Source organism: Anopheles cruzii, chromosome 3 (assembly GCF_943734635.1).
Source record: "Anopheles cruzii chromosome 3, idAnoCruzAS_RS32_06, whole genome shotgun sequence".
In the NCBI taxonomy this organism is placed as follows: domain Eukaryota; kingdom Metazoa; phylum Arthropoda; class Insecta; order Diptera; family Culicidae; genus Anopheles; species Anopheles cruzii.
Genome location: NC_069145.1, coordinates 52300232 through 52358591, shown reverse-complemented (window position 1 = coordinate 52358591; position 58360 = coordinate 52300232). Strand labels below are relative to the sequence as shown.

Genomic DNA, 58360 nt, shown 5'->3' with positions numbered 1-58360 from the left:
TGCTGATAGAGCGAACCGTTGCTCGTTTTTTCAGTAAGTACAGAAGAGTATAGCTGACCGATCATCAATTTGCTTGCGGTGTTGACAACAGCATTAATTGCTAAACGTACAAGAAAGTAGTCCAAATTTTCGCCCAGGCCCTTGTTTAATCACAGGATCCCACAGTAAAGTGTTGCCACACACGGAGTCAGATGATCTGCTAAATAACGGTGCTAGCATTTCGTTCAAACACCTTGGAAGCGTGTCCTTTCTGGCTGCTGACGAAAGGATGTACCCGAAACAAACGTTTTTCCGTTACAAGACACAGAACGGGACACCGAAGACGATACAGCCGACCTAGCTTCGCTCCTTTGCAAGGATCGTGGCCGATGATTGTGGCCAAGGGGCAATGTCTTTCGTCGGTTCTCTACCTTCTATGCTGCGCTGGGGCTCATCTTTCACTCGCACAATGCTCTCAGATGTTATTCCACACACGACCACCACCCCTGCGTCGACGAAGGACGACGACGAGGAGGGAAGCGATCCAATCGAGGGCCACAGGTATACTTTATGGCCAGGCCTGGGTGCCTTATTGGCGATGGCACTATCTCGTTTCCTATCAGTACGTGCGCCATACACGGCACACATAGCATAAACGTTTCCTTTCGTTGCTTCTCGGGCTCCCTTTGCACCCTTGCTCTGCTTGGGGTGGCCGTACGGGCTTTTGCGGAGGTCTTGGGTTTGATGAATGCGGGCCATAATTTCCTTTCCAGATGGCCGACTACTTGGCTGTGTTCTATGCTCGAAGGACCCTTACCTTGCGCCGCCTATTCCAAATTCAGCCAACTAGCCGGAGTCTTGCTGGTATGATATGACACCTTTTTATAATTTATTCTCTTTCTTCCTCTGTGATCTGTCTCTTTCTCTCTGTTTGGTTTCTGGCGCGTGCCGGTACCGCGCTTCCGTCGGATCGAACATCTTGATATGCAGTTGGCGGTGCTTTTTCTTTTACGCGCCACGCGACGACGTGTGTCTTTGAATTGTTGTCGAAGAGAAAACGTAATTTAAAAAGCGAAAATAAGTAATGTTGCAGCTGTAACGATGAACCCAAAATGGGAAATTGTAGAAACAAGTGAAAAAAAAGTCAAATGTATAGAAATTAATACTGTTATGCATCTCTCTAATTGCGGACAATTTTATTTAACTTTGGAAACTGACTGAAATCATGTTAACTCGCAGAACAGTTGCAGTCCGAAATATCCAATAAGTAAAATTTACTCAACAGTCCATCAGTTTTTATTATTATTAATTATTGCCAATTATTGACACAACACCGAAAACATGAACGTTACGTTTTTATTCATTCGAGTTCTCTAATAGTATAACCTCCTACGTAATCCACGTGAGTAAATTGAATAAACAATCGATAATCTAATTGTGATGTTTAATGTTCCACCACTTTTCAATTGGTGCAACTTTTGTGCAACACAATGTCATCACGACGGTTTGCAAATGGTTAGTTGCGCACTCTTCAAGCGTAGCAATTTTGCTCGTTTAAATTCCATTTGCAGATGAGCAAACTGCGCTGAAAAGCCGTGCGAAACGTGACGGAAGCTAAAGGCTTCGAGTGGCATTTTATAACGTTCGCAGCGCGTTGTGACAGAAGTGAGGCAGAAGAGTGAAGTTGAACTTTGGATTTATTGCCTGGATAAAAAATGGTGATGCTAGGTGCTAGTCTGTGCGAGGACAACTAGGAGGAGCCGAAAAAATGGGATGCTCCTACGTTGCTGGACTGGTGGCGATTTGGACGGACGAGACATGTTCATGATTGCAATTGCACCTATTTGGTGAAGCGTTTACGAGCTGGAATCAGTATGCAGATTCCGTGAGACTTCGCTGCAACGCACGGACAAAGCGCCGGCGTCAAGTGTGGAAATGCTTGGCATGCGTAAAAGTGTGATCAATCATAAGCTGTAGAGCCTATGTATCTGTTGCACTTGCTCATTTTTGTTGTGCTGTGAACGATAGGAATTTCTCTCTGTGCAGATGCTTTAAGATCACAAAACATAAAAAAAGTCTGTGAACACGTCGCTTTAATTTGTATATTTTTGTATAAACCTTCGTTAATAACCCTTTGCAGCTGGATGGAAACAAAATTACGATAGAAATGTATTTTGTTTTAAACGACGATCGTATACAATATCAATAAACAACCCACGACCACAAACCTAGAACGTTTATGTTTCAAAAAGCAATTTAGGGTGATTTATTGTACAAGCTAATTGAATTACGATGTTCGTAATTAATTATTTAGATTAAAACGGTACATCGCATAAATGCTCAATGAGAAGGCAAAAGTGTTTCAAATGAGTTTTCCCGGCGTAGAGCACAAACTAATCTGTTGTTTTCTAACGGTACACCAGCTGAGAACAATGTTTATTGTTATTGCGTCTGTTTTTTTGTTGTAAGCCTTGAAGATACGACTATGACCATGAATACGATGATACAACGGAATCGTTTTATTTTCCCTTCAAAAATTTTGTAATTGTTTCTGTCTGCTTGCTGCGAAGGTGACGAAGACGTACCAGTACCGCCACCATCCGGTAATAACGGATGGGTGAAAATAAGCATTAAACCAAGCTTTATTTACATAAACCCGTGAAATTGCTTTAACCGACAATGATCCGCCAACACGCGGACGCGATAGGGATAAAAACCCAGAATGAAAAAAAAACCCACGTTCGCTGCGCGAGAATGAGAGAAAAGAGGTAAAATAGGATACACAGATAGAATAAATCTGTCTCGCATTTTTTAGAAGAAAAGGTCAAAAGTGCCGCCGCGCGGAAAAAAGCGGAGATTGGCCCCTTCGCGGACCCCCCACCCCCTGTGAAATCCTCACGCCCCCACCGGGTACTTACGGCCCCGGTACTCGGTTCTTTTCGGCACTTGCGGTCGAATTAATTCCATCAAATCCGCCGAAACATGATGCTAAACTACTTTTTCTTCAAAAGAATGAAAAACGGCTTGAGCCTCAGGCGTGTTGGGATCCCCCGTTGGGAAGAAAAGGCATCCGCCGCCGCCGTGGAATAGAAAAACAACTCATCAAACACGACGACTGACGGGGCTAGGAAGTGACAACTTGGGACCAAGAATACGCCTAGAGGTGATCCCTCAATCCGCCGGCCGATCCAAGTAAGCCGCCAAGAAACAGGGTTCCTGAAAAAATAGTGGCATATTTTTTTCGTTGCCGTCACAAGAAAAATCGGCTCGGATCCTCTGAACATTCGGGCCCTCTGGCCTTCCCGGGGTTTTTCCTGGCCCTTTGGCTGATAATTAATTATCATTCCCGTTTTTTCTTTCTCTTTCCGCTGCTGTTCTTGGTTCCGGTCTCCGGAACTTATTTCCATTCGGGCAATGTTTTGCCCAAATTTCAGTGTCCCGAGCTTTTATGCTGCAAACAGCATCGTATGGCTAACACGCGGTTTCATCACCTCGAGTCCGAGAACTTGGTTTGCGGTTATGTTCTTTGGTCGTTGTCCATTTTGGTCGAGTTTTGGGCGATGCGAATTCCGAAATAAATGCTTGCGCAATGTCGAGCAACACCGGCAAAGTGTTGAAATCGGTAAATCATCCGATTGCATGTAAATCATCAATGGCAAACGAGGCATTATTGTGCGGCATAAATCAAAGGCACAACTATTAAGCGGATGAATGCCAACAATGAGGCGTGCCATATTGTTGTGCATTGGTAAAAAGTTAAATGTGAAAAATGAATGAGTAATAAATAAAACAACACCATCATATCATACCGTTATACATTTTGTTTTTCGCGCTGAATAAAAAGTAAATAGCGTAAATTTCTCACAACGAGAAAAAAATTAATAATTACAGCCCGGTCCGTTCATAAAAAAAACAAAATTAACTGAAAAGGGAAGAGGCTATTATTTCACGAGTGCGTTTTATTAATTTAAAAAAAGTATTTCGTTTTGTTGAAAATAGAAAAAATATCCGTGATAGTCAATTGTATATTCTTCTGATTTATAACATGCTGCGGCGAAGTAACTGCAGCAATCTCGATCGAATACCAGGGGAAAGTAAGACTTTAATTTCAATCGATACTGTAACAAATCAATATTAAACAGTAATCCAACAGAATTTCTTAACTCGCGTGAATAACTAAAACATTTTATAACCAACAGCTGTTCAATAAATACTATTGAAATCAACGGTGACGGTGTTGAGTTTCCTAATAAACTTTCATGTCCAAGGAAACCAAAAGAAAATACTCAATTATTTGATTGAAGAAGAACTGTTGTAATTCAATGAACATTTGCTATTATTTCCGAAACCCAACTTTCGAAGTTCGCCGAATCGCCTACTATTCAATAAAAACCATCCTCAACCTTCGCAAAATGAAATATACTTCGATGGAGTTTACTCTCGCCAAAGTAAAAGCGACAACTATGACTTCCTTGTACGTAGTACCCGCCCATGCTCAGAACAATTGCAGAACGATCGAGAACTGGAAACTGTCCGTCAAACTTTTACATCGAACCGTTACGGAGCGAGCGAGTGTATCGATGAAATGGCACAGAAAAGCAACATAAATATGTTGTACAGAAGAACACTGTATACTGTAATTAAAACTCGGCAGAGTTAAACCATCATTACTCGAGACGTTTTGTTTGTTCCCTATCGACATGGGTTCAATTGAGCAAAAAGCACCAACTTCGATGATTGTGCGCCATTGGTTGGGAATTTAACTTTGCTGCACGTGATGGTGTCCTACTTTAACCGGCACACATGTGCGCCACCAAAGTTTCTTACAATGCCGCGCCACGATGATCGGATTTAGGATCGGCCGAGCGACAGAACAACTCACAACTTTTATTACAGTCACACGCGGGAGTTTCTGGTGTGATCAACTTTTTATCGTTTCTTTTTTAGTGCATTTAAATGTTTGTTACACAGTTACTAGTAGCATTAAACCAACCGTTTGCAGGTGGTGCGTTTGACTGCATCGCAATGAACCGTGGCGAAATGTAGCATTCTGTTTGCTCGTTTGAAGCTCGAACGTGATTCATCAATCGAATTATGCTGCCCGGGTGCATTCCAGTCGGATTATGTTACGTTACGTTACGGTAACATTATGTTGTTTTACGGGAGCAGCTGCTGCCGGGTGTCGCTTTGTGATCAGATTATCTCATCATAATTTTCAATCAATTAAACATACAATGAATTGTTCCATTTGCAATCCTTTTGTGTTTCTAATTAAAGCTACTGAACTGAGCAGTCACCGATGCTGCTGAAGTTATAGTGATTCTGCCAATCATAGCGATGAAGCTTCGAATCGTATCGTATTCTCGTTCATTGCTCACTGCGATTGTAACGGAGCGGTTCCCAAAATTCAACCTCCCCGTATGCTACTTGAAAACGACTTTAATACATGCCCTTTTTATTCGATTAATTATAATTATAGCCTTTAATTATTTCTGTCAATAAAATGGCAAATCAAAATTAGAACAAAACTTAGTCGTTTAGCTTCAGAAATATGTGCAAAATTCTAAACACTATACTAATTTCAAATTAGTATGACAATCCACTGCTTCCCTGGGTGAGCTCTGATGAACGAAACAATAGCGCCGAACATGAATGAGTTGCTTTACTTGTGTACATCACGCCACTGAATTCACTGACTTGCGAAAAGACCTTGTCTGCAGATGGTAACCGAAACCGAAACACCAACATCCCAAACGCACATCCATACCGCACGTTCGAAGCGCATTAAGAATGTGTGTGCCGAAGCCGAAAAGGACCAAAACCCATCGAACGATATGTTGTCCATTAATCCGGGCTCTAGTTTCGCTACAAACGGACCCGAAACGCTTGACCGATTCTGATGATACATATAAATTGAAATTATTCAAATCTTAGCAGGCCGAAGAGAGATAATCTTAAAGCAAACCGAACGACGGCAGGACGGCGGGTTGTTGATCAAAGCGACACTGTCCGGCCCTGATCGCGTTCCGTCAGGTACCGTTCGGTTGATTTTTGAGTCCTTTCCACGGACCTTCCTCGTTCGCCTCCATAATTCCATTAATCCTTTTTCGTTGCTTTCGTGGGGCTCGAGGGGCACACGCAAGCTTTTGGTGGCCCTGGAAGGTGGTAAAAATAATCCTCTGGAGATGATGCTGAATACGGAACAATGCTAAGCGGGTAAGGCTTCAGCCGAAGAAGAAAAATCAGAGAAAAATAACTTCGCATTCCACAGGGTTCGGCAGGATGCCAGTCGGTGCGCTTATTTGCGGACGAATCTTCGAAGATCATCAGCAAGGGGCAGGGTGTGCGGCTCGACGAACGAACTACAGGCGCGGTCTGCGAAAACGGAATAAAGTTTTCCGTTGCCGTTGTAAACTGCTGCTCCAGGGATATGCTCTCGAGCACTTCCAACTAACCGAGTGGTTACTCTTGAGACGGCGCACTCCGAAACACAATCGCAACTCAGTGTCTCGGGCGCGATTTAATAGTGCCGGTCGTGCCGGCACTCCGTTTGCGTAAATGAAACGTAAAGCAGCATAAATAAATGAAAATTCAATTTTCGCGTTCTATTTTTAATTACAATCGTCAGCCAACCGTGGAATCCGGATTGCCATCGCTTCCAAAATTCTTCGTAGCCACTTTTTCGCTCTCAAATCTATTTTCTCATTTCGTGCCAACGCTGTCGCGCGGGATCCCGAAACTGGAGAACCGAAATCTTAGATGTAATCTACGAATGTTTCGGCGAAGCCACGCAAGGCACGCGTCGCGCAAAAATAATGAAGTTAGTTTCGGGTAAGATTGGTCATCCGAACCGTAATCGAGAATGAGAGGAATTCAAGAGGCAGCCAAGGGCCAAAGGCAAAGTCGTCGTGAAAAGTTCACCGCAGCTACGTAGCAAGTTAAAGTGTTTTAGGCTAATCGATACTTTCGGGGATCAAAAGCTAAATATCGGCTTGACATTTGGATTCCACCCCGCCGAATGTGCACCGTGGTGTACCGGGAGAGCAACGAGCAGCAAATGCAAATTGGCCGCAGCAGTTCCATGGAAGGATATTCTTCAATCGTTAAGTGGATTATAAATTTTCCGGAAATGGAGCTCTTTTTGCATCGGACTACGGTGCACGGAAAACAATTGTCTGTGAATAAAAGTTTACGAATGAAACGTTTTGTCCAATTGATTAAAAATACTGAATGGCGAGCGGCATCAGTTTTCAATTGGAATTCGTGGAATACTGGAGAATTTGGCGAATTGTTAAGGCAGTACCAAAAGCTTTAGATCTCTCTCTCTTTGAGTTCGATCCTGAGTCCGCCCTGCGCCAAGTCGGCCCATCAGGTGCCACCTAGAATGATCCAATTTATCATCACTGTGCTTAATTTAGGGCAAGCAACAGCTGTAGCAGCTCATTTCGACGTTGATTAATCAACTTTTGATAGCAAAAATTCAACCAGGGAATGCAGATAGGAGAGATATGCCATCCGTCGACGGTCGAGTGTCACGTAAGCTGTTCAAATACATACATTTTTGCAAGACCTCCGAAAGGTGCACCTTTTGACAAATATTGATTTCTGGTGCCGTGTGACGAAATTTGTCAACCTCATCGACAACGCGTGTCGTGAAGCAGTCACCGTCGCAGACAGCCGTCGCCAAGGCGCGTAGCACGCTCGAGGTACCTTTCCGGTCGTGAGCAAATATTGTCGCAGTACATTAGGACGACGATGTGCTGGGCACAACACCTTTGAGCGGAACGGAACCGGCCCGGTAAGTTGACGGATATGCTGCGATTGCGACTTGCGACCCCCGCGGGCGCCCGAGGGGCACGTTTCGGGCGTCTTATCACGGTGCTACCGATACCGCAGGACCGGTCTGACGTTGATGCTTCGCCGTCGTTGCGAGTGCCACACCGAACCGAAGGCTCGGTTGTTTATGTAATGAGATTCAAAACATCGGTAAGACGGTGCGGTGTGTCGAAGGTGCCACGGGAACCGGCCGCAAGACCGGCGCCAAAGGAGCTCTGAAAGCTCTCTCGCTCTGCCTTGCTTTTGGTGTTTTCGCGCAATGAGGCGTTGATTACGAAGATTCGATCGGTTCGATGCTGGGGCCGTTGGATGGTGGTTGCACCTTTAATTAGAGGCGGTCATCGAATCAATGGAACACAACCGCAAGACTCCGGGGGCCAGTCGGATTAACATGCCGCATGTTTGGCGGTCGTCCCAGCCGCATGCCGCACACTGCATCTGGTGGTACAACGATGGTGGTCAAAAATAGAGAATTCGTCTGAAATTACTAGAAAAATTTCAAAATTAATTCAGAGTAAAATGAACAGCAACTATTCTGGAACAATCCAGCAACAATTTTAGTTGGGCAACATTTTGTGCACATGCTACCATTAATTAATTATTAAGTAATATTAATATTACCATTACATGGTATTATTAATAACTGATATCTGTAGAAACGGATTCTGGTTTTACGTCCTACGTCCTTGAACTGCTGAAAACTCTTAAGGAATCCTAAAATAAGTGGTAGAGGAGTGTGGATTTCTTTGCGTATAGAAAAACGGACTGTTTCCCGGGGTAGTCATTCAACATCACATCATCATTCAGTAATTTTATATTTGTGTAGTGCTAGGTTGATGATTAAAGTTTGCTTTTAAACATTATTAATTAAATTGATTGCAATTTAAGTGATATCACAGATCAATCAGGCAATAATTTCATGGATTTGTTGAGAAAATGATGTATATTTGACTAAGAAGGGCTCCGTCATATTATTGAACATCATATTGAACAAGAGAAAATAGACAGCGTTTTTTATCCTTTACTCAATCTAACATACTTTTTAAATTACAAATTCGTCTTCATTGAACTAGTTATGCTCTACAGTTGTTTTTGGTAGAATTGTACATTGCGGCTAGTGGCACCTCCTTTTCTTAAGCCTTTGCTATAGACTGTTTCATTATGTCGCCATTACATCACGATTTTAAATGAACGCCAAAAATTCAAATTACAAGCAAACTTCATTTTTCTTTCTGTATTTAACGCTCTGTTATCTTACTTAACAGTACATTTTTACAAAATTACATCCCGATTAACCGTATGCCAATGATCGAACTTTTAAACGAACACTACGCATCAGTTTTTGCATAGATTGATTTGTAATCATTTTGGACACTTTCTTCCAATCTTTGGCGAATATTTCAATGGTGTTAGTTGGCTTTACATGTTTTCTCAAGTATGCCTTGGTAAGTGCCCAAAAAGTTTCGATCGTTCTTGCCTGTGGACAATTTGGCGGATTCATCTTCTTCGGAACGAACTGAACCCCGTTGGATTGGAACCAGGCTATCGTATTCTTGGAGTAATGCACGGATGCTAAATCCGGCCAAAATAGTACCGGGTCTTTATGTTTTCGAATCATAGGCAGTAAGCGTTGATTCAGACATTCGCGGATGTAAATTTCGGATTTCATCGTCTCTGTTGTCACGAACGGTTCGGAATGCATGCCACACTCGCAAATGGCTTGCCAAACCATTGACTTTTTTCCGAATTTTCCAGTAAAAATGGATGTATCTGCATCATCAGGATTCTGGCGATCCAGAACAGTGTAATACTGAGGACCCGGAAGAGTTTTGTAGTCAAATTTGCAATAAGTTTCATCGTCCATGATGACGCAAACTCGTTTGTCATGAAGCAGTTGATCATACAATTTCCTTGCTCTTGATCTAACAGATGCAGCTTGTTTTGCACTTCGTTTCGGTTTTTTCTGCTTCTTGTATGTCTTAAGACATAATCATACTTTGGCACGATGGACGGTAGTCGCAGTTGATCCCACCTTTTTAGCCACATCTCGGACGGAGGCACTTTTCTTGCTGGCGTAAACACACATGCCTTTTTGATCCAAATTTTTATCCACAGGACCCGATTTCCTCCCAGATTTCATTTTATCCTGAAAGCTGCTTTCTTTTTTTAATTTCCTTATTGCGTTTCGAACCGCTCCAATGCTTATTTTTCCTGTTTTGCCAACTGACTCAGTGAAATGTTGGAAATAGTGCACCATTTGTGCAGAATCTGTTTTCCCTTTTCTAGTGAAATGCTTCGCATTTTCACAAAAGTTCAGGAAACCTGTACATATTTACACCGTTTTTTAAAGTGTATACTAAAAGTATTTGTCGAGTTTGACACTTAAAACGTCATGTGGAATGAGTAGTGATCTGTCAAAATCGTGCTTAGACATAATGAAACTCTATAATAGTATTTATTGAAATGTCTATAATAGTATTTATTTTATTTATTTATTTTATTTTACACAGCACCAATTTTATAACTGTTCCGTGTCCTTTAAATACAACGATTCAAATCTCTGTCGCTCATGCGGGCCGAAAATGACCATGCAAATCTCGTCCTAAGCCACCAAAACCCGTAAGTAAATCAACATTTAGTCTTCCCAACAGCCTAATTTCTATAATTTGAACAATTTATCTAACAATGCATCCCACTTTGAGAGTTGTTTTGATTTTGAGGCTCATCGGGGCTACTTCCGGATGCTTGCCCACGCTACGTACGGTACCGTGTGTCCCTGCCCCACCTTTTGCGGCGGGACGAGTAGACACAACAAATTGTTGGGTTCCGCTGCGGGTTCCCCACCAAGAAGCCGTGCAAATGGTGATGCTGTTCGCACGTCCCACAGCCGCCGACACCGCTGAATGCATAATGAATCATCGGCGGGCGGCGGACGAAAACGTGAGTTCGCAAGAAACGTGGCGCTCCGGGGCGTTGCGTTTGCCAATTCCACGATCATCACCCAGCGTTGAGGAAGCAAGGGTTGCCTTTCAGTCGTATCTTGTACACTTTACTCGATGAAATCATTATCACTTGCCGCCGGCACTACCGGAAGGAATGATTTGCAAGTCCCGGGAGGACTCGTGTTGTTGTGTTTTTTTACTCCCTTGCTGCGTGACACATCAGAGCCCGCGCGAGAGATGCAGAGCCCGGCGCAGCAGGAATTCACCAGGCCCACCAGCCCAGGAAGCGGTGGAAATAGATAATTAAGCGGAGATTAATTAAGTTGCGGCTAGTTTGCTGGCCGACAGGGTGTGCTGTGATGTCGGGTGGGTGGCTACAGTAAGTGGCGCACATAGGAGGGGGCGCAAAACGGGGACATTCCGATGTATATTGTTGTCGAAGTGGCTCGCGAGGAGTCGCACTTGGTCTCTCGCAGGCGTCAACGTTTGCGGCTTATTTATGAGGTTTTCTAGCATTCACCAGCCTTCTGACATAAATTCCGCCCTGAGACGTAGGAATTCAGGTAGAAAGCACACGGTCCACACGGGTAAAGCTGTCTAGTGAGGCAAATCTATGAGTGAGGAAAGTTTGCAGCAATAAGGGCAAGGGACAGGGTGTGCGGTCCGTCGGACTCACGCTAGAAGACCTTATTTGCATACTGTGCACCAGCCTTTGGTTTCCGAAGAATCATTCTGGCTAGACTGCACCGACGGATGGCAGTTCAAAGCGTCGTCGTCGAAGGTCTTTAAGATTCATTTTTTAACTTATGCTTCGCCTGTCGCATGATTCCAGAATGAGGTTTAAAATCACCAACACAAAAAAGGGGGATAAACAACCCACAGAGCCACAGCGAGAGAGAGCAGGCTAATCACTTAATGCTGCAGCAAGCCCCGAACACGCCGTTGCCTTTTACGAGGTGAAGAACACGCCGCCTATCCCTTGGGATGGTCACAGACATCAGATATGACCGCCCGCAACCCCCGAACTGGCGCTGGCTGTGTCGTCCGCCAAGTGTAGAAGCTAATTAGTTTCACCGCCACCACGACCGTCGCACTACTTGTGAGGAAAGTTAGCCAACGCGGACCAGGGACCACGCGCGTCCTTGGCCTTCACAACTAGAAGTTTCGTCACCGTAGCCGGCGATCCCGGACCTCGGTCGGTACGCAACTTTCGTAACGACGACGAAGGATTAATTAAAATCTGTTGCCATTTGCGAGAAACGGTGTAAGGACCAACGAACGGACCACGCGGGGCGGAGAGAAAGAGAGAGCTCTAATCCGATCTGCAGCAGCAGCCCGATCGATACGAAGTGGTGGGCGACTCTCGGCGATAAAGCGCGCACGTGTTCCATTGATTCACAAAAAGTTGTGCGTGCTACGGAGTTCGGGGTTTTGTGCTATATTTAACTCCCATCCTACTCATTCGGCCGAGTTCTGCTACTCACCGATTGGAACGGTACTACCCCACCCCGTTACTTAATGCACGTGTCCAGTTTAATGTGCATTGTCATAAATAGAGCAAGAAGCCCGTTGAATGATTGCTTAAAGTAACCGATCGCTGGCTCCAGTTATTCCGAATGCTTCAGATCGCATCAGGTTAGTGGTGGTGAAGTAATAGATCGCCAATGGGCAAAACTTGACACGCTCCACTCACGTTACATGCGGAATGGTCAGCTTCGGAACGAGATGCCAGATGCGTCTTCTCTTCAACGAGCCAAGCCGTAACGTGCTTCGACAGAGGTCTGGGTCCAGCACTACATCGGGTGGATTACCCTATTTGTGGCGACATACGTTGAGGGAAACCCGACACTAAAGCAGTCAGCACACATCCAAAGTGCGTTCTGGAAATGAAATTTCGGAACGTCAACACGCGTTGTCTTGCATTGGATTGTATGGAACACTTCACACAGGCAACGGCGTCAAGTTACGCCGTCGAAAGTAAAATTCATAAAACACACAGCATTGGGCTCGCAAATTTGTCAAGGTTCGTATAGTTGGAAGTGTGGTGGACGGGGCGAAATATTTCGGGCTGTTTGGTTTTTCGACAGATTATTTGTATTTATATTTACAAGTTCAAGATCCATTTAGTTTTGATGCGAGAATTAAAACAGTTTTATGATGAATTTGTGTTTGAATTACAAGTAATAATTAAGTTAAAATTGCTTGTGATACAAAAAACCTCAATTGAGTAAGCTTCGATTAGTTTTAAAATACACAAGATGTCTCAATGTTTTCCCCCGAACGAAAGCGGCGAAATACTTTTCTCTTGACGTTCCCAAATTCGGCACTTTGGTGTGAAGGCGTCGGTCCCAAATTTGGTGGATCCCAACTTTCAGCTCGCTGTCTGAAGACTGCTTAAGCCGGTGTCGCCGAGTGGCAGATAAATCGGAGCCGTTTAGCCCCTATAACCTCCCGGATCGTGCAAATAATTACCGCACTAATTCCGTTCGTGTGACGGAGAAGTGTCCGGACGTATGGACGTACGACGGTCAAGGGTACGGAGCCCGCGCGAGAGCAACGCGTGAGACACGTGAGTTGTGAGGCTTAATGGTAGATCTTCGCGGAGCACCCTTTGGAGCATTCGACTGAAACGAACTCGTTCATTGATTGTGGGCCAAACCCCCGGTAACTGAAAGTAAGCAGCTTTAACGTGTTCCTTTTTTCTTTCCTACAGGGCAAGTTGTAGGTTTATAGTTTGCTCGAACCATCGGTTCCAACATCGGGCACCGGCAGGAAATACTATTAACAACTGCCTGCTAGTGGTGTGGCCACGAGTGTGCGCTACTACTCACGTGTTTCGCGGAAGGTGGAAAGGACGCGTGACAAAAAAAAACCGAGAACCGGCCGGGCGTAGGAAAAGGTATTTTAATTAGCATACCACGGTGCGCACGTGGTCTGTGGCAATGACACTGCGGCCGGTGGATTTGCGCCAAACGGCAGCATCGATGCACCGTCGTGTGCGTTATGCTGGTGGACTAACCACGGAACTGGGGGGCCTTTTGCCGGACACCGAGCAGAGCAACCCGTTTATTGTGCATTTTTTGTTGCTTCTTTTCTCCTTTTGCTTGCTGTGTGACGGCATGGCAAAGTATCGTAATCCTGTTTGGCACGGTGGCGGAAGAATGCTGAAGGGAGTTCCACTCACGTGGTGCGTTGTGTGATTTTTAGGCAAGGCATGGCGCGCTGCTGCTACATTACATTCCATTTAAGCGGCTCAGTTGGCTCACGAAGAAGCGTTTAAGAATCAGGACCCCTTCGTTTCGTGCTACTGGACGATCTACATCTGTATGTGCGGGTTTGGTTTATTTAATTCAGTTTATCAAAATAATACGAATCGCTTCGTGCGGAACCCTGCCAATGTGTGCCTTTGTGGAACAAAATCCATTTTGTCACGCTTTGAAACGGTTTTTCGGGCCCAATGGGCAATTTTAGTGGGCAAAATGTAAACCGCGCACCAGTAACTGAAGCAGTGATAAATTGTACAATGTAAAAGCGTTTCTCATCAGCATTCCATGTTCATTTTGCGTGCAGTTTTCGCCATGTTTCGTTTTCGCATGTTTTCAGTACTTTATATGGTTTTACAACAATAACAGCTATTCGATACAAAGTGCTTGAGCGACGATGGTAAAATATTAAGATTATCTTTCATGAATGCAACACTTCGACTTCGCTTCGCTTAGTTTGAGTTCTATTTCCTTAAGGTGCTGAGCGGAAATGGAGAATCTATTAATTACGAATATCGAAATAATCGAAAAGCTTTGTGCCATTACTAAGAATGGCGTACAGGTTTAATGCTAAAAGAAGTTTAATTCACGAGCACAAAAGATTTGACGAAACACGAGGGTGAAACATTTAATTTAGTCAATCTAAAATCCATCAAAAACATTATACAAGTCGTGTAAATGATAGTTTTGTTGTATTTAGGGATCATTGATATAAAAGAAAAAAAAATAACCATACCTATTGGAAACTAACTAAATCCCACCTATTTTGCGGTCTTTTCTGAGGTCTTTTTTTTTGAGGTATTATTTTGATCCAGATTGTTTTGATTCATTTAGCAAATTCTGCTCAATTGAGCGGTTTTTTTCACATACTCCAAGTTCCAAGTTCATGAATGTCCACTTGCTCTCTGGACAAGTCCTGGGCTGGACTGGGTTGACCTGGACGAGGATGTAATTGGCCTAACCGCTTGATATCATCGTCCACGAGTAAACGAATGACTACTGCTGTCTTGTGAATTGCTGCCCTATCCCTTTGTACGGTGAAATCTTCACCAATAAGATTTGTTCCTTCTTGAACGATTTTTTCTTTCGTCAAGCTTTGACCATACTTTTATCAACTCGTTTTGGTATTTATTTCTTGCGCCCACGAGCTTTGATATGATGAATGCGACCTTCATTTTTATATACCTTGATTTTTTATTGATTGAATATTACCGGTTCCAGCCTCACTTTGGTCGAATATTTTTGGAATATCATTGGTTGTTTCACCACTACAATTCATATTAATGACCATTCGACCATTCTACATTGGTTTGTTCACAATATGTCGACATTTTTGTCATCGTACAAGCTGGGAAGCAGCACAATGTCTTGTGAATTCTTCACCGTGCGTTTCGCAGTCTTAATTTTACATTTCAAATATGCAAACATGAAAAGACATCAAGTTAATGACTCATTAGTTACTTTATTACTCTAAAAAACTACTTTAGATGCGTTATTCTAGAGCAAAGCGAAGGATAAATGGTGTGAAAAACTGAAAAGTTCAAGCTTCCAACTTCAACTAAACATAAATACGGCCCGGTTCGTTCTTCTAAGATAAAAAAAAGCTTCAACTAAACTCTTTTTAGCGGTGCTCAAATTCACCTTTGGCCAGAAATGGCCGTACCACACGTACACGAGATTAAATCAAAATGACATTTATTCGTCATAATGTTGCTCCCTAAGAACCCTAAAATAACATTCTACAAAAGAAAATATTCACATATTTTCACATATTGTTCAACCGTTCAGTAGCTAAAGGCTTCTTTTCGCTATCAACTGTATGCTCCACGCACTGGAGACATTGTTTGTCACATGGTGTTTAATTTTGAACCACAACACAAATGTTTGCCGTCCAACGGCTCGGCTCGAAGACGGCTCCTCAAGAATGATCGCCAATCCTTAAGAATGGCCGCCATTGACGTGTGGAACCCGCTAGTCGAGCGGACTTCTGCGCCCCGTGCATGCCTCTGCCAAACAGGAAGCATGCCCATTGCTGAAAAAAGGGCCCACAGCTCCCGGACAAAAGGAGAGAAAAGTGCCGCATCAACGAATGCGCGTGAAATTGCTCCAAGAAGTTGCTCCGCGCAGAAAAGCTTACTCATCTCGCTGACAACTCGGTGTGCGGTCAGAACTCCGGCCGGCGGCTTGAAGTGGTTAGGAAAATAGAATGACGGACCGTGAATGCTACCGTTTGGTGCGCCCTTTTTTCTGTTTACATTCGCCACGTGTTTCAGTTCAGCCTTCGTTTCAAATTTGAATCTACCGGCCGGAGGTTTTATGAGCGATCAATCGCGGGGCCGAGGTTTTATGGGCCAGAAGAGCCAGGGCTCGCGCGAGATTTCGAGGTTGCAACGGGTTCACGGGATGTGGAAGCGATCGTCATTCCCTTGGCCCCAAGATGGATGGCCCCGACGGCGGTGTTGATCGAATTAGACAACAAAGCCATTCGTTCACCGTTCAAACAACGTTTGTTTGTTCACACCATCCCCAGTAGCTGGGATGGATGGGCTGGAGCATACCTACGGAGCCCAACATCCAACGGACGAGTCATCAAACGGATCGCTTTGCGGTCTTGCTGGGGTCGACGGATGTGGGTCACATAAACACGGAAGGCGATTAGCTCGTGCGCCGTGCCCATTGCTCCGCGTGCGTGCCAATCCAAGTGGATTGTAAACGACAGCCGTCAACAACGGCGCAACGAATGCAATCAGGCGTTATTATCACCGCAGAGTAAACCCTGAACTACATACACGAGCCACCCATCGTCGTGGCGTTGCTGTAGCGAGCGAATGCATCGATAGTTCCATTGCACCGACATTAACGATGAATTTACTGGTTGTACTAAAAGTAACTATCTGGTCTATGGGACGAGGCACGATTCTCTTGTTCCACGCTTTTCAATGACGCTTTCGGAAATTCCTGAATGAAAGCAGCGCAGGATCGAATGGTATCCGTTGTTTCCGTTACGGTATCGTAAATATCCAAAATTTGTTACCCATGGAATAAACATCAACATCGCTTCAGTTTTATTTTACAAATTTACACTATTAAATTGGTTCGAAATAAAAAAATAAATTAAAAACAGCTCCAGGATGCTGTGAATAAACTTTGACTTAATGTTCAACTTTGAATTTCAATTCAAATCGCATTACTTTACGGAAACCCTAAAGTTTAATATTATTTTAAAGCTACAAACTTCATCGAGTCCGAGTCGACGGGTGAACTTCTCCTGTACTCTGCTTGGCCCAATGACTAAAGTTTGTACGATGCCGGTATGCGGAAAATTTATGAAATGTAAAATATGCTTATATTAACAATAAAAAAAACTGCACAACGTATTTGCTAACGCGCAAACTTTACGCAGCGTAATCAAATGTTTTGCGGCCATCAAAACCGATTTGTAGACACTTTTTGCTGGGATCCCTTTCCAGAGTAGCGACAGTTTTGCGGAATGTAATTTTGTTATATATCCCATACCTCCGGGCTAGTTCTGACCGGGGCGGCCATCGAGAGAGTGACACCAAACAAAAAAAAAAGGCAAACGAAAAGTAAAAACATGACGCTTCCGTGAAAGACGACACCGCGAACGCACCGAATGCGCGCCGGCAGCATCCCGGGCGACCCGCGGCTAATGACGCTTGACGATGTTGACAGGAGGATATGCGCAACATAGCCGCCATGCGACGGATTTGCTTCGTTGGCAGGCAGGCCAGAGCGTTGCTTCTGAGCGGTCAATGATGCGGTCGGTTTGCGTGTAATTTAGCGGTTAAACACCCGCCATTATTTGCATCGTAATAATTAAATCCGCCGTATCGCATCGCAATCTGCCGGGGGGCCGGACGCGAATGGGGGGGGCGGGGGGTGGTTGATTGTGGGTTTACGGTTGGCAGTGTGCAGCGGTGGCACATTTTCCAACGCGAAAAGCGAAAGCCCAGCAAACCGCAACCCGGGGTTTCAGTTTATGGTTTGAGCCTAGAGAAATAGACCGACCGACCGACGGCTGATGGAAAGGGACCCCTTTTTCACTGGCCACTGGCTGGGAACGGGAGACTAAGAAACGGCGCAGCATCCACTAGCATCTCCGCACGCGGTTGGCAGTTTGAATTTTAATTGGTTCAAGCCGCGGCAAAGAACGCGGAGCGCAGATCCGAAGATAATGGATTCGCGAGAACTCCGAATTATGCTCCATCCGCGCAATTGTGCCTCTAATGGGCCGTGAATGTGCAATGAATTGAGCAAAATGTGACAGCGGTGGTGGATTTATTGTAGTTTTATGTAGAGTGGTTTGAACTTTGTTTGCAGAATGCTTGATGTGCACGAGCAAGGATCTATCCGAAGGATATGTTGCGAGATTCACCAGTCCAAATAAAATTCGATAATAATTTTTCAACCTTTTGAGTAGATGGACTAACTGTTAAAGTATGATGACTACAATTTAATGGTTACTTCTTAATTAATATATTGTTTCACATAATTTTCTGCAATATTAATTATTCTTTTTTATTTACAATTACACGATTACAATTATTCTTTTTTTGGAACAGATCTTGGATGAGTTATGAGTGTTGGGGGACCAAATATCGTTCAGATCCACAAATCAGTTTCCAAATACTTTAGACAATTAATAAACAATATGTGACTTGTGCATTTATAATAATAAAATGACTTGTAGATTGAAGTTCTTGACCGACAATTCAAAATCTGCTCTTAAAACCATTCCATCAGAAATGATTGCCTGTTGCCTGTCGTCTGATGGCTTCGTGGATTTTATGTTGCGAATGTTTATGAGAAGTCTAATAGGCTAACGAAACACCCACGGTATGTGTTTAGCATAACTTTCTTCATCATACCAAATGTTTTACTTTACTTCTTTTTGTAACTTGTTCGAAAACTTAAGTTCGCTGCAGAACCGTATTCGAATTCCAGGGAGCGAGAACAGCATCGTAATTTAATTTGAGAAATCGTTCGTCTTGTGCTTCTTACTAATCTGTAGTCTATCGATTCATTTAAGGAGCGTTCCAGAATCCACTTCGTTTTCTTCTCTACACTAAGCAGTCAGAGGCAATAAACACTCTGTGCTCCTGTCTCATTCCCGACCTCGATTGGAGCCCCGAATCTTCCGTTCCGATTGAGCAAAATTTCTCAAAGATGATGTCACCATCAATGAGCGAGATCGCCGAAACCGTTGTCAATCAAACAAAAACACCTCTCGAGTCGGACTAGCGCAGAACAGAAAAAAGAATCAATAAATAAGATACGTGGAACCGAACGACTTGGGGATCCGTATTCCAAGAAGTATCCATCCTTGGAATGTGTGGAGTAGATAGATCTTTAGCAAAAGATACTGGACGAGGATTTGCGGCCAATGTAGTGATGCATTTCAGGAATGCCATTGATGATGTTCGGTTCGTTTGCTCATTTACTTGTTTCTCTGGAACTTGCCTTTGCTTCGATTTACTATATTTTGTTTCTGGCATTTCGCGTCTGTTTCCCGTCCGCGTCGTTCGTTTTTTATGCTGTGTGGCTCTTTAACTTTGTTTTGTTGCTGCCTCGGCCCTGAAATCCGAGGACACGATCCGATTTCTGGTTTCTGGGCCGAAAGCAAACATAATCCGATGGTTACAGGCGACTGGGGTAATAGGATCAGCACGCAGCTTTGCAATGGAGGAGGTGACATGAGTCGGAGTTTCAATTTCAGAAGTCATGTGATCGTAATCTGCATTCCAACTTTCGCTCTTCTTAGCCACAAAAAACCACTTCTGATGGAATCGTGATTCGGCGAAAGTATCACCATTTCAACAGCTCTCTAGGTCTATTGATTAGTGTTTGATTTATTTAATTACTGTCGCTTTATGTAACGCTCGAACAATACTTCAAATCTAAAACAACAATCTAAAAGCGTCCAATTTACGCGCAAATCAACGCTGCCTGGCGTAGTGGCAATAAAACGTGTTCGATGGAGCGATGGCCAAACACCGGACCAACTTATTTATGCAACGTTATTGTTTGCTGGATTGACTTATTTATCGGCTTTCCAATCGATGCCGATTAGTGGTGACGGCTTCGATGCCTATTAACTATGGTGGTGGCCTTTGTGTCGAAAGCACGGGTTTGAGGTTTCGAGTTGAACGGCAGCAGATCGATCGGACCTTTCAATCGGGCACTTCCCCCAGCATGGCCCCTCTCCGTTCCACCGGCGTGACAGACGATTGGCTCGGATCGGCTCCAAATTCCGGAATGCCACTTCCGAAAACGCTAATTGGATTACGCACGGCTGCGGAGCAGCTACGACCATGGACAGCGACCGGACAGAGCCGGCACCTGGCGTGATAGTGATCCGATTGCACGGTGGTTTCCAGTGTGTCATATTTTGTGGACAAAAATGTGGAATTTCTATGAGCTCAATCGCATAAGTTCCTGTCGCTGTAATAGTATCATATATGTAATATAATAGTATAATATAATACGATACAAAATGGTTGTGGTTCCGAACGACTATCAAAACCTGATGACTTCAGCGTGTATGATTGGTAGACTCAATAAAAAAGCGCATGCAAAACATGCCCGAATAGTCAGCAAATGTTAGCCCACAGTAGAAACGTTCTCCTTCTTCCTTTTCGCTTGTCCCCCCCCCCCCCCCCCCCCGGGGGGGGGTTCCTCCAATTCACTGACATAAACGCACTGACTCACGAAATTTGATCGGACTTTAAACTATGCTTAATCCAGTTCCCGGTGCGGTGCGGCGCGGCCCGTAGTTTGGGCGTAGAACTTTTTTCGGTCCGACGACGGATGCTTTTGATCACGTCATCGGTACGGATCGGTACGGTGGAAGCGGCGCGGCAGGGCGTGCCGCTGCACGGCTGCACGATATTCAAATACTTCGATCCCGGCCCGGACGGGGTTGAAGAACTGCCGAGGCTACTCCAGCATACTCAACATTCCACACGAAAATTGTTGCTTTCGGGCTCGCCGACCGAGGCGATGATGAGTACTTACACCGCCACCGAGAGTTCGATGCCGCGCCGGCGGACCTGAACAATGCGCCTATGCGCCTATGTTGTTATTAGTCATCATTCAGGCTGGGCTGGGCTGCGGGCGAAAGTGTGTAGCGCCATAAAACGGCTATATATATCCTCCAGGCCCAGGCTGCTCCTCGTTTGATGCAAATGAGCCACATACTTACTTTGTCTGTTTTTTTTCTGTAAGCCCTGTAAGTTTCCTCCACTACGAGTGGAGTTCCACAATAATTCTCCATTACCTCGTGAAATACGCCGTAGCATTTTTTTTAATTGCTTCTTTATTAAATACTTGGTTACATAAGAGTACAGAGATATTCCACATTGGGATTGCAGCTATTTAATAAGTTTGAGGTATCAAAAAGATTGAAACGAGAATGTTTCGATTTAAATCTATTTAAATTATATGTTATGTCACATGGCATTGAGTCATTGTATCCTACTTATAACTAAAAACTTACAACAACATCTTACAACTAATTAACTTTAAAACCTTTAGATAATTAGTTCTCGAATTGTTGGGTGGATAGAATTATTGCATCCGCGAACCTTATCATAAATACGATCCGTGCCCGAAAAATGCATACTGTAAATACGTGACGTCATCGAAAGGGATCAATAAAAGCGTATCTCCAGCAGCTGTCGAAAGGGTGTGCGCCGACTCAGCCAGCTGAAGCCGCGCGCCGCTGTATTGGTGCGAGGCGATCACCCGATGGATGGTGGTGTACGTGCCCATCGGCCAACATGGTTTTCTGTTTACTTTTTGTTCATTCGTTTTCCAAGCCCAGCCGAGTGCGGATGTGTGTGGAGCGTGTCCATAGCAACGACAGAAGCGCGTGTTCGAGTACGAGACGATGTTTAGCCAACATTCTTTTGAAGGGGTTGATCTACGAGACAACCGCGGGGTGATAATGTGATCATCACTCGCGATTATTGCAACCCGGTCACCTTCCGGGAAGGTTATTTCGCGGAATCAGCGCTGAGTCAGCGAACTGAGGTGTCGCAGTGTAACTGATCGTTGCTAAGCAAATTCGAAGCAGTGTCGAAGTTGACGTTAAAGTTTGTGGAAAAGTGTTAAGTGAAAAAGAGGCGATCGTCGCCATGAGCCAAGTGGCGATCGGCAAGTGGAGTGTGCGGTCCACTAAAACGATATTGTTTTCTCTATCGAATGTGGTGTCCCGTTAATGAGCAGGAACAGAGAGCCGAGCCGCGATTTGGGAGTCCATTAAGAAGTGGCGAAAAAGAAGCAAACGTCCGCGAGTCGCGGCGTTCCACTTTGACAGCTATTAGCGAATTTTCGCGCAGGTCATGCCCAACATTTATGGCTCTATCGATCTCCTGTGTGTGTGTGTGCCACTTTCGCGTGTTGTGTATTTTCGGCGTTTCGGCCCCGTGTGTCCCGGATTTATGATATAACCCAGTGTTGATACAGTAAAAGGGTGCGGAGGTCCAAAGAACCAGAGCTTTGGGGCAGAAGAAGGATTCGGCGACCCCCCCGGTTCGAACGGTACCGAGGAAGGAAGCTATCCATCGTGCTCGGGCCCGGGCGACATAACGTTACTTCTTGGGTTTCTACCTTTTGCTACCTCAGCAGGTCGCGGACAGGGGAATCCGAGAGAAGCAGTATAATCTTCAAGGTAAGGGTCACGCGAATGGGAAGAAGGACTAGACACGGATTACAAGAAGGCACAACGTGTTGACCGCTGCTTCCGTCGCAGATCGGTGGCCGATAGGGCCAGGGAGTGTCTGCGATATGTTTGATCACCTATCGGACAGGAAGCGCGCTCCGTGCTCCGCGTGGTGTCCAGAAGTTTCGCATTCTAATTGTAACTGTCATTCGCCGGATGAACGATAGGTATTTCGCCACTATCTTCCGGGACTATCTAGCGGCCGAACGACGTTCTGGCGTTCTGGCGCAAATTAATCTGCAGCTCGTATATCCTTCGTCGCCCCAGAGCGTGATTTGTGTGTGTGGCAAATAAAGTTGCATATGTCGGGGGCTAATTGGCTACCCTGTCGTCGGTAGCGCTGGTATCTAAACACCACCGACCTGAAACCTGTTTGGGAAACCCCCGACCCGACCCGACAAGTGTCCTTGACCGTGCGCCGTAGCGGAACACTATACGTACGCGGGGGGTTAACCTGGGCGGCACATATTTAAAATGCCTATTAAAAAGAGGTAGTTTGCAGTGAAGGTCTCCGTTCTTTTTTGTGGCGACGCACTTTGCGCCTCGAATAAGGTGTTGTGCGTTGTTTGCAGTGTGTTTTGGTGATTCACGCGTCACCGGGAAGTTTGGGTAACATCAAACAAGCATGCCTTACGAGATACCACCCTTCGCATCAGGCACCACCACAGGCTGTTGGGCGCGTTAATGGGCGTCTTCCGATAGCGCCACAAGTCCCCAAGTGCTAAGAAGGTGGTTTGTGGCATAAAAACGCCCTGCTAAAGTTCGCGGCGCGCGTGAATCATCGGCAGCCACCACCATTGTTGTTGTTCGGGCGATTATGCCTTGAGTCACTGTTTGTCAGGCGATTTAGCACGTAGGAGCACTAAAAACGTTTCAATTGGGAAAATTGGGTGCCACAAGAATCACGCACAATTCGCCAACCCGCCGTCGGTGACTAAAGCTAAAAACATTACTTCAAAAATGTTGTCTATCTACTCCCTTGGCCTATATTTTATGTTTGTGTCATTCGAACAATATTTAAACACAGCAAGCAACACACTTTACTATTCTGTGAATCTTTTTTTTTTACTAAAGCTAAATTGCGCACTGAAGCAGAACAATAACAACACACCGAACGCACAATGAAACTAATTTATGAAATAAGGCTGGGGAAAAAGAAATCGACGTTTCACACGATAGAAGCCTTTAGTGATCGATATCTCGTGAAGTATCGGTCGTACAGTTTCTAGTTTAGGATCATTTTGAAGCTGAGACTTTACACTTAAAAAGATGCTTCCACTGTATATTGTTTGTTATTGCATACGTCTTGTATTGTTGCATTCGTTTGTGAGTTACAGGATGTTAATAATGTACGCTTTTCAGGTTTTGTTTCCTAAAGACAATAATTCAAGCTAGGCCGCTGAAATTTCGCATGGTGTTTATGGTGCCGATGCTGTAACACCTAGTAATGTGCAATTTTGGTTTCGTCGACCCGTTTCACTTATTTTTTATGTTAAAACCTAGGCAGACACGTCATCGAAAATGTCGATAAAATCACAGAAATAATCAAAGTTGATCGGCCTGTCAGTAATCAGAGCATCGAGCAGGAGCTAAAGATCAATCATCGACCAGCTTAAAGCCATTTGCGCAAAGCTGGATTCACAAAAAAGCTCGATGTTTGGGCGCCACTCTATTTGCACCAAAAAAGATGATGGATCGAATTCCCATCTGCGAAGTTTTTTTTTCCAAACGGAACGAAATCGACCCATTTCTTAAACGGATGGGTACTGGGGATGAAAAATGGGTCACTTACGACAAATTTGTGTGAAATCGGTCTTGGTCTAAGCGTGGTGAAGCAGCTTAACCGGTGGCCAAACCAGGAAAAACGACTAGGGAGGTTCTACTAGGTATATGGTGGGACTTGAAAGGAACCGTTTATTATGAGTCGCTTCCGTGTGGCTAAACAATAAATTCAGATCTCTGCTATCAGGAACTACACCGTTCAAAGCTAGCAATTGACCAGAAATGACTGCAATCAGCCAACGGAGGAGGTTTTGTGTTTCACCAGGACAACGAAATGTCACATACGTCTTTAGTGACTTGCCAGAAAGTCCGGGAGCTTGGTTAGGAAGTTTCAATTCATCCACCGTATAGTCCGTACCTTACACCAAGCGATTGACACCTTTTTCGGTCATTACAAAACTTCCTGAGTGATGAAAAACTGAGATCAAGCAAGGATCTCGAGGAAAATCGAGGAAAAAGATTGGTCGAGTTTTTCACCAGTAATGGCCAAAAATTCTACAAATTCTACAACAAATTTTTCGACAAAACGGTGTATATTTGACACATTTGACAGACAATTAAAAGCACCTTAAATAAAGTTATGAAATTCACGCAAAAAACGTCGATTACTTTTTCCCCTTTTTCCGATTTTTTTACTTCCCCGATTGCCTTAAATTTTCACGAAACTACTCTGAGTTTACCAACCAAATTTTGTATATTTCCAAACCTGGTGTGCAACCTCAATTTAATGGTCCAGTCGGTCACAGTTGGTGGGGAACCTACGGCGATGCTCCGACCCTTCGGTGTCGATCCGACCATAGGTGGCAAGTAGTTCCCTGCAAACAGGTGCCAGCAAACCACAAGTCAGCGCAAATCCAATCGCCATTTCCGTCCACAGTTGGCAGAGCCCACATTGCGGGGCTGTGGCGCCCAAATGTGGCATCGCAAAAGGCGCGGTTCCGTGGATTGGTGGAAGCCGTGGTTCAGCGGCCAAGCCTTCAAAGCCTTCAGCGGCCTGTCAATCGGGTTGCGGTGGTCAAATCGGTTGCAAAGTTAAACGCGTCGACATCAGCATCAGCGCGGTCAACAATAATTGTGTGTATTGAGTTGAATAATTTCAGCTGATTGCTGATTTCTCGCCCTGAACCCTCACAGGGCCGGGTCGTCGGGTGTGTAACCGATTGACAACCGAGCCATCATCGAGCCGTAGAAGCCGGTATCAGTCAGCAGATACATTGGCAGGGGGATGGTCACTGAGTACATTGCGCCGATGTTATGGGCTTATCAAAATCGAGCACCTCAAACCAGAGTCCAGGCTCGCGGCAAGTCGGGGCGTGCCCAATAGGCCGTCTAATTTCACAACCGGCGGCTTGTCGTAAGGTGGAACGACGGTGTTTGATGATAAGATAGTGCGTATGGAAAACCATGTCAGGGTGAGCCGAAGCGGCCACGGAAGCCCTGGTCTCCACCGATGGCCTTTTCGGGCCGGGTTGGTTACACGAAAAGAAAAAAAACGAACAGAACAGATTGCGTACCGCAACACACCGTCGGCCGGTTGGCAGCCGTCGATGGCATCCTTCGCATTCCATACTCCATTCTGACGACGGTTCGAGCGAGTGATGATAATAACAATTATCCTCGACACATCGGAGATCGGATCGGAAACCAGACGCGCGCGCGCGCGGACGGCCGGCCGGGGATGGCAATGTTAGTTTCCATAAAAAGGGCACTCGCCTCACCGCAACGCGACGTCAAGGTCTCTCGGTGCGCGGAGCATACCTACCGAAAACAGTAATCACCGTCTCGACGACGGGAGCGAGGGAGTTCGAGGACGTTGTCTTCGTCCGCGGTCGATACATAACTCAGCGGTAGCTCGGCGGGTGGGTTGCGTGGTGGGACGGTAGGTCATAAGAAGCAGTTCTCGGTTTCGTTTCGTGTTTTGTAACTGCTGAATACACCATTACCCTCCACAAGGCGAAAAAAGACTTTCTCTTGTCTGATGGGTAATCGATGGCAGAAAAGCTATTCAACAGTTCTTTCCATCATCCCATGAAGGTCACTTTTGGGGTTACTTTTACTTGTTTACCCTGCTAGGCACTCAAGATCTCATTAAGTTTCAACTTTGCGAAAAACATATCAAATGCAAGGAAACTAGTTTGACGATCACTGTTTAGTCGACATCAAATAAATATTGCAAGCGCTTAGATTGGCCAACAAATGGGAACAAAGCTCTTAATTCTTTTAAGCATACATTGTCCCGGTTTTGTAGTCTAAAGTAATGTGGCACTCCTCGAGAACAGAACGATTTTGATTGGACCTTAGTTCACTATAAGAACTTCTTATCACGACAAGAGCATGGCATGGCGAAAAGAAGTTTAGCTCCTGAACATTTGAATAATATGTGAAAATATAAGTACATCTTCTATTTAAATAACTCTTTTGCGACGTTGAATATTAGATTCTAAGACTAAAATGTGGGCGACAAAATGAGATTTAGATGTAATCTAGTAGACTGGTGCGGCCATTTGTGGCCATAGGTCAATTTGAGCTCGGCGAAAACAAGTTTAGTTGAGGTTGGAAGCTTGAAGTTTTCAGTTTTTTCACACCAATTTCCTTCGTTTTGCTTGGTAATAAAGCAACTAGACTACAGTTTTTAAATTTATGAGCAATAATAACGTGATTTTTTATATGTTTTCATATTCAAAATGCAGAATTAAGGCTGAGAAACGCATGGTGAAGAATTTACAAGACAAAAACCCTCTAAATATCCCAAGTTAACCAATTCATAACGTAAATTAGCTATAAATTTGAGTATAAGTGGTAAAAACAATAGGGGTTTTGCATGAATTTTCGACAAAAGCGAGCAAGCAATCGGCAAAATAGTCCAGTTGTATAAAAATTAAGACCAATTCAAAAAAAGGACGGTATTTTACTATCGGCATGTTTGGAAACAATTCTTATTGTGCGAGAAGCTGCTTTGGAGTAATTAATGTTTGGTATGGCTCAAATATCATTAGAAGAAGTTGAACTTTTTTGCTATATGGGGTCTAAATCATCATTAGGAAACAAATTACAACGGCTCTTTGATCCAGGGATTCATTATTTGCATGAAGCCTACAAGTTGGCGACCTTTCCTAACCAGAACTTATGTGGCCTGGGTTCCGTCTGGGGAACATAAGGCCAGAACTTGATGAAAATCAGAACATTCATGAATGAAAAAGCTTTTTAGCAAAGATTTCACCGCACCACAGGATAGTGCGGCAATCCACAAGCCAGAAGTAGTCATCTTTGTCCAGGCCAGCTAATCAGTGAGAACATGTGGTTATTCATGAAACTTGGAGTATGCGAAAAGAACCCACTCAATTTAACAGAATTAGCCAAATTCATCAAAACAATCTCTACCAAAATAATACCTGAGGACTGTAGAAAAGGCCACATAACAAAACGAGAATGTTTGGCTACACTGCCTGGCCGGAATGGTATGTATTGCGGATACTAAGGTTATTTTCGCTGAATAGAAATTTAGCTTGTTCTAAATATGTTTGGCTAAAACTTGTCTCCTGTATCAATCATTCCTAAATACACCAAAACTATCATTTACAGATCTTGTTTAATGTTTTTGATTGATATTTGATTGACTAAAGCAAATTTTTCATCCTCGTATTTCCTAAAACTTTTTGTGCTCTTGAACTAAACATCTTTTCGCCATCCACTGTATATCTGGGTTTATATGACGAAAGTAAATTATACGAGACGACGGAACAGTGATCATTGTAAGGAAACCCATACTATCACCAAGACCGTTACCGGCCTAACGATTAAATCGTGTGCACAGGACTTACGAAGGACGCATCTGTGTCCTGCGCCCCTTACCGTCCGACGCAGAAGCCCCGAGGCATGACAAGCGACGGTGGGACGGTTGTAACAACTGTCGCGTGAGCGAGGGGAACCATATAAGCGTGCGAGAGGGTCCTTCAGCCTTTGGCGGTTCGTTGAGGGATGCGCGTCTGCGCGCGTGCCATACGCGCTATCTGCTTCCGGTCGGTCGGTCGGGGAACATGGAACTGTATCGCACGCCATATGCGTCCTTTCGCACCGGGGCGACGGTGGTTTATGGTGTGTGGCGTGTGTGGATAAAATTAGAACGCACTGTGTACACGATGTGGGTGCTTATGCGAGAAAGTGGTTTTTCCCTGGAATGAGGGTCCCTTTTTCGACAGTTACAAATGCGGCAGGCGCGAGTCATTGTGTTCCCGGAGGTGCATCCTGAGGTCTCGGTTTGGGCTTGCAGCTGTCGTCGGGTCGGAGGCTTTTGACGGAATATTCCCGGGACTACACGTTAGCGGCGTGCTCGACTGTCTGATGTTGGTGCGGTGCGTTAAAAATATCGTTTCAAACGCTTCAAGGAGCATCGCGCATCGCACGAACAGGCGATAAGAAATCATAGGAGGTGGCGGTGGGCCCGCCCGCGGTACGTAACGTTGGAATGCAACGGCGGATGTCATATTTTCTGCTGGTCTCCCGTGCCGTCTCTCCGTGCGCGGTCGCAAAACGGTGTCAAGGTGGAAGACGTTCCTTTTCTTTATCGACGGCCCCCGCCGGTCATAAATAAAGGTAAAATATTGAACGCTTTCGGCGGCGGGTCGTTGAAAAATGACTGCTCATTCGCTGACTCCAATCGATCCGATGCCTAGCTTCGCTGCAAAATTTACATTTCACGTTCGCCGGGCCGTGCCGTACTTGGTTCGCTTGATTATGCAATCAATTTTGTCAAATTGGTAGACATTCGTTCCTAATTAGTTATGCATAATGCAATCGCTAGCTTCCTTTCGGTTCCTAGCGTCTAAGGCGAATAAAAAACAAAGTTTCCTTCAGCAGTGTATCCTCGGTTACGTTTTATGTTTACCAGCAATGCGTTCACTGGGGCCAACATTGCCATTCCGATTGATGCGAACCGCTACGAAACCTTACGAAGCGTGCGTGCTTTTGGCAGCAACGACAGATTGTTGACTGAAAAATACACTGCTTTTGATAATGATAGCCTCACCCGTTTTTTCAGACTGAGGTTAAGACAAAACGCTGAACCTATTTTTCCTAGATTAGGAATCAATTAGTTTTGCAAAAGAAATAATATCCATTGTTTGGTTTTGCGAAAAAAAAATTATTTTGACTTGGGGAGCCAAAAAACGATAAAACGGCTGTTTCAAAATGATAGCCTTACTTGTAAAAGTCAGTCCTAGTCCAGTTCTACTAAAAGTAGTTGAATTGTCAAGTAACTGAGTTTTATTATCTCAGTAGTCTCGCATACTTCCTGTAGTCAATTGGCCATTTTGACCAAAAATGGATCGTGGAACTCTATTAGGAGAAGGCGAGAAAGGAAAAATTAAAGCATACCATAGTGTTGGGAAGTCAAATGGTGAAATAGCCTCATTATTAAAACGATCTCCAAAGGTTGTCAATAATTATTTGAAATATCCATCGGAAAATGCGATTCGGAAGTCATCTGGACGGCCAAAACTACTTTACTCTCGCGATGAACGAAGAGTAGTTAAAGGTGCGTCTAACACTACGAAATGTTTTCGGCGTATTAAAAATGAATTCCACATGAATGTTTGCTATGCTACAATCTGGAGAACTCTTAGTTCCTCTGTAAGCATTGTCAGAGAATCAATGAGAAAAATTCCAGCAATGAAGACCCACCACAAAGCAGCAAGATTGCAAATGCGAACGAGCATATGTCATGGAAAGATGAATGGAATTATGTAGGCTATCGATACATTGAGTTCTCCAATATTTAAATTTTTTTTAATCCAGGTCGTTTGGAGGGACAAAAAGAAAATAAATCTCGATGGGCCTGATGGTTTTTGCCACTACTGGCGAGATTTGAGACGGGAACCTCGTTTTTTTAGAAGACGAAATTATGGCGGAGGTTCCATCATGGTATGAGGTGCGTTTAGCAGCCAAGCTACATGTAATTTAGCAATAGTTCCTTCACGAATGAACTGTGAAGGCTATAAAGTCATTCTGGAGAGTAATTTGAAGCCATACCTGCATCGTTTCAACCACTACCAGCTAATTTTCCTGCAGGATAATGCAACTGTCCATGCAAGTAGAGCAACAAAAGCTTACTTGGAACATTTGGGAGTAAATTTAATGACCTGGCCGGCTGTTTCTCCAGATCTTAACTCTATTGAGAATTTTTGGGGAGTTCCAGTTCGACAGATCTATGCTATCAGAGGTAATTGGATGGCAAGCAGTACGAAAATATACAGACGCTTGAAGTGGCGATTAGAAATGCTTGGAGTTCCCTGTCGATGAACGTGCCAAAGAACCTATCCGAAAGTATGCCAAAACGTATATTTCAAGTATTAAATCGTAGTGGAGACTCCACCGATTATTAAAACATCATAATTGTCATTCATTTTTACTGGGTGACCCTATCCCTATTTTCTTGAATAATACATAATGAGGCTATAATTTTTAAACAGCCGTTTTATCGTTTTTTGGCTCTCTAAGTCAAAATAATTTTTATTTCGGAAAACCAAACAATGGATATTGTTTCTTTTGCAAAACTAATTGATTCCTCATCTACAAAAAATAGGTTCAGCGTTTTATCTTAACCTCAGGTTGAAAAAACGAGTGAGGCTATCATTATTAAAAGCAGTGTATCTATTCACAGTAACCAAGTGGACCCAGTCTGGTCGTTTGACTTAAAGGTGGTTAAAACTGTGTTCCTTTTGGGGTCCTCAAATTAGCATCATACAGCGACGCAGAGAGATGCACATTAATGAATTGGGCAATCGGTTTTTTTTCCCCCCGATAGCAAGGCACCGCAATAATGGCGTGATAAAATTTGTAAAATGTATCTCGGCCTCGGCCTAATGTGAAGGAGCCGACCGACAGGGCGGCCAATCAAAAGTCCCGGGGCCCTTTCTCTCCGGCCGGCTCCGTGATCGGGCTTCGATTCGAACACTTCCGATTAGCGGTGCTTTCGGGGTATCGGGACATTTTGGTTCCTTTTTAACCTTTGATGGTACACCCCGTAATTCATTAGGAGCCATTCGTATGTAAATTGTCGCCGTCGCTTCGTTATCTTATACTCTGCATTTCGACGACTATCCGGAGTGCTGATAAAAAAGTGCTGCTGACGGGTCCCATGCATGGCCCATTCGATCGCTATCACCTGCGCCGGGCGCGTAAGCATGGAAGCGCTTCGAGAAGCTCCAAATGCTGGATCCGATTGCTTCGGCTGCTGCACTCTTAATCGAAGCCTGTGGCTGGGTTGCATAATTCTTAATTTCCGACATACCGTTCGCCCGTAGGTGGTCAGCGCTCGTTAAGACGCAGCCAGTGTTGGAGAATTTTTCTCCTGACCGAAGACGGACGCTCGGATCGGATCATGGTCTCTCGCAGGCAGGCGGCACCAAGTGATGGACCCCATGTGATGTGGAACGGAACAGAGTTCGGGAAGGCCGAGAACCGCGAAATGCGCCACCGGCGGCACGACGTGACGAGGTTCCCCATTACCGGTGGCTACCCATTATGATGGGACAACCGATACCACCCGATATCCCGCATAGAGCGCTTGGTAGGGCACACCAGAAAACCAGTCCGTCAGAGGGAATGTCGTCCGGGCCTCAGACATGGCTGGCTGGTCATTGACTGGGCCTATTGAGGGGACTGCGCGACACTTTTTAACGACGATGTTTGTTGGGGACGATGTCAAAGTTTTTACGATTTGATTGGTGGTTGTTAACTGTAAAATTTTAATTTTTTAATATTCTCTTTGGAGAACTGGGAACCAGGCTTTCGAGACGCAGCTAGTTAGTGCCTATCAGAAGTGTCCCCCGTGAGCTTGGGCTCACGCATTATTTCTCCGCCCCATGTCGGGAACTTTCAACGAACGAACAGCTCCATCAACAGAACCTTGTTGTTTTCTTACCGTGAATTACCCTCATTGCCTTGCTCAGTGCATTGTTATCTTCCCGACGTCCGTGACCGCAGTTACGAGACCGATTACGGACCGCCACAAGAGCGCCGACGACGACGACAGCACCTTGACTTTGGCCCTGCGGCTAAGAAATGGTTGAACTCTGGGTACCTATTCCATATTCGAGTTTCGTGACGTGTTTCCCCTCGGTACTCGGTACTGGCCACCTCTGGGGGGGGTTGTGGAGCAAATTTGAATAATCAGTCGGTGAAGAATTGAAATTAGTTGATCGTTCCCCCCGTTGGTACCGCACGGCGGGCCACATTCCGCGACACACCCCACGCGCTGCGTGAATTTAATGGGAAGGTTCAAATCGGGAGGTAGAAATCGCGAAACGAGGAGCACACAGCACCGTTCCGGCAGTCTGTCAATCGAACGGCAGACGGCCGTACTCTAGAAATCCGATCACGTACACCACACTTGGGCACGCCGTGGAGGCAATTTCAACAACTATAACTATGTTTAGAATTTTAAATACCCCTCCGCGGCGGCGTGGCGTGCACGACGTAGCGTTAATAATCCTTGGCCTCCCCCCACACCGCCCCGTGGTCGGGTGGTGTGGGAGGTTCTGTGGGGCTTTCTGGCCTTCTTCTTCTGCTAGGCCTTCAGTGCGGGTTGTGAAGTGTATTAGTTTGCGTTCGGCCGGCCGGCAGAGGTCCCGCACGATGGCCCGCAATTAACGTGTCGCTATTTTGTTGTTATGTTCCTGTGGCCCTCCCCCATTAGCTGGCTGGGGCTCGAGTGCGCGCCGAGGTGAGCTAACTGTAACGCACCGAGCAGACAGAAGCCTTTCTATCCTTTTTGTTAGAGAGCCGACCCCGGGGGGACCGAGGGCTATGCTTTGAGTTGGGTAAGGTTTATGCACGCGAAGGAAACTTCGGCCCCACGTACGTGCGCAGGGAGCCAAGTCGTAAATGTACTTTTATTCAATATGAGTTAGCTCATTGTTGGCTTTGTTCAAATTTCAATTCGATCCGATCACGCGAGTACTGAAGCTCACGTAGCTTGGTTTATTTTTTATTAGACGAGGGAAACATTCAGAACCTAGAATCGTTTTATTTTTCATTATTTATTCATTTATTTATTGTAGGTCTTAACTACTTCTTCGATCAACGGCATAACAGCCATTAAAACAAATGTGATTTTTTATGATCATATTATGCGTATTACGTGGTTACGTGCTTCGTATCGTTTCTGACGGACGTGTGTGGCCTTGCGTTGACCTGATGGAGCACCAGACCCCTTCTGTTGGCCAATTTTACATGTTTCTGGTCAATCAATAGGGGTAGGGATCCGAATATAGTGTTTGGCCATACGGAAGCAACTCATGATAAACGATGCCTTTCAAGTCCCACCAAATACACATTCCGTCAAGTTCATTAGAAACATCGAGCATCTTTGTACTAGGCTGTTCAAAAAGTTGTTTGCCTCGATAAGAAAAACACATTTTTGTGGTTTGAAACACACTTTATTATTCAGTATGGCTTTCCTGAACATCAATACACTTGTTTCAAGGAGACTCCAATTTTTAAATTCCATCTCTGCAGTGTAGAGGATCGTAGAAAATGATGATCGAAGTCCAGACTCTTTTGTTGCGTTTTTTTCCGATTCCTCTTTATTCCACACTTCTCTTCCTGGAAGTTCACGTCTCAGCGGCCGATTATACAATGATGTTCGCAACGCATTTGTCGCTGGTTTTAATTCCTTATATACTAATCGCAGGTATCGGCGTTATCCACTTCCGGCGTCGGGTGGAGAATGCTTACTTCTATAAATACCGGCAGAGACCGGGCTTTCGCGTCATTTTGTCGTTAGCCTCTGGCACGGTCTCTGCAGCAGTAAAAAACTGGAACGCCTTCACAATACGCCTCCGCAGCTGTTATGACGTCGATTTTATGAAAAACGCTTTCCGCGCATAATTCTTTTTAGGTCTGAAAACAGATGGAAGTCGCTAGAGGCTAAATCTGGTGAATAGGATGGATATACCAACAATTCTAACTTGGATTCATGGATTGGATGGATTGCCATTTTTGAAATGCTCTTGTGACAGGGTGCATTGCCCTGATGAAAGACGATGTTTTTCTTCTTCAAACCAGGTCTTTTTTAACGAATTTTCTCTTTCAGTTGATTTAAAAGGTTACAAAAATAATCAAAATTTATTGTTTTATCAATTTGTAAGTAATCCGCTAGCAAAATTTCATTCGCATCCCACAAAACTTATGCTAACATCTTTTTAGGCAATTGCTGGACGAACTCGTTTCGGAACCGAAGAAAACGGTTCACACCACTCCTTAACCTCCTTTTTTCGATTCAGGATCATAGTGACAGACCCAATTCTCATCCATAGTGATGATTAGATGCATAAAATCCACTTTATCCTATCGCTTTAAAACGCTTTAAATGTTCTCAAGAAAGATGCATTTGAATGCGTTTTTAGCGAATGCGGCACCCATTTTGCAAACAGCTTTCAGGAACCCAAAACTTCAGTTACAATATTTGTTATACTGCTCAATGAAATGGCTAGGCCTTTTATTAAATCTCTTTTAGTGATTCGACGATTTTCCAATACGATATCCTGTATTGTTTTACGATTTTCGATCTTGTGTCTGTTTTTTGACGTTTTTGACATGGTTCGTCTTAAAGGCTACTACGACCATGTTTAAACTCAGAAAACCCCCTTTTAACCCCCTAATTAAAGGTGAAGAGTCCTTATACACTTTCAACATTCGTTCATTATTTTCCTTTGCTTTTAAACCTTTCAAAAATAAAAATTCAATCACTGCACGATACTTGATTTTTTCCATTGTGAAAAATACTGTGACATGTCGATACTAAATGATGTCGATTGAAATGAAACTCCACATACGTTCATTTGAAGAGTGTACCAATATCACAAAAAAAAAATTAGACTCGTAGCAGAGCTCTATGTTGTCCAGACAAAGAACTTATTGAACACACTAGTAGATCCAGCATTGGTTCAAAACTGTTTTATGGCCGATCTTTAGCTTAACGACGTGCATAAACTTGAAACGCTTTGAACGATACTTTACGAGATGTCGATCACTACGGCCATCTACCGAGAAAACAATGGATTTCCTTTTTCCCAACCTAATCTAAACGAAGTAAATTCACACAAATTAAATTGTTCTTGTTAAACGCTCGCGTTTAGTTTGATAAGATTGTGGTTGTGTGCGCGTTCCTTCGAGGACCTTCTAGTTTAAAGGGGAGACTACCTCAGCTTCCAACGCGATGCTACGCTTTCTACGCCGATAACGCCAAGTTTTCTTCTGGCAATGCGGATACGGAATTCTCGACCCGTGACGTGGTTTCGTTCTTGCTGGCGCCGGATGCATTCCGGACCGGAAGGAGGAACAGAAAACGATGCAAACCGCGAACGAATCTCCCGGCGCTCGATGATGCGCTGCGCTGCGGCATTACAGCCACTTCCAGAGTGTGGTGTTGCAATTGGCCTGGAACGTCGAAACGATTATGCGAAGCTACCAGCCACGGTTCTTGGCCGGGCTCATCGCTTATCCTGATCGCATTTTTCGCCTCCCACAGTCCCAGCCAGTCGCCAGCGCCAGTGGAGGTTGCGCTTGCCTTCCAAACCGGGGCGGGGGGCCTGGGTGTTCTACTGCGCGCCATTCTTCTCCGGGACCGCGTGTTGTTGTTGGCAATGGCCGCGCAAACGGTGCCTCGGAACCGTTTAGAATACGGCCACCGACACGGTGCCCGACCCGATGATGGATAACTGTTTCGAACCGGTCGACCGGGCCGAATTCGGCGAGGACGCAGCACGGTTCCGTCCCGGTGCGCGCCCGTCGAACAACAAACACCACCCCGCGGACCCAGGGACCGCGGGGTAGGGGGGCCGCTTTCGTCAAACCAAAACACGACACGACCAACGTGAAACCGTGGCCTATGGCGGTAGCGCGGTATGCGAAATGTGTGCGGAGCCCCAAATCGATCGACTTCGGCGTTTGTTGGGAGATTGTGGAGATGCCAGTGCCGGGTGGCGAGAGGGGAAATTGGACTCCATTGGCTGGCTGCTGGGAGGGGAGATGAGGGGGCTCGATGACTGAAGTGCCGCCCGCCAGCGGTACAAGTTCCTGGCCGCCCAGGCCGGCCGAGAGTCTCTTCGGGTTGAGAGCAGGAAGTTGGGGTGGTGGCCGCCCAGCGAAGCCGTTCGTCAAGATGAAGTGGCATGTTTAGTGCGCAAAATTCCCTAACGGCACTTGCGCTTTGCGCGGCCGCCCTCTCTTTAAGTCGCCCTCAAGAGTGAGAGAATTAAAAGTGGTTTAGCATCGTCCGCCGCCGCCGCGTGGTACCGTTCGGTGCTAATGGTTTTCGATGGCTCGGCGGGTAGCGGCCCCCTCCCCGGGACTCCGCGGTTCTGGATGAGTGATAGTGCCTAATGATATAACACCACACCGCGTGTACCGCGCTCCGCTTTTAACCGGCGTTCCTGGTCCAACAGGATACTCGAAGACCTGGATCAGCTGGAGTGAAAGCTGGAGCACGATCCCGCGAAAGGGGGAACGAGCCGTGAACAGCCAACAAAACCACCGCCAGAGGGCGCTTTCGCCCACCAGGAGTTCCGAAAGGCGAGTTGTCGGGATGGCCCGCCCGTGATGAGGTCTTTAAAGTTCGCCAACTTCGTGACAGATTAAATGCGCCCGCCCGATATTTGGAATCGCCACGGACGGACCAAGCGCCTTGGACCAACCCACCACCCACAAGTCCAGTAGAACCAAAGTGACCAACCTGTGTGTGTGTGTAATTAATGGCCAGAAGATCAAAGTCACCTGACGTCCTTCTCGGGAAGCTACGCCATTCAACATTCATGCGATTCCGCAATGTTTACGAAATCACTCTACAGGAGGGGACAGTTTGTTTGGTGTTTTTGGGTAATTGAGTCCGGTCCTTAACTTCACGTCCATCGAGATCCACGCTAGATTAAGGCCCAGCCCACTGAGTCAGTCGGACCTCTGATCAAAGACTGCCTAACCTGCGGGATTAATGCGCCACATTCACATGTGCATATTTGACTTTATTGAAGCGATGACAGGTTCGGTGCATTAATCATTCCGGACCGGACTTGGCCGGACTCGAGGTCGTCGTGGCTGTTGCTACAGTGGTAGACATTCGTTTAGCCGCACCAACAGATCTTAGAAAAAAACGGTCCGCAAATCCGAGTAAACATATTTATTCGTGTTATCACTCTATTTTTGTGTTGATGTATTCGTGGTTAGCTTGTATAAGAAGTATGGTGGGAATATGTGGGTATTTGTGAGCGCTGTGCCATAAACTTTGAAAAAAACGTCAGTTTTGTGCATGCGAAAGTTGGACATTCGTATAGCCGCAGTGGATCAAAAACTCAAAATTCTACTAATCTGTGTGTCGTGCCGTAAGTTTTGAATTTGCACTAAATAGTGCAACTAAGTAAGAACATTTCAAGCATTATAGGGATTGTTTTTGACTTTGTTTTGATTTTTAGGTGATTTTTAACAGAAAATGCCCCGGCTGGGAATCGGCTGACAGAAGAAGAGCGACGATTGATCGCATCACTAAACAATGATGGATGTTCTAATCGTTCGATTGCATCTAATATCGGAAGGTCAGAGAAGGTGATTCGAAATTTCGTTCGGAAAGAGCCTCATACGTGTAGCGACCTCGTCGTAGCAATATCTTTTCGAAAAAAGTACGCGTATACGAATTCGAGCAGTCGAGTATCATCGTCGAGCAGTGTTTACAAAAAATCGTCAAGTATTCTTTGATAAAGTTTTCTCCGCACAATCGGAGATTACTCAAGTTAGTTCATGTGTGACACTCAACTTATTCAGAAGCATAATACTAGTCTTCCCGATCACAAAAATAAAATATAAGAAATATACAAGATTTCTACATACGGTATGAAACGTGCTACAAAGGCGAACACTAAAGTTTCCTTGCGACTTAAAGGGCAAATAAGACAGGAAGTAACGCAGAACAAGCTGTCCTGCAAACGAATCAAAGTTAAATTAGATGTTTCTGTAACAGAAAGACACATTGGACGCATTCTGAATACTTCCAACAACATTAAATGAAAAAAAAAATGAAAGGAAAGCCAAAGTAAAGTGGTATCCATAAAGAGAACCGTCTAAAGTTTGCTAGAAAGCACATGGCATGGGGGCCGGAATGACGAAATATATTTTTTTCTGATGAAAAAGAGTTTAATCTTGATGGTCCAAACTGTTACAGTGGTTATTGGCATCATTCAAGACAGAACAACACTGTCAGATCCAAGTGAAATTTTGGACAAGGGAGTGTGATCGTATGGGAAGCATTCTCATGCCATGGAAAGCTTCCAATTTGCGTCATTTCTACTCGAATGAATTCAGCCATGTATCTGGAGCTACCAGAAGACGTTTTAATTCCTCACCTCGAGATTGACGGGAATGAAGACCAAATATTCCAACAAGAGAATGCGTCGATTCATGTTTCCCGAGAATTCAAGGGATAAAAATATCCCTCTCCTCGAATAGCCAGCATGCAGTCCTGATTGCAATCCCATTGACAACCTATGGGGTATATTAGCTGGGCAGGTTTATGCAAATGGACGGCAATTCGATAACATCTCAAGCTTACGTGCGGCCATTCAAGAGTGTTGGAATAATATCGACAAGGAAACCATTGAAAAATTGTCGGAATCTATGCCAAACCGCATATTTGAAGTGATAAGAAATGGGGGTTGAAACACCAAATATAAAATACCACGTAACTTTAAGCAAGATGGTTTGTTACATGTTTTTCTTAAAGTGCGGCTATACGAATGTCCACGTACATTTTGTGTTTTCTTTATTTTTTTCCAAAAATATAACTTTTTTCTTCCTTTGGTTCCAAGTATATCATCAATAATGCTGTAGCAAATTAAAAAGTCTATTCAAACAATTTAAATCAAGTTACACTTTTGAAAAAACTGGAAAAAAACTACCTGCGGCTATACGAATGTCTATCACTGTAATAGAATCAGATCAGCCGCCGCTACTTAATTCATTAAAAGACATGAGAGCATTATGATGCACAGTGTACAAAACACCACTTGTTCCAGCAATGTCCAGGTCAGGGAATTGTTTTTGGGGGGCACTCCCCAACGCCCAACGGCAGGAAGGAAGACCCGATGAACCAGAAACGCTGCAGCGAACTACCGACCGGACCAACCGGAACGTTCTAATTCACTTTCGAGGTCCGCGCGCTCGCCATTCGTTACTTTCACCGATTACAGCCTCCAGTCCCGATGGCCGGTTTGTGGCCAGCAAAAGTATGTGGCATGATGGTGGTCCTGGTTGTGGTCCTGCGATACTCCTGCGGACCGTGAACCATTCCAGCACTTCTGCTTCTGCGGGCGCGGGCGATAAATATTCATAACCTACACACGCGGTCCCGGAGCCACGCGATGAAAATGATTGGTGGTTGCCGGCCAGACCCGGCCCCGGCCCCTACGTAGCGTAAAAGGAACAGAGCAATCGGCTGCAATCGTTGGCGCTCCAGATACCGGCTCCGACACTTTCACCAGTCCAGGGCCAGGGCCACGGAAAACCGGAATAGTTGCCACCTGACCACCGGACGCATCAGCTGGTGACGTCAGCCACGTGTCCACGCGGTGCAGCAATTAAGCCCCGGTTCGGTGGGCACATCGTGATCCACCCTGGCCAATGGCCTGGCCACCGGAATGCCGGTTTTGGCCGGCGTGGCATTGTGTGTTGTCCGGAGTCCGGAGTCTGGGCTGACGTAACCGGGCTTCTCGGCGGGACGCGTCATCGGGCGCGCGCATTAGCCACGGGCGTCGTCCCGTCATCATTATTCATATTTCACCTTCGCGATTCTCGCGAATCGGCCCGCCGAGGGGGAATTAATATTTATTTTATTCCATTTCGATTCGTAACGGCGCGCAATACAGAGAAGTAGCGCACGATGCACACCGGGAACCGGGATTTGAGCCCTCATAAAGTGGTCGATAATTCATATTCGGTGACGGGGAGGCCCTGGAGAACTCCTGAAAAGGGGCGTCCGGCGAATCGTATTTCCGATGCCCGGCACGTACTGCAGTTTGCATATTCTGCACCCGTCGAAGCCGGGCCGGGTTTTTTAGGCGACCTGGAGCCACCGTCGCCGCCGTTTAAAGCAGCGGTTTGGATTCTTCACGGAGCTGTTAATTGGGTGCCTTACGCCGGGAAGTGCTGCTGTCGCCCCGCCAAAGGTTCGGTAATCGGTGATAACGAAATTTCTAATTATCAACCCCAAGGCCGACCGACAGGCCGCCGGTTCCAGGCGCACTCGACTGAACACGACTGAATTGTTCCCGAAATCCTCGGCGAGCAGCCTGGTTTGGTCGCGCGGAACCGGTACCGTACCGCTTCCGGAAAGTCTGGCGGCGGTTCCCTTGGGCCCTCGGGGGGGCTACGGAAAAAGTTTTAGTTACGTCCTAACGCCCGAACGAGCGGCAGAGCATGTACCGCGAGAATCGGCAGAAGTTTAGGCGTTGGTCTCCCCGGGTTCCCCGGGAGATTGAGCCTCCGAAAATTTGATTCACTTTGCGCTCTATTACACTAATGAGTGCCATAATGATGCGCGCGCCAGCTAGGAGCGAGCGATTCGCAAACATAATTACGCGAAGGCTCCGGGACACGTGGGCCGATTGGTAATACACAAACCGCGAGCGTCTGAGCGCGATAATGATGCCACGCGTCGTCGTCGATGTATGGCGAAATATGGATCACATTACATCGCTCCGGAACACCATTCTTGAGAGTATTCGGATCGGAGTATGCAGGGGCAACCTTTTCCGAAAGAAACCACGCACCACATTCTGGCGAAGGTTCCTTGCCGCTCGCCTCAGACTTCCAAACGTCGGCTCGGTGCTGGGAGATACGGTTTACGGTTCCACTGGAGTCTGGGTTTATTGGTTTCGGTTTCCGGAGTATGGAAGGTGCCTTTTTTGCTGGTCCACAGATGCTCCAATGGAGGGCGAAAGTTAACGAGTTTCTGCGTCGGATGCGTTTGCAGTGACTCCATGTTCCGGGCTTTCCGATTGTTCCGACAGTTCCGAAAGAAACTTTTGCTCCACCCGCCGGATGGCCAGTGGTCGAACCGTAGAACTCTCCCGGGGATCAACCGGCGACTTTTGGGCGGAAGGGTTCAGTTTTGCTGCAACAGCAGCAACCCACAGCTGGGTCGCTGTTCCAGTCTTTGTCCGGCCAAGCCAGCGGTTTTATTGTGCCGCACTTTACAGCATGTTCCTGATAAGGTCAGCGTGAGGACTCCACAGCTCCGGCCGCCCTGACACTCCATATTGGCCATCCAGGGCCAGCCAGGGATGCCATTAATCGATTCATTGTAGAAACATTCGAACGACTTCCGTACACGGCGCCGGCTGCCCCGTGGCGCCTTCAAGCTAACATCAGAACGTTCGAGATAAAGCAAAATGGTGCCCCCCGTCAGGTAGTGGGGTCGCGAATCCAACCCTCTCTACGCTGGGGTAGTTTAACGAGAACCAATAGACAACACGGTAGCAGCCCCACGGCGCGTAGCCCTTCAGAGTGTGTCAAGCGCGACTCGTGCGATGACTCATTGCAGTCGCGCCGCGTCCGGTCCTCAGGGGGGAATGTTGCCTTGAGTGCTGTTGCTAAATTGTTGCTCGATCGTTACGCGACGTAAGTGCATCTAATTCTGAAGAATTCCACAGCTTCCTGCACTTTGTTGTCGACGATCCGGTGCTTTACACCGTGTGGGAGATGTGATAGTTAATAGTGACATAGTTCTAGTGATCGGTGAACGGATAAACTACGTCCTTCCAAGACGAGAAAGTTCGGCAAGGGTTAGTTAAATACTTGGGGGGTATGAAGAGGATGTAACGTGAATGTCACTGTGAAAGTGAGTGCGATACTTATGGATGGCATATTTGGTCGGAAAACCACAAATTATATCAATTACCGCGTCAAGGTGTGTTCAGGACGGAAATCGGTGTTTTTAGCAGCATCTATCGAAGGGTATATGTTTCAAACGAAGCGGAGCACTTGATAAATATTTTACTATTGTGGCTAAACTATGTCGGGAATTCGCGTATCACTCAACAATTCTTTGGTTATTCTTCTAAATCTATGTCATCATCACTCAAATAATCTCTGCTCTTTACAATACAACTATGTCTACGATTGTTGCAATTTTCGAAAAGGTCCGAAATGTTCTTTTTGGGAATGGTTTAGTCCAGCGAATAGCCAGAAGTCACATGGTGCTAAGTCAGAGGCAATACGGCAATTGCCGCTCTGGGTCGAGTTTCCGTCGAAAAGACGACGAATTGATCATGAAATAGTGATGCAAAAACATCGTGAGGAACTAAGGTTGAACCAAGAACGGTATCTCCACAAATCCGGTCTATTTTATCATTACGCAAACAAATTGTATGCTTTGTTGACAATTTTGTAACAGTAGTATTTATTTCATTCATTTTTTACTTATACTTCTACGTAAACTTTTGCAACCAAGTTTGATGCACTTTCACGGTTCGTATGGAAAACCGATGAATCGGCGTAGCACAGGCGGATGATCCTCGGACGAGCCACACAGCTTATCGTTAAACGTTTACGAGGTCTGTTCAAAAAGTATTGGGAAGTTTATTTTTTAAATATTGGTTAACTCATGAACATCTACATATTTTATCCCCTTTAAAGTAATCCCCATCAGATATTATACACTTGTGCTAACCTTTTTTCCAATCCTCGAAACACTTCAAAAAATTCATTTTTTGTGATCTTGTTCAGCTCGTTCGTCGATGCCGACTTTATATCCCAAAAGCGTAGCGTAGTGTCTTCCTTTCATATGGCTCTTCAGTTTCCGGAACAAGAAAAAGTCACAGCGGGGTCAGATCTGGGGAATACTGTGGCTTGTGGCATCATTAGTGTGTTGTTTTGGTCAAAAATTCTCGCAGAAACAGCTTCCAGGCGTTTGTGGTGGATTGCTTCGCGAAAATTGCGCATAAGTTACAGGTAATATTTCTAATTGGCCGTTCTATTCTTTGGCAACAACTCATGATGCAACACGCCCTTGTAATCAAAGAAAACTGTAAGCAAAACCTTCACATCCGACCGAACTTGGCTCTTCGTCGTTCACACCTTCTCGGTCCTAAGAACATTTTGAACCATCGATAAAGGCATTTTGGGCTACCGATATAACTTCACCATAAGCCGCAGTCAACATTCGGAATGCGTCCGCGCATTTTATTTTGTTTTTCATACAAAATATGATACAGATTCTTTGCTGTCCATTTTTTGTAATACACAAAAATCGAAGATGATCCGAAACACGTGCAAGTAAAAATGCTATCAAAAATTAATTGAGCATTCAAAATGGCCAAACTTTTCGGCATAAGTGAGTGACATTGAGTAGCAACATAACGCCACAAAAACATCGAAAATCTAATTTACTTAACTCGCGGAAATTCAAAATTCTGGATACTTTACTTAGAGTAAGAAAGTTAGCCGGGGCTCATCGAAAACGACGAAAATTGCAAAATAATTCGCTCCTACGAGATGATTTACGGATGGATTAAACACATTGCAATGCATCAAATTAGAACCATGTATGAGGGCTTTAAAATTCCAGTTTATGCTTCGGGAAGACGGAAAGAGAAATAAAAACCCCGCTCCGACTGACTTGCTGGCTTCGCTTCCGGTGTTCCCGGTGTTCCCGGGCGTTTTGAGCCTGGCGTCACACCTGGCGATGGGATTGAAAGTCGTTAGCTAGAGCACCTCCCCTGGTTTTCGATTTCATGCGGCAAAGGGAAAAGGACTGTGTGCCAAATCTGCCAACACAAACCGAGGACCCTGAGAAGCCCGCGAGGACTTCCCGCACTAATACATCCATCCATTGCGGCGCTACCACAGGAGAGGGTTCCCCGCCGTATTCCGTACGCAACCGTTCCGTACTTGGTCGCTCTGGCTCTGGAGGGTTGTTGGTTCCGTAATTAAATCGCGGCTGCTTTGCTTTGCCACAGAGACCCTATACGCGTGAATGAAGCGGCACCCTACAATCGTGCCCTGTGATCGCGCTACACACACACACACTCACATGCGCACCACATTGTCCTGTGTGCAGTAAGGACATGGCAAGGCAAGCGAACGGTTCTCCCGATTGCATGCTGCATCAACCAGGGGGAGAAAACCGGCGGCGACGAATCGGAACATCTGCTCCTTATGCGCCGGCCAACCGATCGACTGAGCATTATGCTGACGCTCTCGGTGTGGCCGTTGGGCAGGATTTTTTCAAAAATCCCCGGTGTGCGCGGCGGAAAGTTACACCGTTCGGTGGCAGCTTTACTTGCATTTTTGCCTCAAGCCGTGATAGGTCGGTAGTGGAAGTTTCTAGACAAAAAAGGTGAAAAGTTGCCACACACCAGAGAGTCAACGGCCCCGGAACGGCGTAAGTGTGTGCGGGGAGTGTTTTATTGGCCACACCGTTGTCACCGTTTGCATAGAAACGAACATAAAACAAATTGTGCGTCCACGCCACACAAGTAGCCAAAAGTAGCACAAAAAGTGGCCAGGATTCGGGAAGGATAAAAATAGCACCAAAAGTTGCTGATGGAGCACTTGAAGTGGTCCGTTTTGGTGGGGGCCGCATCCGCCGTTGATTTAGTGGTCCACCGAACGGGCTGACCGGTGGGAAAATTCGTGCTCAAGTTTCGGGGGTTGGTACGACATCGCGTGCCGTGTCTGGTGGAGGGAATGGATAAATTATTGCTATTACCGCGCGCTACAGCGCTTTTCTGCGCTAAAATCGAGTCGAGTGCTTTCCATAATCGCAGACGGGCCGCGGCGCGGGAAATGCTCAGACGGAGGCGAATTTACATTACAGCAAAGCACACCTCCCGTTCATCGCGCTCCGTTCCGTGGCCACGCCACGGCACGCTGCCTCCGCAGCTTCCAGAACCTGAGGCTGGCTGAGCGTAGATTTCGCACAAAGTGTAACGCAAACATGGCGCGCGCCGCGCAGTGTTCGGAAAAAGTGCTTGTTTTCCTTTCCTTCCGACGCGCGCCGCGCGGATTGTTGGGTGGTCTCCTCGGAGGACTGTGTTTTGTGTTTAATGCGGGGTGGCTGTGTGGGCCGGTGGGCTAATGTTTGCACACCCAGCCAGCCACAGCAGGAGTGGAACAGGAGCGAAATTAGAATTAATTTAACTCAATATAACAAGCAGCGGCGGCGGTGGCGTAGCAAGGGCGTAGCGGCCACTGTGGCCAGTTATTTAGCAGGAGATGTTGTGCATTTTAAGCTGATCATCAAACAGTTCACACTCTGCGGTGGACAGATGATTGACCTCCGCTTGTGCCGTTAGCGTTAGGTTTGAGCTCCCTGCTAATGGAAACGGTGAAACTTCTAGAATATACAATCTTCAAATAAGTCTGTTGAAATCTTGTTATTTCCTAATTTTTATTTTTGTGATCGGGAGATATGGTTTTGTGCTTCCGAATGCGTTGAGTGTCACACCTGAACTACTTTGAATAATCTTCGATTGCACGACGAATGCACGGTCAATGAATACTTGATATTATTTTTTAACGCTGCTCGACGAATCTGCTCGACCGTGCTACTCGATGGTGTTGCTCGATTATTTTAAATCCTTATGACGAGGTCGCTACAAGTCACTCTCCAAAACATTGTTTCTTTGCAGATGTCACGTTCCAACTTTCAGCGTTCGCAGAGTAAAGTTTGGTTTGGTAATGAGCCGCCCGCGATCGGTGGAATGATGACGAGTGGCGACCGCTTTCGAACGTACGGTCCTCCGGCGATGGCGTACTCGCACCCCACAGGGATGCCGGGCCGCACACACTATCCCGCGTTTCACGATCTGGAAGAGGAAGACGAACTGATCGAAGAGCAGCAGCAGCGGGCGGACCCAGCCACTAGTGGCGCCAATGTTTGGGCCGAAGCTAACCGTCAGGGTAGTCCAGCGAGTCACAAAAGTCAGGTACAAATTGCACGAAGTTTGCAGATGCAGTCCATCGACTAACCGTTGTTCACATTGTCCACAGGACTCGGGATTCTCCGATACGGAAACGTCACCACCCGGTGGTGGTGGCCCCGCGAGTAGTGCCAACGAGTCACAGGAATCCCCCGATAAGCTTACGCCAAAGAGAAGCATCAACGACGAGCTGCTGTTCCAGCGTTCACCCTCCCTGAACAGTGAAGCACCGACCCCACCGACGGTCATCCGACGGCCGGCTCCAATCCGCAGGGACGACAAACCCGATCCGGCTCCTGGAGGGCGCCGGCTGTCGTACGAAGAGGCGCCGGCGGCCGGTTCTAGTCAGCAGGCCGGCTCGGAAAGTCCCCGCAGTGGCGGCAGCATCTCGCTGAAGCGTGGTCGAGTGATCACCCGGAACAGTCGCGTGAAGCGTAACCTCAACGATCAGCTCAGCAACTCGAGCGAGGAGATGATATCTCTCGACAGTAGCGAATTGTCGAACCTTCTCGGGGAAACGGTCGCGGAACCGGAATCCCTCGACAGTGAGTCCGGCGCGTCGAAGAAAATACTAAACACCAGCCGACAGTTGAACGAACGAACGCGGCCAGCGAGCGATGCGAACTGCGATCGGAGCGAAAAGTTCCGGCGAGAAGGCCGCCGGGAGTTACCGACCTATTCGCAGCTGTATCCGGCGGGAACGTCGACACCGATCAAGCATCAATCGAAGCTGTACCGATCGTTGCCCATTTCCCCGACGCAACGATCACCCGTTGCGCAGCCCGTACGGGTAGGCGCTCCGGCCGGTAGTGCGATAGAAAGCTACTACGACGGGCCGGATCACTCGAGTGCCAGCAGCAGCGAGCATGCCCTCAGCTACACCATCTACGATAACCCGCTGTTGAACGGACACATGCCGGCCGTTCAGGGCTGGCTCGATGCACTCCGGTTCGGGTGCCACAGTGAGGTGATGTCGATCTTGCAAACCAAATCGATCGCCGTCGAAGCGGGCCGTACGATGCGGATGACGTCGGGCGTGGCGGTGAAGATTATTCGGCATCTGCAGGCAAAAGTGACCGCGCTGCAGGGGGCGTTCGAGCGGGTGGAGAAGCTGTTTGCGGCCATCAAAACGTACCAATCGCAGCAGGAAGCCACCGCCGCCGCCGCTGAAGACGACGACGACGATGAGAAGGAAATCTACCAAAAAGTGGCCCCCTTCGTGCACGGTCTGGCCAGTGATATATACGAGTTTGTCGCGAAGCAGAAGTGCAACGACTACATAGGGCGCGAGCCGGCCGAAAAGGACGATCGGAGAAAGTTCGTGGAAAACAGTCAGTCGCTGGTCGACATGACGACCGATCTGCGGATAGCGGCCGCCAACGCGGAGGACTTTGACTATCGCTCGGTCGAGGAGGAAGTGCAGATCGTGAAGCGGTATTTCCTCATCACCGTGCGGTTGATATTCAAACACTTGGTCAAGGTGATCGTCGACACGCTGGAGAGCACCAAGTGTGATCTGATCCTGCGCTCGAACCTCAGCTACGTGGCGACCCTTTCGAACGTCGACTACAGTGGGTTGGCCTCGTTGAACGATGCGTTCATCTCCAACTATACGGCCCGTGCGTTGCTGTTGGTGTGCGTTGAGTCAAAGTTTTCCTCCATCCGGGCACTGTCGTTGCGTGCCCTGGCCACCGTTTGTTCGACGACGGAAACGATCCGGCAACTGGAGCGGGCCGACGGGTTGGAGGTACTGAGGGACATTCTGGTGACGGACGCGCGGTGCGGTCGGACCGAGCGCACTGAACCCGAGCTACGGGAGGCGGTTTCCGTGCTGACCCAGATCACGGCCCCCTGGCACGGTGATGACCATCGGTTGGAGGGCTTAAAGCAGCATGTCCACTCGATCGTCGAAGCCATCACCGGTAAGCACGGTTCGCTGGAGAGATGAAGCGTTTGAAAACTGAAGCAATAGAAACGAGCAATGAAACGAGGAACGTAGAATCCTTAGGTTTAGCGCATAATTTTATAGCTCAATGGCCCGATTAGTGTAGAGTGGATGGCGAAATTAACCTTAGTTGAAGAACACAAAAGATTTTTGGAAATATGAAGATGAAAAATATGCTTTAGTCAATCAAAAAATCAATCAAAAACATTAAATAAGATTTATAAATGATAGTTTTGATGTATTTTGGGATATTTGATGCAAGAAAAAATTTTTGGTCAAACATATTTGGAACAAGCCAAATTTCTCTTCGGCGAAAACAAGTTTAGTATCCGCAATGCATACCATTCCGGCCAGGCAGTGTAGCCAAACATCCTGGTTTTGTTATGTGGCCTTTTGTACAGTCCTCATATATTATTTTGGTATGGATTTGTCCGATTAATTTAGCTAATTCTGTTAAATTGAGTGGGATCTTTACGCATACTCTAAAGCTCATGAATAATCACATGTTTTCAATGGTTGGCCGGTCTGAACAAAGAGGTTAATACCTTAAAACTTTGATATTATCATCCACGAGATACTACTACTACATGACTACTTCTGGCTTGTGGATTGCCGCACTATCCTGTGGTCCGGGGAAATCTTCACCAATAAGACTTGTTCCATCTTGAATGATTTTTCTTTCGTCGATTTTTGATCAGCTTTCGAGTCACCATGCCCAGGAAAGCTCACCAACTTGTAGGTTTCATGTAAATAATGCAGCGCTGGAACATAATACCGTTGTAATTTGTTTCCTAATAATGATTCAGGTCCCTTATAGCAGAAAATTTCAACTCCTTATAATGGGAGGTGAATCATACCAAAGATTCATCACTCCAAAAAAGCTTTTCTCACAACAAGGGATGTTTCTAAACATGTCGATAGTAAAATACCGTTATTTTTTTTTTGAATTGGTCTTGGTTAGGTGCGAAATTTTGTTGAAAACAAGGCCAGATTTGTCTACATGCTATAGGCTACGTCGAATGATATGCACGGAAGGGAGTTGTATACGTTTATTAACTCGTTTTGGTGTTGATTTCTTGCGGCCACAAACTTTAATATGATGAATACGACCTTCATTTTCATACAGCTTGATTATTTTGCCGATTGCTTGCTCGCTTTTGTCGAAAATACGTATAATACATAAAATACTCATATTAATAACTAATTTACGTTATTAATTGGTAAACTTGGGATATTAAAAGGGTTCTAGCATATTTCAAGCTGAGAAACAGCATAATGTCTTGTGAATTCTTCATCATGCGTTTCTCAGCTTTAATTCTGCATTTTGCATATTAAAACATGTAAAACATCACGTTATTGTTGCTCATAAATTTAAAAAATGTACTCCATCTGCTTTACTGAGCAAAACGAAGGAAATTGGGGTGAAAAACTGAAAACTTCAGACTTCAAACTTAAACTAAGGTTATTTTCGCCGAGCTCAAATTGACCTATGGCCACAAATGGCCGCACAAGCCTACTAGATTACATCTGAATGTCATTTTATCGCCCACATTTTAGTCTTAGAACCCCAAACTAATGTTCAACGTCTCAAAAGAGCCATTCAAATAGAAGATGTACTCATATTTTCACATATTATTTAAATGTTCATGAGCTAAGGGGCATTTCGCCATCCACTGTATATTTGAGAAAAGATTTGGAAAGATTTATTTCAAACCAGTTCCATGTTTTCGTACCAACAATTCTAATTGGTAGCCTTCAAGTTTAGGATCCTATCATCTGCCACAAGAATCATATCGAACAATAATTGGTCGATGGTTTCTAGCACCAGATCTGTTACGCCATCATTAGCGCTTTTAAACATTAAATTGATGACCGCGGCCATCGCGCGCCAGAAAGCTCATTCGCAGCAGGGCGAACCAGCAGGGCGAAGATGTGTGTATTCATAATTGCAAACATTAATTTTTCTAAGCTGCTAGCTGCCGGCGGTAGTAACAAGAACCGTCGAGGAGTCGCTGGGGACTGGGCCGAGTACCTTGGTCGGCCTTGGTCGGCTGTAAATTGCTTTCTGCCGGACGCGACGCGTATTAATTTCATTGTGATCTCATTGTGTGCCTTTTCTTCTCTTCACATTTCTCATCCATGTTATATCATCCTGTGTGCCTCCGTCGACATTCCGCACGCGATGATGGCGTACGTACGTCGGTGTACGGAAATAATAATGATTCGATTGAAAAACATGAAAAACTGCAAACGGCTGCAACCTGCAACGACGCGGGTGGGGAGCGTAGAGATCATCGAGAAGACGACCTGCTGTCAGACGCTGCTGCTGTGTGCCGCCTGCCTGAACAACATGACGCGCATCGAACCGACGGCCGTCTACTCGCTGATGTCCCAGGACACGGTCAGCAAATTGCAAACCGCCACCGAGCGCCGTGGCCCGGGCACGTCCATCTTTCTCTACGTAAGTGTGTGGAAAATCGGAAAAAGATAAAAGAGTCCTGCAGTGGTGAAAAGCGTCCGAGACGCGCTCACTGCAATCATCATCGTTAGGCTGGCACCACAAGACGGGTTGTCGTGTGCGAGTGTGTGCTGCAGAAAGTAAATTATCGCACTGTCCTGTGGGGCGATATCAATTGCCATTTAATCACCCGGGGTCGGATCGCCCTGCAAAGGACATTCGATTAGCGCAGTGTGGGACGTGATGTATGGAACGATCTTTCGAGAGGATGACTGCGCTGCATTGGAAAATTAAATTAACGTTTAGAGCAGTGCTCTGGTGCGCGTCTCCCGCTGATTGATGCAATCAATTTGTGGGTAAAGAAAAAACAACAAAAAAATCGAGAATCAGCATCGTACCATTATTGGGTCATTGTAATGTTCCGATGAAAAATGATCCGGAAGTGCGCCGTTGCGTAGCGAGAGCGAGCGGGACACCAATTGATGGATTGCCCATCCGTAGCGTATGCATCCGTGTTTGGAGGCGTGCCAGCTTCTTCCCCGGGGTCTCTGTCGTGGGTTCGGTCCGTTTTTCGGTGTGCAAATCACTATCACCAGCGTGACAGCGAATGATATGTTGGCGTGAATTGATTCGCGTTTGATGGAATGGCATCAATCTGATGGTTGGTGGACCAAAAATCCTAGCTAAGCCGCACTGGCCAAAAAATGCACTGCATTCGAAGGATCATTCGATCACTAACAGCCGCCACCGTTCGGTTTTCTACCCTATCTTCTCGTCACACAGGAGCAGTTTACCGCGTCCCTGTACAACATGTCCGCCAACTGGAAGTGCCACCATCATCTGGCGAGCCGGGCCCTGGTCGGCTTCCTCGTGTCGGTGTTCAACCAGAAGTTCTTCGAAAAGCTGCCGAACCGAACGGAGTGCGAGGCCCAGCGCAAAGTCATCAAACACATCCTGCACGTTCTGTCGCGGCTGATGGGCGGCGGGTCGCTGTCCGCCAGCTCGTCCTGCGAGCTCATCGAGTCCACCATCGTGCCCGTGTTTGCACGCATCGAGCGCACGCTGGACGGTGCCAGTGAGCACTACCGTGACATCTCGTACATCAGCCGGCGGTTCAATGAAAGTCTATCTTCACGCCCGCCCATCACCTCCGGCTCGTCGCCTCCGGTGGATGGAGCGGAAGCGAAGGCAGCGACGGGTGAGGTTCCTTCTCCACACATCACCCGGCTCACCATCCAGAGGGACTCGAACGGTGCTGCGGTCATTACGCTGGATAAGAACCGACAGGAAAGCTACGTCTAAGCTTGATGGGGCGATAACTCGATTGGCAGGTAATGCTAACCTTGTTACCGGATCAGGCCACCGTCGCAGACGGCGCAGGTCGCAGGGGTGCCGGAGGTTGTCGATTGAATTATTGCTCAACTCAGATACCCAAATGAACAAGTTACGTGGTGCTGCGTAGCGCCACAAAAAGAGCTTACGCATTACGCAGACAGGGGAGAATGACAGTGAAACTATTCTGGGATCCTTGTGCCATAAGTCCCGAGCAGGAGCGTTGGAACGAAACGAACGAACGAACGAAACTATGAGAACATATTTCTCTGCTCGGTTTTATAAGTGTCTCAGCGAGAGACAGTTGCACCATCCGGGAACCGGTGGGGGAGGGTAACATGGCGAGAAGTAGCTGATGTGCTGTGTGGCTGGACCGGATCCGTGCTCTAACCAAAGGACATATGAAAGGAATGAATGGCTAGGACGCAGAGACGTGCGTGACGCCAAATGATCTGCTGCATATATTTTTGCGTTTGCGGTTGTAATTTATTTGAGAGGTCGTAGAAAGTAACACAGCGTAATAGAAGTGAAGAATAAACGAATAATTCGTTTCAGTGTTTTAATACGGAAATGATCGATATAACTTATTATTTTAATTTTAAAATGAAATGTAATGATGACTAATCGCGAAACTCGCGGCAAAGGATTCAAAAAATGTAACCGGTTACGGTTTTCTTCACAACCGGTAAGAACCGATATCGCTATTTAGCAAAGTCGCCTAAATGTATGCAATCGCAATACACATGAAACTTTTCCGCTTGCCGTTTTCAGCGAGATTCGAAAAAATTGAATCGTTTGGTTTCGGTTAATACAAGGCACAGTAAAAGCATCATAAAAAAGCCAATGTAAAATCTGTGTACTTGAGCGCGTTGCTCTTGTATTAAGATGTTTACTCGTGCTACGAATATTAAGCAGGGGACGAAAAAGCTCATGAAAGGCGATGACAAAGGACGCGAACGAATAATTTCATCCTCGCGGAGGTCGATGTGATAAGGTTTTGGGAAGGTTAAATGCAATGAAACAGATGTTATTTCTAAACGGAAATAGCAATAGAAAGTAGCTTGGCACTTAGAAACAATGAGATAGCTTCAAAATGAAAAGCCGTAACCTGCAAATGGCGTTACTGGGTATCACAATCTTCCACATCCACAATATTGGTTTTCTCACTTGAGTTTGGGCCAATCGTTTCTGTTCTCCTGTGCCACCCAACCTAGGTGCAACGAGCAAAAACAGGAGAAAAGTTTCCTACCAAAGCCCAACTTTTCGAGTTTGCGTTTGTCGTCAGCATCCGTGCCACTTTTCGACGACGGCCAAAGCGATTAGGGTATTACGTAAGGTAAGTAATTGAGCGATTAAAGGCACCTTCGACGCTTATTGAAGTGGCGGCGCCAAGATCGGCGTTGACCGAAAACTCTGGTGAAACGTCACGGAAATTAAATTAATTGAAATATGGCATAAAGTTAAGATTGCTTTTACAGCAGTTGTGAAAGTTTCTGTAGGAAAGCATGCAGACATTTTTAATTTGCTTCAAAAAGACTTGCTTACTTACGACATGCGGCTTACAAATGTTTCCGTGTGAACATTTTTCTTTCTCGAAATAACAACAAAGATGATAGATTTTTATTGCCGTTACATAATTTATTCGCTTTCAGATGGCATGGGATTGACCTTCGTGTTAAATTTTCTTCTTCGTCTATTTCTTCTGTCTCACTCTTTCGTAAATACCTTCAATAAACGTTTCATTAAAACATCAAAAAATCATTAATCTTGCTCAACCCAGCCACTATGCTATCAGCCATCAATGCATAAAAATCCTTCCCTGTGGTGCTACCGGTCAACATTCCAATGAGACAATTTGACAAAATCGTTGATAGTGTAGTATCTATGTGCCACCCTATGGCGTGCAACCTCATAATAAATCATTTTGTGTAGGTGAAAAAATATATTTTTCTACACTTTTGCCTACCGCCTGCGTGGTTAATCCGTAACATCGCCTTCGCCACCTAGTAACTGCAGTATTTACTTTCGTTCGTGATTTTTACAAATAAGTACGTATTACCGTGCAAGATGTTGCCCTTGCGAAAGTATGCTCTGTTGCTTCCTCTGTATACGTTTAGGCTAAAACGAATCGCTCGAATCCATATATGGAACGCTCGCATACTTTTGCCTACACTTCAATTATTATACAAAACTGCATCTTGGCCCTGCATCTCTCACAATTGAGTGGTAACTTTTAACACTAGTGATCTATGGCGAACCCTTTGTTTAAACGTTGGTAAAACTGCGATTCAATCTGTCTGTCGTTCTTTAAACTCTTGATTTTGAAGCATGTTCTTTTGATCATTTTCCATCGATCGATTCCAGCGATCAAATTTATTCTCATTATCACAGAATCGTTATACATGACTATTTAAGAAATTTTACAATTCACATGCCGTCAGCAATTACGATTTGGTAAACCTTTTGGTCATTAACAAGATAGTTTAACAAAATAATCAAACGAAACGTTCATCTTGAACGCCTAACAAATTGTGTCCAAACCAAAATGAGTATGGACTGAAATATGAAATATTTTACACATCAACAATTTATGCAATATCTAATAATGTTTAAATATTGAAATGTTGATAGAAGAAAAAAATTTAAAAAAGGACTAAATATATTGTTTGAAGAAAGGTGTATCAAATCTTTGGCACTTGCTACTTCTAGCACAACAATGATGGTAAAAAGAATTACTTAAATACGCAACTTCCTGTATGATGGTAATACTTGTCATTGGGGAAAACAATTCTGTCCCTCGACTTCGCTGGTAAAACAAAAAATTAATACAACGATGATTACTAAACGTGTATAAAATGAAATAAGGCAAATAAAAATGGGCCAAATCTCAAAATGTACTTTTCGTGAATCGATTCTATTCAAAGTATCAGCGTAGGATAAAATGCCACGAAACATTCGCTCGTTCCAGTAAGCCGCTAATCTTCTGCTTCCGTTCCCTAATTTTAGTGCCCCTCGATTCACCTGGAGTGACCGCCTAAGGATGCGCACTAAACCGGGAACAATTGGTCGTAAACGTACGAACCATCCATTCAGCTCACTGACACTGTGCAAGTTCGATGGATTCAATTACCAGCGTTTTCGTTTTTGAGCTTGCGGCCATCAGCAAAACGGCGAGGAATCGGGAAATAGAACGCGGCAAGGATTAAACGATTGTAGCCACGCAAAATAGGAACGGAAAAGCAGTAAACCATCATTAGTGCCGGCCGTTTTCGCCGTGTGTGTGTATATGTTTGTGTTAGTTCTCTTTCAGTTGAAAAGATCACAAAGACCGAGTTCGTTGTTCGCGTGGCGTATTTGCAACATTTTACGCTGCACAACAATTGACGTAAATCAATAGTGGAACCAATTTATGCGTTTCCTATCGGGCGAGCGATTTGGGAGGCGCACGGTTCTGCTTCACCCATCCGTGAGCTCGATCCGTGTCTAATGGTCCGTTGCAGTGTGTTGTTTGGGTGTGTGTGTGTGTGGTGTCTCTCGGTGTTTGTTTATTTCTTCGTTGTACGCAACGTTCAGTGTGCTCAGTAGTGTCCAGCCGCCAGCCGTCCAACATGACTTAACATAAAAATACTGTTCAGTGGCGAGGGATCAGTTTATTCGAACCATTCGCCCATTGCGCCCCCTGGGGGAGGAATTGATCGCGCATTTCCGGCCGGACCTAGGCCTTCGGGATGGGCGCCGTATCCGGTCGCGGTTCGGTTTCGATGATGCTGACCGTGACGGGGGCCATCGTGGCCGTGGAGAGGGTCGTCGCCGGCTCGTTGGGGTCGTCCTCGGTGTCATCATCCAGGTCGCTGTCGGGGTGCCGGGCGAGGGCCCGGTTCATGCGGAAGAGATCGTTCCGCCGGAACAGCGGGTGCCGCGTCGGGGGCACCCGGAAGCGGACCGCCGCCGCCGCCGGGGTGCAGCCGAGCGCACTACTAGCGTGGCCCTCTCCGCCCCGCCCGGCTCCCACCGCAGCACCCGCACTGGATCAGGTCGTGGCATCATTGGGGAAATCCTACGTGAGTCGAATCGGTCGGTAAGGAATGGTTCTGAGGCGTCGGACACGGGGCACGCGGCACGGGGCGCGATTTGGTTGCAAATCGCCCGCGGGGTGCGGATGCGGGGTGATGCGGCAAGCAGATGGGTGGTGGTGAAACATCGTGGTGGCCGCAACACGCGGACGTCGGACAACACACACAACGCGCGCGCATAACACATCCCGAGCAACAGCCAGCAAGGTAAAACGAGCCAAAAGAAAAGAGAACAAAGAAAGAAAGAAGGGAAAACGCAACAATCATTGCAACAATGTCGTTCAATTTTGTCACTCAGCCGAGTTGCAACCACCACGTGGTTATGCTACGTCCGTTTAGCCGCCAATCGTTCCGTGCATAAAAACCGTGCCAAGATGCGTTTAACGTGTGGTGTTGTGGAGTTTTTATTAGCTACTTCTCGAAAATGGATGCTTTGTTTTGATTGTGTTTTGGTTATAATTTAACAAACTGAATTTCTTTCTTCGACTGTTTGTTTTGTTGTTTATTAATCATTTCTTAGTGCGATATTAATCAATCCAATTTACAGTGGATGGCGAAAGGAAGTTTAGCGAAAAGAAACATTTGAATAATATGCGAAAATATGACTACATCAATTTTTTTGAATGGCTCTTTTGAGACGTTGAATATTGGATTCAGGTTCTAAGAGCAAAACTTGGGGTATACAATGGCCTTTAGATGTAATCTAGTAGACTGGTGCGGCCAATTGTGGTCATAGTTCAATTTGAGCAAGGCGAAAACAAGTTTAGTTTAAGTTGGAAGCTTGAAGCTTTCAGTTTTTCACACCAATTTCTTTCGTTTTGCTCGGTAATAAAGCAACTAGAGTGCATTTTTTTAATTCATGAGTAATAATATCGTGATTTTTCAACATGAGTTCGTATTCAAAATGCAAAATTAGGGCTCAGAAACGCATGATGAAGAATTTACAAGACATTATGCTGTTTCTCAGCTTGAAATATGGTAGAACCCTTTACATATCGCAAGTTAAACAATTAATAACGTAAATTAGTTATTCAGTTGAGTATTGGTGGTAAAAATAACAGGGATTTTGCACGTATTTTCGACAAAAGCAAGCAAGCAATCGGCAGCAATAATCAAGCTGTATGAAAATGTAGACAAATCTGGCCTTGTTTTCTGGAAAATTTCGCACCTAATAACCAAGACCAATTAAAAAAAAACGGCATTTTACTATCAACATGTTTAGAAACATCGCTTGTTGTGAGAAAAGCTGCTTTGAAGTGAGGAATTTTTGGTGTGACTCAACTATCATTATAAGGAGTTGAAATTTTTTGCTATATGGGGCCTAAATCATCATTAGGAAACAAATTACAACGGCATTATGTTCCAGGGATTTATTGTTTCCATGAAACCTACAAGTTGGTGATCTTTCCTTGTCATGGTGACTTGAAAGCTGGCCAGAACTGACTTATATGGCCTGGGTTTCGTCTGCGGAACATAGGGCCAGAACTTGATGAAAGTTTAAAAAGTTCATGAATGAAGAAGGTTTTTACCAAAGATTTCACCGCACCACAGGATAGTGCGGCAATCCACAAGCCAGAAGTAGTCATGCAGTATCTCGTGGATGACAAAATCAAAGTTTTAGGGTATTAACATCTTTGTTTAGACCAACCAACCACTGAAAACATGCGGTTATTCATGAGCTTTAGAGTATGCGTAAAAACCCCACTCAATTTAACAGAATTAGAAAAGTTAATCAAAACAATCTATACCAAAATAATTCCTGAGGACTGTAGAAAGGGCCACGTAACAAATCCAGGATGTTAGCTTACACTGCCTGGCCGGAATGATATGTATTGCGGATACTAAACTTGTTTTCGCCGAAGAGAAATGTAGCTTGTTCTAAATATGTTTTCATCCTCGTATTTCCTAAAATCTTTTGTGTTCTTGAACCAAACTTCTCTTAACCATCCACTGTATCCACTGTATATACGAAAACCCTTCGATTGTGGACCGTATGTAACGAAACTAGACGATGGTGTTCGTATGTCCGTGCAACGGTGGAT

At 45.6% G+C, this 58360-nt stretch overlaps 1 protein-coding gene across 1 annotated transcript; it reads left to right on the top strand.

The window, feature by feature from the left end:
• The first annotated feature begins 22586 nt into the window (after positions 1-22586).
• LOC128273505 (uncharacterized) lies at positions 22587-52242 on the top strand. The gene is made up of 5 exons (XM_053011478.1): positions 22587-22712; positions 46220-46516; positions 46581-48432; positions 50744-50916; positions 51697-52242. Exons 2-5 carry the CDS (start codon positions 46220-46222, stop codon positions 52213-52215), a joined length of 2841 nt encoding a protein of 946 aa, XP_052867438.1. The 5' UTR covers positions 22587-22712; the 3' UTR covers positions 52216-52242.
• Positions 52243-58360: the final 6118 nt, after the last annotated feature.

Bases quoted from the DNA above. Each gene is read 5' to 3' on its own strand.
- LOC128273505 (XM_053011478.1), top strand. From the start codon at position 46,220: ATGTCACGTTCCAACTTTCAGCGTTCGCAGAGTAAAGTTTGGTTTGGT. The intron at 46,517-46,580 runs GTACAAATTGCA...CATTGTCCACAG, and splicing joins CAGCGAGTCACAAAAGTCAG to GACTCGGGATTCTCCGATAC. The intron at 50,917-51,696 runs GTAAGTGTGTGG...CTCGTCACACAG, and splicing joins GCACGTCCATCTTTCTCTAC to GAGCAGTTTACCGCGTCCCT.